Source organism: Phocoena sinus, chromosome 9, assembly GCF_008692025.1.
Source record: "Phocoena sinus isolate mPhoSin1 chromosome 9, mPhoSin1.pri, whole genome shotgun sequence".
In the NCBI taxonomy this organism is placed as follows: Eukaryota; Metazoa; Chordata; class Mammalia; order Artiodactyla; family Phocoenidae; genus Phocoena; species Phocoena sinus.
In genome coordinates this window covers 23,780,829-23,850,925 of record NC_045771.1, presented here as the reverse complement: position 1 = coordinate 23,850,925, position 70,097 = coordinate 23,780,829, and the positions used below count along the sequence as shown (strand labels likewise).

At 47.9% G+C, this 70,097-nt stretch overlaps 2 protein-coding genes and 2 pseudogenes across 6 annotated transcripts; 1 reads left to right on the top strand and 3 right to left on the bottom strand.

Moving 5' to 3' along the window:
• Positions 1-5,632: 5,632 nt before the first annotated feature.
• LOC116759125 lies at positions 5,633-7,050 on the bottom strand (annotated as a pseudogene).
• Positions 7,051-20,602: 13,552 nt separating this feature from the next.
• RBM28 (RNA binding motif protein 28) lies at positions 20,603-51,557 on the bottom strand. Of its 3 annotated transcripts, XM_032643597.1 has the most exons (20): positions 51,321-51,557; positions 47,632-47,790; positions 47,237-47,331; positions 46,728-46,803; positions 46,205-46,297; positions 45,074-45,145; positions 44,262-44,445; positions 43,947-44,089; positions 40,348-40,417; positions 37,931-38,040; positions 35,226-35,299; positions 34,295-34,430; positions 33,248-33,312; positions 31,224-31,382; positions 29,182-29,331; positions 28,796-28,870; positions 25,383-25,642; positions 24,715-24,814; positions 22,035-22,186; positions 20,603-21,361 (listed from the first exon to the last, which is right to left on the bottom strand). In XM_032643597.1, exons 1-19 carry the CDS (start codon positions 51,436-51,438, stop codon positions 22,052-22,054), a joined length of 2,274 nt encoding a protein of 757 aa, XP_032499488.1. In that variant the 5' UTR covers positions 51,439-51,557; the 3' UTR covers positions 20,603-21,361; positions 22,035-22,051. The 3 variants fall into 3 exon arrangements, with proteins under 3 accessions (XP_032499488.1, XP_032499487.1, XP_032499489.1); XM_032643596.1 differs by having other exon boundaries at positions 20,603-22,186; XM_032643598.1 differs by lacking the exon at positions 47,632-47,790 and having other exon boundaries at positions 20,603-22,186; positions 51,321-51,545.
• An 834-nt stretch (positions 51,558-52,391) lies between these two features.
• On the top strand, positions 52,392-52,946 carry LOC116759765 (annotated as a pseudogene).
• Positions 52,947-58,753: 5,807 nt separating this feature from the next.
• On the bottom strand, positions 58,754-68,812 carry PRRT4 (proline rich transmembrane protein 4). 3 transcript variants are annotated; one of them, XM_032643086.1, is made up of 6 exons: positions 68,700-68,812; positions 68,483-68,599; positions 66,498-67,221; positions 66,308-66,412; positions 65,863-65,982; positions 58,754-61,121 (listed from the first exon to the last, which is right to left on the bottom strand). In XM_032643086.1, the coding sequence occupies exons 3-6, from the start codon at positions 67,147-67,149 to the stop codon at positions 59,299-59,301; spliced, it is 2,700 nt and encodes an 899-aa protein (XP_032498977.1). In that variant the 5' UTR covers positions 67,150-67,221; positions 68,483-68,599; positions 68,700-68,812; the 3' UTR covers positions 58,754-59,298. The 3 variants fall into 3 exon arrangements, with proteins under 3 accessions (XP_032498977.1, XP_032498976.1, XP_032498978.1); XM_032643087.1 differs by having other exon boundaries at positions 59,397-59,863; positions 60,898-61,121; positions 68,454-68,768; XM_032643085.1 differs by having other exon boundaries at positions 58,765-61,121; positions 68,454-68,768.
• Positions 68,813-70,097: the final 1,285 nt, after the last annotated feature.

Below are 70,097 nucleotides of genomic sequence, written 5' to 3'. Positions count from 1 at the left end.
GGACAGATTTTGAACAATGAAATTATGAATGAAAGACTGTAAGTTTTTTGGAGGCTACCAGAACTTTCCAAGACCCCTATTCACACTGCATTTACACAGCATTCTCCTTCAGCCAAACTCCTAAGAGACCTGATTTAGGGAAGGTCATTGACTCAGCTGGAGAATTAATTATTCATCTGAATTGGTCTGTGCAAAAGGCTCCAGAGAGCCTACAAGAATAAATTGAAATGCTATTAGAACTAACAGGTGAATTTAATAAAGTGTCTGCATGCAAAATTCAATAGCTTCCTCATCAACTACCAATAGCCAATTAGAAAATACAATGAGGGTGGGTGGATGGGAGGGTGGAGAACATAGTCAAAAAACAATTAACAGTAACAAAAATACCCAGGATTGATTTTACCAACAAGTGTGGGAAACAGGAAAACTAGATCTTAAAAATGTACAAACTTTTCTAACACACATGAAATAATTAATTAGACGGAAAGGCATGGCGTATTCCTAAGAAAAATGAATGTACTGTAGGGTTAAACTATAAAAAAAAGTGAATGTTCTGTAGGGTTAAACTATAGATTAAACACAGTCCAGTCAAAAGTCCAAAGAGGTTTGTCATTTTCTTGTTAAACATGCCACAGTTGTACTAAAGTTTACTCAGAAGAAATACATATGCAAGAGTAGCTAAGAAAAAACTTGAAGAGGAATGAGAAGGAATTTCGCTCCAAAATAATCAAACGCTATGCAGCCATGAAAAAGAATGGAATATTTCCAAGAGATGTCATAAAAAGGAAAACCCCTGGTACAAAACACCTAGTGCAATATTCTCCACTGTACATGCTTAGGTGCCTATAAGTGCAGCGACTGTCTAGAAGGACACACAAGAAACCCTAAAATGGGACGTCCCTGGTGGTCCAGTGGTTGGGACACGGCACTTTCACTGCCAAGGACCCAGGTTCAATCCCTGGTCGGAGTGCAAGCCGAGCGGTGTGGTTAAAAAAAAAAAAAAAAAGAAACCCTAACATGGTGCCTCCAGGGAAGGGAACTCAGTGTCTGAGGACCTAGGTTAGGAGGGGCAGAGGAACAGTATCTTTTATTTTTTTGTAAAACTGCCTTTTATTTTTTTATTATTATTTTTTTAACATCTTTATTGGAGTATAATTGCTTTACAATGGTGTTAGTTTCTGCTTTATAACAAAGTGAATCAGCTGTACATATACATATATCCCCATATCTCCTCCCTCTTGTGTCTCCCTCCCACTCTCCCTATCCCACCCTTCTAGGTGGTCACAAAGCATGAACAGTATCTTTTAAATTGGGGTTTGGTCGATAGAATGTGAGCTCCAAGGTGGCAGGAACTCAATTCAGTTCAGTGTCCTCTGCCACGCCTAGAGGTGATCGATTAATACTTGCTGAGTGAATGAAGGTGCGACCTCCCTCATGCCTCATTAGATCATTAAATAGGCACGCTAACAGCATCTACCTCCTGACCTTGTGAGGACAGAAGATACTCATGCTCGTGAAACACGATACGATGCCTGGAATGAAACAAGAGCTCAATAAGAGACAGTTATTAATATTGGGTTACTTTCTGGCAAAAGAGGAAGCTCCCTTACAGCAAAATTGGCAAGTAGGTTTCACCTCACATGTCAACTCCAATTATCTGTATGGTTGCCTGTACTTTTTTTTTTTTTTTTTTGCGGTACGCGGGCCTCCCACTGCCGTGTCCTCTCCCGCTGTGGAGCACAGGCTCGGGACGCGCAGGCTCAGCGGCCATGGCTCACGGGCCCATCCGTTCCGCAGCATGTGGGATCTTCCCGGACCGGGGCACGAACCCATGCCCCCTGAATCGGCAGGCGGACTCTCAACCATAGCGCCACCAGGGAAGCCCGCCTGTACTTTTTTGTTGAAAAAGATGCTGAGGTCAAGGCTGGGCTGGATGGTAGGAGTGCAGTGATGAGTCAGCAATGATTGCCACAGGCAAAGGAGGAAGTAGGGTGGCCTGGGTGCCCCTTCTTTGCTATCTCCTCACAGCACTCAACCCCAAGGACCTCCTCAAATGGCATTAGCCAGCTCCTTACAGAGGTAAAATGTCAAGATGAGACAGACTTGATCTCCCTGCAGTTTGCGGGGGAGGACAGTCTCCCAAGGAGGGCAGGTTGCCCTGGGAGCAGAGCCTCGCCCACGTGTCTGGATCTCCCTGCAGAGGCCGAGGTGGGGTCATTGCTCCCTTGAGGACAGGATGGGCTCCCTAAACCCAGGCAGGAGAGAGGTGGAAATTAGCCAGTTATCTGGAGGTGGGCAAAACCCTTCTAGGACAATCATCCTCTCTCCTCTTTCCTGTGAATTCACTCAGGTCATTGAGGGCAAAAGGCATCCCAGAGACCCTTCTTCCCCCATGTTCCAGATGCCGTGGGCCTCACCGTCAACTTCCACACTCCCCTCCAACGGCTCTTTCATTTAGTGCTAATAACTCTACAAAGTTGCTTTATCGCCTCTACTTTACAGATGAGAAACGAGAAGACTGGAGGGTCTAAGTGATTTGTTCAAGGTCACCCCCTTGTCTCTTTGCCTTTATCCTGGGGAACTGGGCTGTGAAGGTGGGCAGAGGGTGAGTTTCCTCACGCTTCCTGTCCTCCAGAACTTGGAATCTCTTGGGAGGAGCCCTGGCCTTTTGCTTTTCCCCTTTTGTCCCTCGCCCACCTGGAGCAGCTCAGATCCTTCACTGCTTCCCTGGGAAAGAACATGGGTCCCTTGTTAAGACCCTAAATTGCCTAAATCTCACCAAGGAGCTCAAAACCCAGAGGCACAGCAGCAGGTCCCTGGGAGCTATGTGGGCCCTCCCCAGAACCCTCACCCCAGCCCCAGAACATTCATGCTTCCTGGAAAGACTGGGGTCCTGCTGGGGGCCACCTCTGGAGATCGCCCTCAATGCATTCTCTTAAGCACCGGCTTGCTACCAAGCGTGGCTGGGGGCTGGGCAGACGGAAGGAAAGACACCCCGTCCCACTCACCCTCCTGCAACTCACACTCTAGCAGGGAGGGCACACCCAGTAATAGACTTTCAAGGGCACCACTGAAGGATTCATAGGCGCTCTGGGTGCTCAGTTAATTAGCCAAGTGTGGACATGTGTTTCAAACTGTGTGAAAATGCATGGCGTGCTTGGGGCAGGTGCTGAGCTTCCCGTCCCAGAAGGTCTGCAAACAGAGGGTAAGGGACCTCTGGCCTTCCTACAGAGAGACTTAAGTCCCTTCTGTCCTCTTCATCTGGCCCCTGGCCGTGGGGATAGGGATGGGATATGCATTTACTCAGTGGGATAATCCTTAACACATGCCTGCTACACAGAGTAAGTGCTCAGCAATTGTCAGCTGCTGTTATGAACGATTCTATTTGAGTTTAGGGCACCCATCCTCTTGCAGAGAGAAAGGGTTCTTCCCCTTCGCCAGCTGCACCTGTGCACAGCTGGCTGTGGACAGGAGAGCCCGGCTGGCAGCTGTCCCCACAGATAGGAGCAAGGGTATGTGATTTCCTGAGCAGTCACTTCAATCCTGATGTCCCTTCAACGGTCCTTGTCAAATTGCCATGGCTCTTCCCAGAGGTTTTCATGACTATGGAAAATAAATAGCCATTATCTGACCTCCAGGGGAATGGAGATGTCTGCAGAATTCCAGGAAAGGCAGTTATAAAACCGAGTAGAGCCAATCCACCCTTTCGATATTTGCAAACCCCAATGCAAAACTAAGGTATGGAGTCCTGGCTACTGCCAAAGAAATCACAAAATAAATATAGTCACCACTCAAAGTCTTTATCCACCTATTTTGATGTGCATGAGTACATCTGGCTTCTGGTAGCCAAGGAAACAGAGAGAGAGAGAGAGAGAGAGAGAGAGGAAAACAATTACAAAAATATGTGAAGACTGGTGTCTTTTGCCCTGGGATAGGGGAGAAAGGAGCTGGTCAAGCAAAGGACTTAATTTTTTCTTTTTTTTTCTTTCTTTCTTTTTTTTTTTTTTTTTTGCAGTACGTGGGCCTCTCACTGTTGTGGAGCACAGGCTCCGGATGCGCAGGCTCAGCGGCCATGGCTCACGGGCCCAGCCGCTCTGCGGCATGTGGCATCTTCCCAGACCGGGGCACGAACCATGTCCCTTGCATCGGCAGGCAGACTCTCAACCACTGCGCCACCAGGGAAGCCCCAGGACTTAATTTTTAAGTTAATACTTTATCATAAAAACCTGGCATTATTGATTACAAGAAGTTTTTTTTAATAGCTGAGATTTTATTCTAATAGCTGTAACTACAGTGCTTGTTTGTCGAAATGAAAACTGAAAACAAGTATACAAAACAGTTGATTACTAATTGTGTATTGAAAGCAGTTAGAGGTTCCACGACACCAAATAAACCAGTTCTGAGGTTTTCCCCAAGATAAAGTTTAACAGCTCCAGCTTCGTCAATGTTTATCAATATACAAAAGAAAACAGTAGAGCTTATCATTTTTAGATGGCAAATCTGACCCTTGTAGGCTGAGGGAGTGAAAGCACACGTGGACAGGGGCTCCGAAGGGCTGGGGCTCAAGGATGACCACCCGCGCTCCTGCTGGTGAGACCCCCAGAGAGCCCAGAGCAGGCAAGCAAGGGGACTGCAGGGCTCCCGCTCAAACCAGAGTATCCCAAACAAAGTGCCAATGCTGACCCCAGAAAAGGCTGGGGTTCCTCCAAGGGGTCTGAGAACGGTGGCTGCAGCCACCAGCCCATCTCCTGGGCAGCTATGTAAGCACAGAAACAAACACAGACGCTGTGGGGTGTGGGATGACTCAAGACAGAGCAAATCACAGGGACCCTACTGTGACCATGTAGATGGATCATGGCTGGTTCTATCCCGTTTCACGTTCCCAACAGGAAACAGATCACTAGTGGACCGGACTCAGGCCATTACTGCAGAACCTACACTAGGCACATTTCTCCCTTCTGTGTGTTCAAGTGTTCTCCTTACCTTGTGTTTGTAACTATTTTTAAAAATGCACTGGGGCTTCCCTGGTGGCGCAGTGGTTGAGAGTCCGCCTGCCGATGCAGGGGACGCGGGTTCGTGCCCCGGTCCGGGAAGATCTCACATGCCGCAGAGCGGCTGGGCCCGTGAGCCATGGCCGCTGAGCCTGTGCGTCCGGAGCCTGTGCTCTGCAACAGGGGAGGGCACGGCAGTGAGAGGCCCGCATACCGCAAGGAAAAAAAAAAAAAAAAGCAGAGTTTGGGTTAAAAAACAACCACCAAAATGGATCTTAACACAGATCTAAAGCCCAGGGGAGGAGCATCGGGCCTGTCTGACACAGTGACTCCTGGATGACCCGTGTGCCTAAAATCCCTTCTCAGTACTAAACAGTGGGTCGACTTTATTTTGACAATAAAAAAAAGCTGAGTAATATTGCATAGGAGTACCAGAAACTGACTCACTGGAAACAGAAACTATTTACATTAGATAGAAACCCAGTTGCAGACCGCGTCTGCACATTTACAGCGTGGTGAAGCACACTGTGACCGACCATGGAGACAGCTCCTGGCACTCACACCCCAGGGGCACGTTTGCCACATGAGAGTAAAGAGAGGGTAGAAGGACGGAGCGAGAGGGGAGGAGAGAAGAGTACCACTCACTTCCGGTTCCGGAGCTGATTGGACATCCGGTCCAGCCCCTCATTGAGCCCGTCCCCGCTGGCGGCACAGGGGGCCTGAATGCACCAGTTCCTGTGGCACAGAGAGTGCGGACCCAGCTTGCCCGTCATCTAGGCTACATTCATGGCATTGGGGAGGCCCTGCTTGTTAGCAAACATGAGGAGAATGGCGTCCCTGAGCTCGTCTCCTGCCAGCATCCCATGAGCGCCTCTGGGGCCTCATTCACACGCTCTCTGTCATTGCTGTCAACCACGAAGATGAGAGCTTGTGTGTTCTGGAAGCAGTGGCGCCACAGAGGCCGGATCTTGTCCTGGCCACCCACACAGTGAAGCTGATGTTATTGTATTCCACAGTCTCCACGTTGAAGCCTGTAGTGGGAATGGTGGTCACGATTTCACCCAGCTTCAGTTTGTATAGGATGGTGGTCTTTCCTGCAGCGTCTAGGACCATCAGGAGAATGCTCGTTTCTTTTTCGCTAAAAAGGCCCTTGAAGAGGTTTGCAAAGATATGCCCCACGCCCTAGGCCCGTGGGACCAACGCTGGCCAGAGAAACCCTGGTCGGCCGCAGGGCAGCTGCTGCTCCGAGGCAGGTGCTGGTTTCGCTCTGCGAGAAGTTTTAAAATGTTTCACTGCCATCCAAAGACCACGTGAGGATGAAAATGCCCTTCCTTTTCTTATGTAATGTGAAAAAGAGAAACCTTTCTTTACCCTAAAAACACTTGGTGTACCTGGCAAAAAGCGGGTTCAAATAAAAGTTCCATAAAAGGCCCCAGAGATAGAGCCCTGGGCCAGGTCGGAGCCCTGCCCTGGTCCTAGCTCAGCGGCCAAGGGATCCTAGGAGTATCATCCTGTTTCCGTCAGCTGTGAGACTAGGGTGGGAACAATTGCCCCTCAATGATCTAAGCCAGGATTGTTATGAAGATCACCTGAGATGATAGGAAAGCCCTGCCCAGCCAGTCTTCAAGAGAAAGGAGCAATGTCCAAACCCAGAGGCCCCCAAGGGGGCACCATGATCACAACGCTGCAAAACTGGATTGAAAACCTGTCACAGCCAGACCACCTTCCCTCAGGTAAGCTTCATCCACTTCTCAAATGACCAGGCTGTCGCCACCCTGCCCGGGAAAGATCAGGAAGGGAAATGAGAAGGGGAGAGATGATTTTCTTCATCCTGTCTCTCCCATCCTGAGAAAAGCTTCAAGCCAGGAGGGGATGGAGGAGCCCACCATCCCTCCCCCTACTCACCCCTATGGGTCTTGGCTCCCGTTTCCCATGGGGTGGACGGCCCCAGGAATCCCAGGCTGAAGTTGATTGGCAGCCCCTCAGCCCTGCCTTTGCCCACACTCCGCTATTTTGATCCAGAGGCCATGGCCGTCGCTCTGACTCTCTCGACAGCCATGGGTTCTTCTAGGCCACAACATCGAGGAGCTGGTGACAGGAAGGGCAAAGGAAGCCCACACTCCTTCAGGGAACTGTCTTTTTTTTTTTGCTTTTTTTGCGGTACGCGGGCCTCTCACTGCTGTGGCCTCTCCCGCCGCGGAGCAACAGGCTCCGGGCGCGCAGGCCCAGCGGCCATGGCCCACGGGCACAGCCGCTCCGCGGCATGTGGGATCCTCCCGGACCGGGGCACGAACCCGCGTCCCCTGCATCGGCAGGCGGACTCTCAACCACTGCGCCACCAGGGAAGCCCAGGGAACTGTCTTTTGTGCAAAGGGGGAAACAGGCCCTGAGGGGGGCAGGCCAGGTGGCAGCGGAGATCGGATGAGGACAGAGCACTGGCCCAGGTGTCAAAAGACCTGGGCTTGTATCCCAGCCTCATCCCGTGCCATCTTCCTTGTCTAGGCCTCAATTTGCCATGTCTCTGAAAGGGATCGTGGTCTCTGACCTGCGTAACACATAAGTGTAATGTCGGATCTTAACAAACGGCACCGCAAAACAGAGGAAAGCTTCAAGGGAGCTTTATTAGGGAGCGCTCCCGGGCGAGGTTCACTGGTCCGAGAGAAAGGGGCCAGAGAAGTCGCACCCGGGCGAGGGTTGGGCAAGACTTTATAGGGGAAGAAGGGAAAGGGCTGTGGTGAATCTGGGAGGGCGCAGGGTATTCCTTATTTGGTGGTCTTTTCGGGTATCCTGGGGGACCGTTGTTCCCGCCCCTCGAAAGGCGGGAAGGCTGGGCTGGGTTCAAAGTCCCCAGGTCAGTTCCTGGAACTGGGTGGTCCGGAATGTCTCCAGGGCAGTTCCTGGAACTGGGTGGTCCAGAATGTCTCCAGGGCAGTTTCTGGAACTGGGTGGTCCGGAGAATTTCGGTCTGATGCAACCTGTGAATCTGATTGTGTTCCCCTGCCTAGGGCCAGTTGGCCTTACATCCCAACATCTTTGGTGTAATGGGGCGGCATTCTGATGTCTGGCTACTTGCTGAATGGGGGTGTCGAAAGGGGAGTCGGGCGACCAGAGGTCCGAGGCTTAGGGGAGGCCAGTGTGGGGTCCTGTAGCAAGCAAGGTGTAAGGGCCGAGGAGCATTTGGGTTGTGGCCACCCGAGAGACTTCCTCCGTGCGCCTGCGAAGGAACCTAAGGAAACAGGGAGCAAGCATGAACAAGATACAGATGAGAATTAAGGGGCCTGAGATTGGTGTTGGCCAGGTATAGAGGGTGGATCGCCGCCAATCGGGAATTGGGGAGGCGGACTGTTGGTGTTTGCGTTGGAGTTCTTCTCTTAAGCGACGCAGGGCTTTTACGTTGTCTTCGACGAGTCCTGTTTCATTGATGTAATAGCAGCATTCCTCCTGTAGGAAGAGGCAGGTACCTCCTTTGTCGGCCGTCAGGAGATCGAGGGCTCGTCGATTTTGGAGGGCAACTCGGGCTACTGAGGTGATCTGACGCTGGAGGGAGGTGATGGGGGCGGCAGAAGCCTCGATGGCTAGCTGGAGTTTCTGTTCTAGGTCACGGGATGTTGAGACACTGTGTGTTAGGGCTCTTCCCCCGATGCCCGCAGGAAATGCCTGCGACCATAGGGAGAAAGATGGCCCTTTGGCCCTTAGATAGGCCGAGGGCCCACGTGAGTGCTATCAGTTAAGCCCTTTGAGATGTTGTCCCTTCTGGGAGGCTGTTAGCCTCGGTAATAGTTGAGATAGTTACCACCGCATAGCATAGCCTGCCCTTCGGCGTCTGTCAGGACCGAGTATTGAGCTGCCATCTACGAAAAGGGTGCGGTCCGGGTTTGAAAGAGGGATGTCAAAGAGTCCCTGTCTCGGTGGGCTCAGGGCCTCTACGACTTGGGGGCAGGAGTGGGAAGGGGAGGTCCCGGTATTGGAGATAGGCAAGAGGGAGGCCGGGTTTAGGCGGGGGGAGAGGTCGAGGGAGACAGCAGGGTTTTCAATGAACAGCAGGTGGAACTCCTGGATGCGGGAGGGGCCCAGGAGGAAGAGAGATTTGTGGCCTAGAAGGTCGACCAGCCGGTGGGAGGAAAACACGGTTAGTGGGTGGGCCAGAGTCAGTTTGTTTGTTTGGTCCGAAGGCATGGTTGCCATCCCCGAATGGTTGGCTCTAGCTGTTTGGAGAGGTAAGCCACGGGGCGGTAGGAAGGCCCTCCAGGCTGGGCAAGGAGTCCAGTGGCTATTCCGGCCCGTTCATCCACAAAAAGGTGAAAAGGTCGGTTTGGGCTGGGCAGAGAAAGGGGAGAAGATATCAGAGCGTTAAGGAGGGTGAGAAAGGCCTGTTGAACGGCGGAAGGAGAGGAGCTCTGGAGGGGGGAGTGGTAAGAGATTCGGGAAGGTCGGTTAATGGGGAGGAATCCAAGGGGATTGAGGTTTTGGATGGAGGAGATGTTTGTTTGGCAAGGAGGATTTGAGAGGTAGAACAATTGACGCAAAGGGAGGGGCGGGAACGCAAATACCAGAAGGCCTGAACATTGGGGACCTCGGACCATTTGCCCGTCCTGCGGCAGTAACTGTCTAGATCACGGAGGATGTTAAAATCGAAAGTCCCTTCAGGATTGATTGTCTAGAGGATATTGTGGCCAGGCCACAGCGGAATAGAAAATAAGCCGTCGGTGACGGAGATCTTGGGAAAAACCGAGGGCTGTAAAATTGGCTAGGCGGCACCCCAGGGGCGTCTTAGGATCTGGTTTCGATTGTGAGGTTCCCATGACCCCCAGTCTGTCCCTGAGTGAATGGAGAGGGAGAGAGGCGTCCCTGGTCGCAGTCTCCAATTCACGGCAGGTCGGAGGGCGGTCAGGCGATTGGGACGTCTCCACAGTTGCCCGAGGCCCGGAGAGTGGACGGAAGAATCCCTGACGCGGCCCCGATTACGGACAGGGAGTCCGGTGGGCAGGGACTCTGAGGGTCGGAGGGAACAAGGGAGGGGGACTTACCCCGTTTTCTGCCGGATCAGGTGGATGAGTAGAGGTTCCCTGGTTGTCTCCTGGGGGAGGGGAGGAGCGGCCCGCGCCGTAACCCGCGGGGCTCGGAACCCCTCCCGGGTTTCGGCACCAAATGTAAGGTCGGATCTTAACAAACGGCACCGCGAAACAGAGGAAAGCTTCAAGGGAGCTTTATTAGGGAGCGCTCCCGGGCGAGGTTCACTGGTCCGAGAGAAAGGGGCCAGAGAAGTCGCACCCGGGCGAGGGTTGGGCAAGACTTTATAGGGGAAGAAGGGAAAGGGCTGTGGTGAATCTGGGAGGGCGCAGGGTATTCCTTATTTGGTGGTCTTTTCGGGTATCCTGGGGGACCGTTGTTCCCGCCCCTCGAAAGGCGGGAAGGCTGGGCTGGGTTCAAAGTCCCCAGGTCAGTTCCTGGAACTGGGTGATCCGGAATGTCTCCAGGGCAGTTCCTGGAACTGGGTGGTCCAGAATGTCTCCAGGGCAGTTTCTGGAACTGGGTGGTCCGGAGAATTTCGGTCTGATGCAATCTGTGAATCTGATTGTGTTCCCCCTGCCTCGGGCCAGTTGGCCTTACATCCCGACATCTTTGGTGTAATGGGGCGGCGTTCTGATGTCTGGCTACTTGCTGAATGGGGGCGTCGAAAGGGGAGTCGGGCGACCAGAGGTCCGAGGCTTAGGGGAGGCCAGTGTGGGGTCCTGTAGGAAGCAAGGTGTAAGGGCCGAGGAGCATTTGGGTTGTGGCCACCCGAGAGACTTCCTCCGTGCGCCTGCGAAGGAACCTAAGGAAACAGGGAGCAAGCATGAACAAGATACAGATGAGAATTAAGGGGCCTGAGATTGGTGTTAGCCAGGTATAGAGGGTGGATCGCCGCCAATCGGGAATTGGGGAGGCGGACTGTTGGTGTTTGCGTTGGAGTTCTTCTCTTAAGCGACGCAGGGCTTTTACGTTGTCTTCAACGAGTCCTGTTTCATTGATGTAATAGCAGCATTCCTCCTGTAGGAAGAGGCAGGTACCTCCTTTGTCGGCCGTCAGGAGATCGAGGGCTCGTCGATTTTGGAGGGCAACTCGGGCTACTGAGGTGATCTGGCGCTGGAGAGAGGAGATGGAGCCGGCGGAGGCTTCAATGGCTAGCTGGAGTTTATGTTCTAAGTCGCGGGATGTTGAAACACTGTGTGTTAGAGCTCCCCCCCGCCCCGCCGAGGCCTGCAGCGACCAGGGAGGAGGCGAGAGAGATGCCTGCGACCAGAGGAAGAAAGATAGCTCTTTTTCGTCAAGTAAAGGGGGGCGTGATTAGCGAGGAAAATTCGGCTTGGCTATACAGTGTGAGCTGTGGGACGAGAGTAACAGGGATACATGGGAAGGGGGGAGGAAGAATTGATCTCTTTTGTGAGGGAACCATTGCACCACAGAAACATGCCTGGTGGTGCTTCAACTGATGTGTTTACCATGAGGGATGAGTTGCAAAGAAACCCAGTATCAGCTAGATTTGGGCGGCTGCCGTAACAGATGGTGAGATTTTTTGAATCAAGGAGGCAGGAGGGAAGCCGGGTTCAGGCGAGGGGAGAGATCAAGAGAAATAGCTGGGTTTTCAATGAACAGCAGGTGGAACTCCTGGATGCGGGAGGGCCCCAGGAGGGAGAGACTTGTGGCCTAGAAGGTCGACCAGCCGGTGGGAGGAAAACACGGTTCGTGGGTGGGCCAGAGTTAGTTTGAGTGTTTGTTTGGTCCGAAGGCATGGTTGCCATCCCCGAATGGTTGGCTCTAGCTGTTTGGAGAGGTAAGCCACGGGGCGGTAGGAAGGCCCTCCAGGCTGGGCAAGGAGTCCAGTGGCTATTCCGGCCCATTCATCCACAAAACGGTGAAAAGGTCGGTTTGGGTTGGGCAGAGAAAGGGGAGAAGATATCAGAGCGTTAAGGAGGGTGAGAAAGGCCTGTCGAACGGCGGAAGGAGAGGTGAGGGGTCCTTGAGGGGTTTCTTTAGCGGCTAGATATAAGGGTTTAGCGAGGAGAGCAAAGTTAGGGATCCAGTGTCGGAAAAATCCTATAAGGCCCAAAAAGGAGAGAATTTGTTCTGCTGTTTCCGGAGGCTGGAGTTCACGGATAATCCGGATGCGGTCGGCTGTTAGACCTTTTTTGGTAGCGGTAAGGTGGAGCCCCCGGTAGGTTACAGAAGATACAGATAACCGAGCCTTGGCTGGGGAGACCCGATAACCGCGAGAGCCAAGGTAATTGAGGAGATCTGCAGTATGTTGTCTTGAGAGGCTGAGAGATGGGCTACAAAGGAGGAGGTCATCTACATATTGAAGGAGTGTGCTGGGGGTAAGGGAGCAGGAAGTGAGGTCCCGTGCCAGCGCCTGACCGACGAGGTGAGGACTGTCGCGGAAGCCCTGGGGAAGAACTGTCCAGGTGAGCTGACTGGAAGTATGAGTATCCGGATCCGTCCGGGTAAAGGCGAAGAGGAAATAGGAGTCGGGATGTAGGGGGATAGTGAAAAAGGTATCTTTGAGATCCAGAACCGTAAAGTGGCTTGTGGATGGGGGGATATGGGAGAGCAAGGTGTATGGGTTTGGTACTACTGGGTGGAGAGGAATTATGGCCTCATTGATTATTTGGAGGTCCTGGACCAGGCGATAATCCCCAGAGGCCTTGCGGACAGGCAGGATGGGGGTGTTGCAGGGAGAGTCCGTGGGGATAAGGAGTCCCTGGTTTAGGAATCTGGTGATAATTGGTTGTAGGCCCCTAAGGTGAGTCTCAGAGATAGGAAATTGGGGCCTTGATGGAAATTTGGAGGGGTCCTTTAGGTGGATGAGGACGGGGAATGGTGTGTTGCTATTATGGGCTTAGAAGTATTCCAGACTTGGGGATTGGGTTCAGTGTGATTGGAAGTGGGGGGTAGGAGGGGGAGAGTTCTAGAGACAGGCTGAGAAGAGGAAGCAGGAGTTGGGAGGAGGGGACCTTGGGGTCAAGTCTAACCAGCTGGAGGGAGGCCCCTAAGTGGAAAAGGACATCTCGGCCTAGCAAGGGAACTGGGCAGGGTGGTATGACTAAAAAGGAATGAGTAAAAGGGAGTCCTTCGATATGACGTGGGAGTGGACCGGTCTGGAGTGGGAAGGATGGTTTGCCATCAATACCCATGACCGAGATCTGGGAAGGAGAAACTGGCCCGGAATAGGTAGGCAGGACCGAATAGGTAGCCCCCGTGTCCACCAGAAATGAGATGGACTTACTCGCTACCTATAGCGTTACCCTGGGCTCGGCGAGGGTGATGGGGGTCTTCGAGTCCAGGCGCCGTCAGTCGTCAGCCAATCCCAGCAGTTCGAGTGGTAATGCCGTTGGGTCGGCCTGCCCCGCGCGTGAAGACGCTGAGGGAGGGCCAGTCGTAGGGCAGTCACTCTTCCAGTGGCCCGTTAGCCCGCAGCTGGGCCAGGGCTTAGAAGGAGGTCGGGGATTGGGACACTGGCGAGCCCAGTGGCCTTCTTTTCCGCATTTGAACGGCGGGGTTGCCTTTTGCGGACCCTGTGGATGCTGTGATCCATGGGAGATGGCCGGCCTTAGGGCGGCTACAAGAGCTTGGGTTTGGAGGGCCACCTTCTGGTGCATCCGAGCCTGTCGGCTGGATTCTGCCAAATTCTCACGACCATTATAGACTTTAAAGGCCATTTTTACCAGATCTCGAATAGGGGTTTGAGGGCCGTCTTCTGCCCGTTTTAATTTCTTTCGGATGTCCGGGGCTGACTGGGTGATAAAATGGGTGGCTAGGACCGCTGCCCCTGCCGGGGTGTCGGGATCCAGCCGGGTGCAGAGTTAAGGCCTCTGTAAGGCGATTGAGAACGATAGCTGGATTTTCGTTAGGCTCTTGGGTTATCTCTTTTAGTTTTTCAAAATTGACCACCTTATGAGCGGCAGCCTGCATGCCAGCCAGGAGGCATTGGATCATGAGGTCGCGTGTACGACGGCCATCCTGATAAGTCCAGCCTGGATCGGTGCCAGGTACGGCAGTCGCTCCGACAGTGAAACCTGATCTGCATGGTTTCGGGCAGCAGTTTGAATTCTTTCCCTTTCGTCAGGGGTTAAGGTAGAGGACAGAACCACAAAGATATCGTGCCTGGTTAGATCGTAAGCTTGAGATAGGTAGCGAAATTCTTTGATGTAGTGGGAGGAGTCGGCAGAAAAGGAGCCTAATCGCTTTTCTATTCGAGAGAGATCTTGGAGAGAAAAGGGAACATAAACTCTAACTAATCCTTTCCGCTCCTGCTACCTCCCTCAGAGGGCAGAGGAGATTTGAATCTTGGGAGTCGTGAGAGCGTGTATGTGCACTAATTGGCGAAGCAAGGGCCGGAGCGGGTTCAGGAGGAGGAGGGACCGCTTCAGGGTAGGGTGGAGGTTGGAGAGGAGCTCTGAAGGGGGGAGTGGTGAGAGATTCGGGAGGGTCGGTTAGTGGGGAGGAATCCAAGGGGATTGAGGTTTTGGATGGAGGATATGAGAGGTAAAACAATTGACGCAAAGGGAGGGGCAGGAGCGCAAATACCAAAAAACCTGGACATAGGGGACCTCAGACCACTTGCCTGTCCTGTGGCAGTAATTATCTAGATCACGAAGGATGTTAAAATCGAAAGCCCCTTAAGGAAAATAGCGAGGGCTGTAAAATTGGCTAGGAGACACCCCAGGGGCGTCTTAGGATCTGGTTTCGATTGTGAGGTTCCCATGACCCCCAGTCTGTCCCTGAGTGAATGGAGAGGGAGAGAGGCGTCCCTGGTCGCAGTCTCCAATTCACGGCAGGTCGGAGGGCGGTCAGGCGATTGGGACGTCTCCACAGTTGCCCGAGGCCCGGAGAGTGGACGGAAGAATCCCTGACGCGGCCCCGATTACGGACAGGGAGTCCGGTGGGCAGGGACTCTGAGGGTCGGAGGGAACAAGGGAGGGGGACTTACCCCGTTTTCTGCCGGATCAGGTGGATGAGTAGAGGTTCCCTGGTTGTCTCCTGGGGGAGGGGAGGAGCGGCCCGCGCCGTAACCCGCGGGGCTCGGAACCCCTCCCGGGTTTCGGCACCAAATGTAAGGTCGGATCTTAACAAACGGCACCGCGAAACAGAGGAAAGCTTCAAGGGAGCTTTATTAGGGAGCGCTCCCGGGCGAGGTTCACTGGTCCGAGAGAAAGGGGCCAGAGAAGTCGCACCCGGGCGAGGGTTGGGCAAGACTTTATAGGGGAAGAAGGGAAAGGGCTGTGGTGAATCTGGGAGGGCGCAGGGTATTCCTTATTTGGTGGTCTTTTCGGGTATCCTGGGGGACCGTTGTTCCCGCCCCTCGAAAGGCGGGAAGGCTGGGCTGGGTTCAAAGTCCCCAGGTCAGTTCCTGGAACTGGGTGGTCCGGAATGTCTCCAGGGCAGTTCCTGGAACTGGGTGGTCCAGAATGTCTCCAGGGCAGTTTCTGGAACTGGGTGGTCCGGAGAATTTCGGTCTGATGCAACCTGTGAATCTGATTGTGTTCCCCTGCCTAGGGCCAGTTGGCCTTACAAATGCTCGTTTCTTTTTTGCTAAAAAGGCCCTTGAAGAGGTTTGCAAAGATATGCCCCACGCCCTAGGCCCGTGGGAGCAACGCTGGCCAGAGAAACCCTGGTCGGCCGCAGGGCAGCTGCTGCTCCGAGGCAGGTGCTGGTTTCGCTCTGCGAGAAGCTTTAAAATGTTTCACTGCCATCCAAAAACCACGTGAGGATGAAAATGCCCTTCCTTTTCTTATGTAATGTGAAAAAGAGAAACCTTTCTTTACCCTAAAAACACTTGGTGTACCTGGCAAAAAGTGGGTTCAAATAAAAGTTCCATAAAAGGCCCCAGAGATAGAGCCCTGGGCCAGGTCGGAGCCCTGCCCTGGTCCTAGCTCAGCGGCCAAGGGATCCTAGGAGTATCATCCTGTTTCCGTCAGCTGTGAGACTAGGGTGGGAACAATTGCCCCTCAATGATCTAAGCCAGGATTGTTATGAAGATCACCTGAGATGATAGGAAAGCCCTGCCCAGCCAGTCTTCAAGAGAAAGGAGCAATGTCCAAACCCAGAGGCCCCCAAGGGGGCACCATGATCACAACGCTGCAAAACTGGATTGAAAACCTGTCACAGCCAGACCACCTTCCCTCAGGTAAGCTTCATCCACTTCTCAAATGACCAGGCTGTCGCCACCCTGCCTGGGAAAGATCAGGAAGGGAAATGAGAAGGGGAGAGATGTTTTTCTTCATCCTGTCTCTCCCATCCTGAGATAAAGCTTCAAGCCAGGAGGGGATGGAGGAGCCCACCATCCCTCCCCCTACTCACCCCTATGGGTCTTGGCTCCCGTTTCCCATGGGGTGGACGGCCCCAGGAATCCCAGGCTGAAGTTGATTGGCAGCCCCTCAGCCCTGCCTTTGCCCACACTCCGCTATTTTGATCCAGAGGCCATGGCTGTGGCTCTGCCTCTCTCGACAGCCATGGGTTCTTCTAGGCCACAACATCGCGGAGCTGGTGACAGGAAGGGCAAAGGAAGCCCACACTCCTTCAGGGAACTGTCTTTTGTGCAAAGGGGGAAACAGAGGCCCTAGTGGGGGCAGGCCAGGTGGCAGCGGAGATCAGATGAGGACAGAGCACTGGCCCAGGTGTCAAAAGACCTGGGCTTGTATCCCAGCCTCATCCCGTGCCATCTCCCTTGTCTGGGCCTCAATTTGCCATGTCTCTGAAAGGGATCGTGGTCTCTGACCTGCGTAACACATAAGTGTAATGTCGGATCTTAAACGGCGCCGCGAAACAGAAGAAAGCTTCAAGTGAGCTTTATTAGGGAGCGCTCCCGGGCGAGGTTCACTGGTCCGAGAGAAAGGGGCCAGAGAAGTCGCACCCGGGCGAGGGTTGGGCAAGACTTTATAGGGGAAGAAGGGAAAGGGCTGTGGTGAATCTGGGAGGGCGCAGGGTGTTCCTTATTTGGTGGTCTTTTCGGGTATCCTGGGGGACCGTTGCTCCCGCTCCTCGAAAGGCGGGAAGGCTGGGCTGGGTTCAAAGTCCCCAGGTCAGCTTCTGGAACTGGGTGGTCCGGAATGTCTCCAGGGCAGTTTCTGGAACTGGGTGGTCCGGAGAGTTTCGGTCTGATGCAACCTGTGAATCTGATTGTGTTCCCCTGCCTCGGGCCCGTTGGCCTTACAGGCTGGGAAGAATTCACTGCAGCAGGTGACTGTCTCCTACACCCCTCATCCTCATCATCCTCAACAGACAATCACTAAGGACACCATCGGCCACACCCTGGGGTTGGGATTGCCATCACGGGGCTCCATCTACTTGCGGAAGTAAGATCTAAAGAAATGACAAGTAAGCCACAGTCGCATATGCTGTCAAGTGAGTAGACGTCAACCAGAAAGGGTCAGGGACCAAGGGAGGGACCACAATGCCCTGGGTTGGATGAGGTTCCCAGGGAGAAATGCTGGATAGCACGTGAGTGGAGAAGGACAAATTGGTGTGGACAAGGCACAGCAAAAAGAACACAGGTGGTGTGCTCAAGGGATTGTGACCAGCAGTTTATTATTCTTTTTCTATCACTTTGTATTTTGGGACCCTTTCACATACATCACCTCAGGAAATGACTCTGTTGTCCTTCACAAACGCAGCTCCCTGGACCAGATGGCCTTCTGTTCCAGTGAGTTCAGTGGAATTAAACGAACTCCTACTATGTGTAAATCATTGTTCAGTATTGCAGGGTACATAGAAAAGTGTAAAATATAGTCCCTGCCCTCAAGGACAGAAAGGATTTTCCTTCCATCAAACGGCCAGGGAAGGAGATTCCGGGGTGACTCTGCAGCAGTGAAGTATTCGTCTGACAAAAGGCAGCAGGCTCTGGACAGCATGGACGAGCCTAAGGAAAACTGGATTTGCCATCTATCAAGATGCTCCATTTGGGGGTTGTCCAAAAGGTATTCTGGTGACTCTGCAGTTTCCTTCTCAGAATTGGTTACCAGGCTCAATCAGTCTGTGCCCTTCACATTCTTCCCACTATATTACTTCATAAGCACAGAAGCCTGTCTGCAGCCAAACACCAGCTCAGAATCAAAAGCTGAAGTAACTGCAGATGTACCTATAACTCAGCCATGTCTAGACCACTGAATAACAAGCCCAATCAATGAGCAGTCTCAGACTCTGCAATTAATCCCGGAAAGGACGAGACATCGGGACAAGAAAGAAAGAACCAAAGTAAGACAATGCATGCGTGCAACTTCTGAATCAGCCAACCTTGGGCAAAGGAAGGTCTGGAAATTTTCACTCTGCCTGAGAGAAACAAAGCAACCTCATCCTGGCCCTTTAAGCGCCAATTAGGACTGAGTGAGAGAAAGCACAGTTGAGCAACATCTGAGACAAAACGAAATACAAACTTACCCTGGGCATCCTCAGTCTGATGATGTGGCTACTACCATGATGGAGCAGTCCACGGAGAAGTTTTAGGAACTTTCCAAGTTGAGTGGGCGGAGTTGCCGCTTATATGACAGAATTGGCAGATGCCTGTCAGTCACTTCTCAAAAAGTGAGTGGGAGGAATATTAAGCAAAGAACTAGCTACGTGGATCAGCCAGAGGGCCTATGACTGATGATTCTGGGTGGCCAGCACTTACAGAGGCATGTTTGACCTCCTGCTTCCTCAGACGACTGAAGATTAAATACATGGTGAGAAGGGGATCTCTGGAACCTTGAGGTTCTGCACTCTGAATTTTTAGCTGGAAAACCTCTTTTCAAGGCAAAAACATAGCAAAGGACATTTGGAAGTATTTCGAAGAACGAATTCACGTGCACTAACTTTGTAACAGAGGAAGCTGCAGATCTCACTTCAAGACAGCTGAAGCAGAATCCTCGCTGCAGGCGAAGTCTAGAGCAAGGGACTGTACACCCTGGATCAAAGCAGAGTCTTCAAAACTACCAAGTCTCCCATCTACCCCCCTCCACACCCCCCCACCAGAAAAGCAAAGAAACAGCCACCACACAATCTTAAGACTCTTTATTTAAAATAAGTATCTCTGGGCTTCCCTGGTGGCGCAGTGGTTGAGAGTCCGCCTGCCGATGCAGGGGACACGGGTTCGTGCCCCGGTCCGGGAAGATCCCACATGCCGCGGAGCAGCTGGGCCCGTGAACCACGGCCTGTGAGCCTGCGCGTCCGGAGCCTGTGCTCCGCAATGGGAGAGGCCACAACAGTGAGAGGCCCGCGTACCGCAAAAAAAAAAAAAAAAAAAGTATCTCTGAGTCAGGCTGCTGTATAACCAAGCAGGAAAATCTACTGAAACTTGACAGTTTTGATCAATGGCCTTCAGTCTTGGATGTTAATGAAATGTTTGTTATTGTTGTTGCTTTTTAACCAAGCGGTCTGTAACTCCACTTTCACGTCTAATTCAGAAAACTCCATTTCATGAAACATCAGGCTCTGAAGTGAAGAAATGAGCATGATTCTCCTAGCATGAATACTCCCGAGGCAAGCGTTAAGAAGCTGCCCAGATAACCCATGGTGAGGTGGCCCAGAGGAGGACACCATACAAGCAATCTGGTTGTTGAGTAAGTGGATGATTCATCTTATTGCTTTTTTAAAGAACATTGCAGTGTGTGTACTTTTAAACTGTATTGTAAATCACACATTAATTTGTTCCACATAGGAACGCCTACACTGAGAATCATTACACTTTTTCAGGTCAACATTCTTTAAACATTATTTTAGCTTGTTTTATGTTATTAACTAGTTAATTATTATTATTGCAAATGACCTTATATTCTCTTTCTTAAAGGTATGAAGTGAGTGGATACTGGCCAAATAATTTATACACATAGGTATTTGGCTATGTTTGTATCAATTAATATAAAAACCATAAAATATACCCATTTTAAAATCGTATCTTGTAAACCTTTAGAAATAGATGTTACATAAAAAACAATTTACTCCTGTGCCTACCTTCTTTATAGGTAAGAAGACAGACCAAATTTACATTTTCTTTGTCCTTTTTCTTTAAAAGTATATATTTATTTATTACATTGCCTGCAGAATTAGATTTTCTCTTGTGTCTTTTCACTGACAAAACTGATAGGGGTTCTGGCACACTATCCAGCTCAGAAATATTCTTGAGTAATAAAGTGAAGACAATATTGAATACGAATTCACCAAAACTGCCTCTGTGATTTAGTTCAATGCAAATCCTTTATGTATGCAGATTATATAATCCAATTTGCTATTTTTCTTTTGCATCTTTAAGCTTTCTAAATAGTTTCAAAAGTAAACTATCAGACATAAGATAATTTTTTGCAAAATTATATTCACAAATAACCATATGCTGAAAGTTATGTATTAAGGAGTGACTTTTTAAATGAAAATGATACTAGTATGTGGATTTTTAAATATGCGTAAAAAACGGAGTTTTAATGGGCAAAAATTAGCAGCTTAAATAGTAATGGGATGAACAATAATTTTGAGGTTTAAGTTTTGTTTTCCTTGGGATTCTTATTATATAGTTGTATCTTAAATATAGATTTAAGAAATTTAGAAAACATAACATCATTATATGATAAAGTATATGGAGAAATGCAAAATTGTCATTGTAAATGTTCAGCAATATATATTTTTTAATTTAGTGATTCAAACATCATTTAATAAAATAAAATAAAGGCAAAAAAAAAAAGAAAAGAACTGTGCAGTAACTTCGAGCAGCTGAATGATGTTTTAAACATACTGGGCTGCTATACCTGTCAGAAGAAAAATCTGGATCTAAGAAAATCTGGCAAAGCTATCTGAAATGAACCCAATTTTTATCTATCCTAAATGTTCATATTATTTTTAAATGTTAATTTATAGATATTTGTACACTACGGGAAAAAGTGGTGAGCAGACAGCTGGCCAAGGGAAAACAGATCAGAGGCCAGGCATGCTGTGGATCTTCTATTTACACCTTTAATAAAGTGTCTGACTCCCTCACAGAGTACAGGCCATCCTAGGGTTGATGGGTTGCCAAGCTGCTGCCAGAACATTTCGAACTCCCCAAGTTGCACTGTTTCAAGGTAACTCTGGAGATACAGCCTCTGTACTTTAGTTCTCTCCAAAAGGTTTCAGTATTTTCATGGTCTCTCTTTTACCCATCTTTAAACCAATTAAGGGCATTTCTGAGCATTCACTGGTTTCCCAAGATACTGCAATGAAATAGCCATATCCCTAGGTCAGCAATGGTTCTGAAGAAAGCATCACTTATTATGGCACCAGACTGGACTGGGGAATTAAGAGCTTTGTGCTGTATTTCCAACTCTTTCTCTGGCCATGCTCACTGCTCTCTCCACCACCGACCACCTCTCTTGAGTCCTCAGGAGGAGGTGCTGGAAGAGAGGAAATGCAGGTTGGCACCACCCAGGCTAGTGTCTGTGGGCCACTGCCAACTGATTTCTAGTTAACTACCAACAGTTACCCACTCATTTGGCAAACAATTATCAGGTGTTGCTCCTGGCCAGGCCCCACGCCCTCAATTACTTTGCAAGTTTCTCCCACCCTCAAAGACTAGGTTGGAAATCATGTTTCTCTGCTCTTTCTTAATCGATTCCTGCAGTATGTAGGACTACATACCTGAATTAGAGTTAGGAATATCAAAAACATTTATGAATAACAAAGGATTCCCATATATTAGAAAGGAGAGTCTGTTATTCAAAAAGCCACAAAATATCTCATTTAGAGAAGACACTTAACAAAATATACATCTTAAAAATTCAGCAGTCAAGAATGCTTTTTATAATTGTTTCCATTTGAGCAACAGAGAATTAAAATGGATAATTATAAACACAACTTCACACAAAATATGCAGGAAGCATCACCATGTTTTTCTGAAATTCCTCTCTGTGGTCAAATAACCACACACGAGGGAGGGACCAAAGTTCAGATGTGCCCCAGTCGCAGTGCCCCAAAGTGGCAGTGCACTCAAGGAGTTTCCTTCCCTCAGTAAATGACATGGGGGAGGCGGGGAGGCTTTACCAAGAAGCACACAATCCAGCTTCTTACCCAGTCTGCTACCATCATCAACTGTCAAACCATTTGCTCCTCTTTGCAAGAGGAGCTCCTTCAGAAGGTCCCAATAACTTCTGCTTATATTGTTCGACCAGCTGGTTGAAGCGAATTTCTGTCTTATTTCCCTTAGCTTTCTTCCTAGGTACCTACAAATGAAAGGTAAGGAAACATAAGATAATCGGTTTCAGGCATTAAGTATTACCTTACCCTTAGGCCAGCCAAGGGAGAAAGTGGGTTCAGAGATCTTGTCCACCACAAGAGGGACTTCCAGACAGTGACCCCGCAAGAATCATCCATTGGTAAGAAATCAGACCAGGAGTGCCTAAGAGGAGGGCCCCACTAAAGTACCGTGTTTCAAAGGCCTCTCCCCCTTCAATTCCCAAATGTTCACACGAATCTCCTCCGAGATGAGTCAGCCCCAAGTCTGGATGGTCTTGCTTGTTGCCCTTTCCCTCACCAAGAATTACAGGGTTTCAAAGAGAGCTCTATAAGATAGTGTGATGGGTCAGAGGCTTCCCAGAGACACAGATTTCTTGAGTAGGATGAGAAGCTAATGCTCTTGTACCCTTTAAAGAAAGGAACTAGGCAAGGAAAAAAAGAAAATTTGACTTCAAATGATCAAGAATGCAGGACCACCACTTTCTATTAAGAACTAGGGCTCCGGGCTTCCCTGGTGGCGCAGTGGTTGAGAGTCCGCCTGCCGATGCAGGGGACACAGGTTCGTGCCCCAGTCCAGGAAGATCCCACATGCCGCGGAGCGGCTGGGCCCGTGAGCCATGGCCGTTGGGCCTGCGCGCCCGGAGCCTGTGCTCCGCAACGGGAGAGGCCACAACAGTGAGAGGCCCGCATAGCGCAAAAAAAAAGGAACTAGGGCTCCTTGGAAGCTAATGCCAGGGTTGACAAAGAAATAGATAAGTTGGGACATCCAGTTGTACTAGGAAGTAAGGACACTATCAAAGACAGGATCATGTCAGAAGGACTCAGGCAGGAGTCAACCTGAAGGGGCTTCTGCTGGCCTCAGATGGGACAAGAATAATGACTGCATCTGACTGAAACACATCAAGTACATAAAACCTCAGGAATTCACAATACTAAAAAAAATCGTACTGGTCATCTGAGGAGGTTGGTAGGGCAACAACTCATTACTCTGGAATGTGATAAAAGGAAAAGAACAAAATCAAGCATTTACCCTGCCTTTCCTACACAAATGATATTTCATGGGAACCAAACAGTTGACGAGGGGGGATTCTTTTTTTCTAGAATTCTTCTTTAAAAACACAAAAGCGTTGATAAAATTAGAAAATTACCATTCTGCAACTCGTATTGAAATACGGATCTAGATAGCAATCATCAGTGGGTGCTAAGACCCTTAGGTGGGAGGCTGATGGGGGACTTTACAAATGGAGGGATAAGGTAGACAATTCCTGAACGTACTGATGAATCACAGCATCACTAAAAATGGGGCAACCAGACACTACGCACCTTACGGTGCAATGCAACAGAAAGCACACAGCACCACCTATGAAATACTCTCGCCAAGAAAACTGAACTTGAATCTAATCTAGCCTCTAGATCTAACAATCAGTTTGTAGGCAACATGGGGTATTAGAGGAACAAGTTAAATGACAGCACAAGGAAGAAAGCAACTAAATTCAAAATGTAATACATTCTAAGGCTAAGGACCTGGGTTATCCAACAAATTAACTGCATGGAAAAAAGCAGGGGTGGATGTAAGGAAGACTGGATATTATAGGGGGAAAAAAAGATTTAAGAGATTTAAAAATGAAGTATAAGGAATTCCCTGGCGGTCCAGTGGTTAGGACTCTGCGCTTTCACTGCCGTGGCCCAGGTTCAATACCTGGTCAGGGAACTAAGATCCCACAAGCTGCAGGGCATGGCCAAAAAAAAATTCCGAGTATAACATGTGGACTTTGTTTGGAACCTGATTCATACTAACCAACTTAAAAAATGTATTTTTGAGGCAACTGGGAACGTTTTAATATGGATTACATATTAGCTATTAAGAGCTTCTTATTAACATCATTAGATGTGATGATGGCATAATATGTGTTGGGGTATATGTGTGTTTAAGGCCTGATCAGCTCGAGATGAATTCTGAGATATTTTTCTGAGCAATATACCTCATTTCCACATGAGGCACATTTACAAGTGAAGTAGAATTCACTTTAATATATTCATAGGGTGGGGTGGGGTGGGGGGTAGGTAAAACAAGATAATTGTTGAAGCAGAGTAACCAATACATGAGGTTCGTTTTATTATTCTCCCCACTTTTAGGACCATGTACCTCCACATCCTCTAAAAAGCTGCAATCCTGTACATAAGTGCAGTCTAGAAGCCCTTTCCTTTTTTTTTTTTTTTTTTTTGCGGTACGCGGGCCTCTCACTGTTGTGGCCTCTCCCGCTGCGGAGCACAGGCTCCGGACGTGCAGGCTCAGTGGCTATGGCTCACGGGCCCAGCCGCTCCGCGGCATGTGGGATCTTCCTGGACCGGGGCACGAACCCGAGTCCCCTGCATCGGCAGGCAGACTCTCAACCACTGCGTCACCAGGGAAGCCCCGAAGCCCTTTCCCTTTGCACAACTAATCACGGCACAAGCGGCTGCTGACCCCAGCAGAGCTGTGCCATGCCAAAGCCTCATGGCCTACAGAACTTACCTGCTTGGAAGATAATTTCTGCTTCTCTTGCTTCCAGTGGTTTATCTGGGGGTTTGGCTTCTTGGGAGGGAGAGGCTTCATTTTGCCTTTGTCCCGTAACCTGAAACAATATGGTCAAGTGTCACCCTGAGTTCCTCCTCTAATTGGGACGCCTGAGATTTTTCTCAGCCCAAAAGATAAAATGCCTTTTCTTACGCTGGCTCTTTCTAAGCCCATGAGAAATCATGCTAAAAAGGGATACTGCAACAGAATGTCCTATGGCTCAACATCTGTATACTTCTCTTTTTGTTTTAGCTTAAAACCTCAAGGAAATCTCAAAAACCTTCATATACCTAACAAAAATTTGGTCCAGATCAACTTCTGTTGACAGCACTAATCTGTTGTCCCAAACAGAAACCTCAGGTAGATGGGCCCCAGCTGACAGAGACCACCACCAGGACAGGAGGAAGCTCTTCAGAAGAGAAAAATCAGGAAAGCCCGCACTGGAAGGCTCCTCCGAGGCCCCCTCTGCCAGTCCTGTTCCGGCCTCCATTTGGTCCAAGAGTGACTCTGCTGGTGTAGAGATACTTCATGCGGGACTGGAGCACACCAAGCATCCCTTTCATCCAAACAAAGAGGAAAAAGGGCGAAGCAAGACAAACCCTCTGAGCCGCCATCCTGCATCTCACCTAATTTTGGGGCCTCGGTGTGAGGGGAGCACCAGGACCTTTCTTCGCTTCTTCCCATCAGACAGCTCCACGTGCTCCACTTCGGCCTTGGTCTGGAACCCTGTCCACGAGACAGATCCTGCCTTCTCCTTCTGCTCCATGGGTGCCTTGCTTTGTTGATGCATGTGGTTCTGAGCTGTTTTCTGTTGCTGTTTTTTCCCAAGCTCTGGTTGTTCTTGCTGGGGCTGCTCACCAGTTGCCGACATGGATTTCACTTTTTGCTGTATAAGACAAGGGAATGCCATTTAGTTACTGGGTGAGGTTTATTTGCTGGAAATATTCAGAAGAGGAATGAGCTGGTGAGAGAAGGGGAATTCTTCCCCCAAATAGTTAGAGACTATAGGAAAGTGAATGCAAGTAGTTCACAGGCCCTGAAATAGTAACAGATGGTTACTGGGTGGGGGACACAAAACAACCATTTCCCTTTCCACATGCAGAAATAGGGGAAAAGTACAGGTATGTCCCAAACGCAAAAGCCAGTAGAAAATAGGCCAGTAGCATGGGACAATTACCAAAGGTGTAACAAATGTATAATGGGAATGAGAAGAAAGAAGAGAAATATTTGAAGTAATAAGAGCTAAGGATTTCCAAACTTAAGGACAGACACTAAACCACAGATCCAGGCCAAAAACCAAACAGGATATTAAAAAAAAAGAAAAAAGTACACCTAGGCATATCATATCAAACAGCAGAAAATCAAAGAGAAAACCTTGAAAGAAGCCAGAGGTAGGGAAAATACATTACCTACAGAGGAACAAAGTTAAGATTACACTGGATTTCCCTTCAGAAACCATATAAGCAAGAAGAGAATAGAAGGAAATATTTAAAGTTTGGGGGAAAAAAATCACCAACTTAGAATGCTTTACCCGTGTAATTATCCTTCAAAAGTGAAGGAAAAACAAAAACTTTCTCAGACAAACAAAAATTAAAGAAATCTGGGAATTCCCTGGCAGTCCATGGTTAGGACTCAGTGCTCTCACTGCCGGGGGCCCGGGTTCGAGCCCTCACTGGGGAACTAGGATCCCACAATACGCACAGTGAGGCCAAGAAAAAAAACTTTAAAGAAATTTATCACTGGTAGACATGCCTTGCAAGAAATACTACATGAATGTATTAAGGGAGAAGAAATGACACGTCAGAAACTTGAATCCATATAGAGAAAGGAAAAACATTAGAGAAAAGATAACTGAAATGAAGATAAGGAAAAGATGACATGAGAAGGAAGACAAAGTATGTTACAGATTTATTTTGCACTGAAGTGGGGGAAGAAAAAGAAGATTCATGTGAAATTAATGTAGTAATAATAATGTTATTTTGTCCTTTTCACCTCAGAAATCTAGACAGGCACACTGACACAACAAAGATCTATTATATGCCTCTTATGTGCCAGTCTCTTAAGTGGTAAGGGTACAAATGGACAGAATGAAGTGTCTACCTTTTAGCACTCACAGTCCAGTGGAGAAAAGAGACATTCACAAAGTAAAAAACTAAAAAAAAGTTTAAGGAACTTCATGAAGTACAAGTAATAACGTCTTATCTCTTGAGAGAGGTGGGGAAATGCTACTTGTGGAATATGAGTATGGAAACTGAGTAGAAGTATCCTTGAGTCAGGGGAGAGGAACACTTTTACACAGAGAGATCAGTATGTACATTAAGTGTAGGCAACAAATAAGGCCACCTGAATTTTTTTTTTAAGCCAGTAGCTACAGAATCACCTCCGACTTAGGCAGTAAATAATTCTATAACTACAATAATAAAGCTGCCTTGAATAATAACCAGAACTCAGGTTTTTCCAACCCAGGGCCATTGTATTAACCACTGATACTGCTCCTCTAAAAGTCACGCTCAGGGCTTCCCTGGCGGAGCAGTGGTTAAGAATCCACCTGCCAATGCAGGGGACACGGGTTTGAGCCCTGATCTGGGAAGATCCCACATGTCGCGGACGAACTAAGCCCGTGCGCCACAATTACTGAGCCTGCACTCTAGAGCCCGCGAGCCACAACCACTGAGACCACACGCCACAACTACTGAAGCCCGCGCACCTAGAGCCTGTGCTCCGCAACATAAGAAGCCACCGCAATGAGAAGACCGCGCACTGCAACAAAGAGTAGCCCCTGCCCGGCGCAACTAGAGAAAGCCCATGTGCAGCAACGAAGACCCAACGCAGCAAAAATAAATAAATAAATAAAAGTCATGCTCGTGATATACACCATAAAGACACCAAAGCACTGCAAATGTTTGGTATATACGCAAGTTAAGGTATAATATCAATGAGATCTGTAAGAGTTATGGTGTCAAGAATAACCTGGCCTTCTATGTCCTGCGGCAGGATGGGTAAGAGAGTGAGCAATGACTGTGTGCTGACTGTGTAGAATGCGAGACAACTTACACGCACTACCTCATTTAATCCTCATCAACCATGTAACACAGATGATGTTAATCCTATTTTTACAAACTAGAAACTGAAGCTGAGAGAGGTAATAACTTGCCAAGAAACTCAGAAAGGGGCAGAGCCTGCGTTTGAACATGAATATTCTTGTTCCCAAAGTCCCTGTTCTTTCCTCTCCACTACACTAGATTAAAAACAGTACTAAAACTATCAGGCATCACACTTCTGCAGCCATCTAAGAAGAAAACAGAATTATGGAAGAGAGTGCTGAAACCTACAGGTAATGTAAAACTTAACCTTGGCTATTAACTTTGACACGTACCATCACCAAACACTGCAGTACAAGCACTGCTGATTGGTAATAACATCAGCCCGATTCTCCTCTCTCCTTCCTCCCCGTTCTGTGGAGCTATCACAAGCCAGGCCAGCAGAGGAGAGATGGCCTGCAGAGTTCTAGGAAACTAAGAGTAAAGGGTAATAAAGAACCTAATGAGGAAGAGACCTACTTTAAGGGAGCAGAACCACAAACTGCACAAAACAGTTTAAATATGGCCCTAAAAAAAATATTGTTTTAACTGAACTGTATACTTAAAAATAGTAAAGTTTATGTGTATACTACTACAATTTAAAAAACAAAGACAGGGGCTTCCCTGGTGGCGCAGTGGTTGAGAATCTGCCTGCCAATGAAGGGGACACGGGTTCGAGCCCTGGTCTGGGAAGATCCCACATGCCGCAGAGCAACTAGGCCTGTGAGCCACAACTACTGAACCTGTGCGTCTGGAGCCTGTGCTCCGCAACAAGAGAGGCCGCAACAGTGAGAGGCCCGCGCACCGCGATGAAGAGTGGCCCCCACTCGCCGCAACTAGAGAAAGCCCCAGCACAAAAATGAAGACCCAACACAGCCAAAAATAAATTAATAAAAATTAAAAACAAACAAACAAACAAAAAAAAAAACAGAGACAGAAAAAACATTTCAGTTCTGTACCAGGCTGCGCTGGATCCTCAGTTCCTTTATTTTAAGTTTCCTTCGATCTTCCAAAGAGAACTCCACTATTGGTCTCTGTGGCAGAAGGGGACAGAAAGTCATTCATTAGATTTCTTAATCTCTGCGTGCAATGAGCTGAGATATCGTCCCACCACTACCCTCTTTCTTGCAAGTCAGAGGATGCTACTCACTTCACTCTACTTAAATGCAAGGGGCCAGTTCTGCAAGCAGTCTATCCAGTTTAGTGCTCCTTCTAATCATCTTATCACCTGAATCACTGATCACTCCTCCAACGCCTTGCCACTCTTACCCACCATGCAAACGTCAGAGGGTTTTCCGCAAATGGCCCTCAGAGGAACGTGTTCCCCCCACAGGATGAGGCTCACCTTCTGAGGTCCAAAGACTTCTGGATTGTTGTTGATGTGGCGCAGGGCCGCCAGGGCATGCTCGTGCTCCTGGAACTCTGCAAAGGCGTAGCCCAAGGACTGACCGTGAATTTTCCCATGAGCTCCTTTAAGGCCTCGCATTACCCGACACTACAAGTAGAACAAGAAAAAGAATCAGTAATTAGAGGATAAAGATCCTTAACAGCTTCAACAAGAAATCAGGTCATTGGAACAGTTTTCATATATATCACCATCACAAGAGTTTTACTGGAATAGCACTTACGAATGTCTGTTTTATTAGAATACACCTACGGAGAGCACAAAATGAGTTAAACAGATATTTTCTTGCTTTCTAAGAGCTTACAGACATCAACACAGACCTACAAGTAAGCATGTAAATAAAATAAACTTCCCAAGGAAAAATTATAATAGCTAACTGTTGACACGACAATACACACAAGCTGAGAGGTACGTGGTACTTGAGGTTGTATAAGTTAGCACTGAGGCTAAAAAGCCATCTGTGGATCTCCTCACTGAAGAAACCACTCAGAAAGGAAATTACTGAAGAAGGGAAGGATAAGGGCCTGATGGCTTTAGATAAGAAAGACAATTCAGGTATGGGGAAAATCCTGCCCAACATATAGCCTCAGAAATACAGGAAGGAGCTTCAGCTGTCTTTGCTCAGAGCTCAGACCCTCTCTGGCATGATTTTTCCCTAAATCCTTAAGCTGTAATAGGCATCCCGGGGCACCAAGGAACAGTAGGATATTTGGGGAAAACTGATAGTTTACGTGCTTTTACTGCTGGAAGCTGTAGTTATCACGTAACAGAGAAGTCTAGGCATTGGGTACACATGGATGCTGCATTTGGTGTGCGTCCGGTATCTACTCTGTGCCTAGAACTGTGCCATGTACTGTAGGATAATCAAGAAAAGCATAAAATGAGGCTCCTATCCTCAAGAGGCTTACTATCTTACTGAGACACGATATTTACACATATGAAAGAATTAAAAATTCAATATAATGCAAATATTGTAAAACACACATACATTTCTCTAAATGATGGCAGGTGTTAAATGTGCAGACTCTTACTAAGCATTGTGGACGTTAATGAGAAATTACACAACTCACCCTTATGCCAGTAACAGTTGAACAGTTACCAAGTTTTACCAAGAGTGGTGTCAGCTACGTGCTGACATGTTCACATTCTCTCCTGGAATTCCCTGAATACCAATACCTTACATTTTGAAGAGGATTTCCAGGAGTAGGAAAATAGTTTATGGTGATGAATCAGAGCAAAGCAGATTCATAATATTGGCTAGGTTACTTATTCAATAAACACTGATCAAGAGATGACTATGTGCCAGGTATTATGCCAAGAACTGGGAACAATGAGATAACGCCTGCTCTCTAAGGGCTCAGCCTGGTGGGGAGGAATGACTGGCAGACCATCACAGGACATGTAGTAGTCAGTACTATGACACAGGTACACAGGGGTGTTGTGGGAGCAGAGGAGAGGTCTCTGTACACACACAGAGCCTAACCAAGTCTTGGTGTGAACCCAGAGTCTGTCTAACACAACTGCTGAAGACCCGGGTGGCTCTCTATGCTCACCACAGGGCACTGAGGACTCTTACTACAGGGTAAGAGCCTACATGGCTCTTACTAAATGGTAGCGAAATGCCCTTCTAAAGAGCAAAGCACACAGATTATTTTCTCAGCAAGAAAATTAACCTTACAGCACCTGGTATAATGCTGAGAACACAGCAGGTATTCAATAAATGCTTGCTAAATTAATTCATGAGGGCAGAGACTTCCTCACATTCTGCTGCAATTTGGTCAGATGTGAAAGGTAGTTCTTAGAAGAGGTTAAAAAAAAATTTTTCAACCCCATAAAACCACAAAAATCGCCAAACTCAGCCTTGTCTGCTGACTGTGTCCAAAAGAAAATCTGTCAATCTGCCAGCACCACAGCCTGAACGAAATACTCGATCTGACCCAGGATGAGTACCTGAGTTCTGAGTGGGCAGGGCCAACTCTCACCTCCTTGATGCGCACCCCCTTCTCCCCTCTAGTGGCATTCAGCAGCAGCTTTCTGAGCTGTTTGTCATCCACGGCCTTTGGGAGATTGTGCAGGCACAGCCTGGTCCGGGAGACAAAGATATTCTGGTCCTTGAGTTTCTGATGCTTCAGCAGCTCAAACTGAAAGAACAATAAATTGTTAACAATACAATCCACCCTTTAAAAATACAGGCTCATAATTCTCCAACAGGAAAGAATCATGATGCCTATCCAATAACCACACATCTAGAAGAAAGGAGGGAAACCACCCACGCTGCAGCCTTACGATACTCAGCACAAGGAAAGAAAGGGTCAAGGAAGCAAGATGATGGTGGAGAGGTGATAAGATCATGGACTCTGGAGTCAGACTGAATTAGAAATCCATCTCTAACTGGAGAAGCTACATAAAATTATTTAAGCCTCAATAATTTCACCTACAGAGTAGAACTGTAGATCAAAATATAAGACCAATCTTTCAGTACTGATGTGAGGCTGCAATGAGGTAATACACATAAAATCCCAAGCTCAAACCCGGCCCAGAGCAAATAAAAAATAATACTGTAGTTAACATCTATGCCAAGCCCTTATCTACCCATCAACTCAAACTAATTACTTAGTCCTTCCTAAAGGAAATGGAATTTATTTAAGAATTCTTGATAGAATACTGTCTCGTCTCAACTCTGCCACCTTGAGGCAAAGAAACGTCTCAACTCTGCCACCTTGAGGCAAAGAAACGTCTCAACTCTGCCACCTTGAGGCAAAGAAACGTCTCAATTCTGCCACCTTGAGGCAAAGAAACGTCAATGGCCATAGAAACAAACTGCGTCTAGAGCCTCAACTATGCTACACAAAGCACTGGTCCCAGGGCAACCTGTCTCTAAAGTGAAAGGATGACATTCTTCTCCTGATTTGTTTGTTAAAATTAGCTCAGTAGAAGAAAGTTTGAAATTAAATTTTTTCTTTTATCAAGTCTCATCCCTGCTGCTTCTTGTTTGGTAAAGGTACTAACAAATCACAAAATAAACAAATACCCTGGAAATGAATATAAAAAGGGCTATTTGAAGAGGTTATCATGCGTAAATTGAACAGTCTAATTTTTCTCCTAGGAAAAACTGTGCCTGCTGTGAATTACACTGTGTATAATCTAGTGAGCTTTTGGCTAGAAAAATTTACTCTAAGGGAGAATTAAATGTGTCACTATCACATTGTGATCAGAAAAGGGCATACAATGCCCCCCAAATAACCATGATTTCCAGATGTTCACTACCAAAAAAAGTTGAGGACACTAGTCCAGAAACTGTACAGAGAAAAGACATGCTGCCTCTTGCTGTCACTATATTCTCATCTCTGTCCGTCCTCTTCTGCACTTTCAGGTTCCATAGTTAATTCTGTTAATGATCATGCATCTTTACCATTCTAGGCTGGCTTAGCTTTTTGAAAGTAAGCTATATGGGCAAAAGTAAAAATTACCGGAACAAATATTGCCGAGCAGCAAAGGAACTCAATAGCATCAGTTATCAGTGGAAATCCCATAACATAGTTTTCCTACTGGAGACACCACCCTCCCCCATCAAAACAGACATCTTAACTCTCCCTTCCAAGACCCACATCTACACCTCCTTCCCTACTAACTCTAGCCACACTGACCTTCCTTTCTTATGTTATTCTGCATTTATACCGACACCTAATTATATACAGCCCAAGCCTCTAGGGATCTACTCCATGACCCAGAAGCAAACTATGTGGCAAACGTTTACTGCTGAGCATTAGGAAAACAAAGAATAAGACCCAGTTCCTATAATGGCATATAATGCTGACATGATATTATGTATAATGCTGGGTTAGTTGCTGTTTCACCTGTGTGCTTGTTTTCTAACAACAGTGTAAGCAGCACCTGTGACCGATACTTGCTTGGCTCTGAGGAGCATCTCCAGCATTCAATTATTATTATTTATGGATTTTATTAAGTCATGCAGAACATGAAGACTGGTGCCTAATCTACTCACTCGTTCTCTTTTGGCCATATCAGCAGCACTCACACCCTCTGCAGCCTTCGTCCCAGCACGAATCACTGCAGAAAGAGGGAAAAAGGCCAAGACATCAGCAAGGGAATTTTCACTGAGCAATAAGAGGAATGTGATTTGAATGATGCAAGCTCTCTGTACAGGGCCCAGAGGACTATGCTGGCCAGGACATAGTGGCATCTGGGTAGGTCCAGAAATAGGCTACAGGGCTAAGTTCTTGTCTATGAGCTGCTCTCAAGGACTAAAACTCTGAACATTTTGTGATTTTGTTCCTCTCCTTCCTTTCCCTCAAAGAGTTTCATGTACATGCCCAAAGTCAGATGGAAAGGCCTAGAGGAAATTCTGGAAATAAGTACATTTTAGGCATCTAGAATGCAAAAATGCTCTACCTATAACCTGTCCTTGGAATTTCAATGCGCATGTATTTGGGAGCCATTACTAAGCAGTGAGATAAGCCAACCTAGAAAACAGCTACATCATAACACAGGGCCTAGTCTCAAAGGCTAATGGTCTCCCATTTGCTAGTCCAGGCTGTGCAGCTGTGCAGCAGGTGGCAATACTGTGTGACCTAGAGGAAAGGATTCTCTTTTGTCTTAATTAAAACTAATTCCTGATTATCTTTCTCACATTAAGGGAAAGGTACTCAGTGCATATTTAAAATCCATGAGTAATCCAAAAGAGTAATTTTCGTCATAATTTTCAACTTCTTCAGAAAACCTATCAGGAATGATGACAAAAGGCAAAGGTAATTTGAGTTTTTCCTCCCTCTTTGCCCTGCTAATCCTCGGACGAAAAGGTCTAAAGGCAAGCAGGCAGAAAGGAGAACGGGACTCGTTAATCCATGAACTGGGTGAAGCCTTCCTAACAGAAAGCCACATCTACTAAAGTGGATTAACAATATATCACTGTTAAAGAGGACACAGGGTTTTTAATTTGAAACATGCCCCAAACATACTATTGCCAGGTCACTGTCACAGCAAGGGGCCAGCTACTCAGAAGCCTGGTTCCCATCTCCCTGCCACCACTCACAGCCTTCTCGGGCCAGATAGAGGTTCCGGGTCCCAGTCGGCTTCTTCACCTTCTTTGTCCGGAGCTTTGCAGCCTCATCACGGGTCACTGCCAAGTCAACCTTAAGCTGCCGGCCATCCAGTTTAAGCCCACCACTCTGTAACAGATTGCAACCTCTTAAAATTCATGACGAGTAGAAACTAAGCACCTGACAAGGAACACCAAGGAAAGGGAAAACAGCAAACCCCAATTATACTGTGGAACCCAACCCCCAGGATGTTTTAGCCCAGCTGGTTGCAAGTAGATCACTGAGCCTAACAGTATTTAGCACAGCTGTGCAAAGGCCACCACATGTTCGTTTGTTTTAAGGGAGCTGATTAGTCCCAAAGTAGGCCCAAATTGAGGAAAATGATCTGTAAACTGGCAAAATTTTAGTATTCTAAAGAAAGCTAATGAAATGGTAGTATTAACTCTACTCAGGAGAATTTAAGAGACAATGGCAATACAGAGTAATTTATCTCAAAACAATTTATACTTGGTTATAGAAATCACAGAAAAATTCTCAATCACCCACACTTTCTCTCTCAAACATTTACTCCACTTCACAGATGGCCTTAATCCCTTCTTGTCCCAGTGTTTCATGTCATCAGCCTAGGATAAAGACTGACATACAGAGAGTGAACCGTAAATAGATTACTATACCTGTTTCCTCACCTGTAAAATAAGAATGATTGTACTTACCTTATACACACCTACAGGGCTGATGTGAGGATTAAGTAAAGTGATGCACGTAAAGCTCAGTGCCTAACACACACTACGTGCTCAACAAGTGTTCGCTTTATTATTATTATACCATGGACAATAATAATAATGCGGCTTTGTGCTAACATCAGATGTTGCCCCTGGGAGCCACTACTGCCAAGTTACAGAGTAAAGGAAATGTCTTCCTTACCTCGGTCTCTGGAGAAGCAGCTTCAAGGCATTTCTGAGCCGCTTCTTGAGTCATGAACTGGGCAAATGCACAACCTGCACAGAGAGAAAAAACTAAGTAGATCCCAAACACCCATGGCCCACCAGGAATCCAAAGACAACACTACAAATGGTGGCAGCCTGACACAAAGTGGAGGGGTAGTAGCATCCTTTTGTTTAGTACTATGAGACTTAACTAAGAAGCACTGTGTCAGGCACTGGAGGTTCAAAGACAGGTAAGATAGCACACTTGCTCACAATGAACTTTTATTATTACTTCCTTCATCTTTTCTAAGGCTTCTTAGAAACTTTAGTCTCACCATTCTACTCCTTAATAAGAAATATCCACAAGAAATCTAGAGAAATTCCAGCCTAACATTTAATTCAGTATCACTCTCTGTGTGCCTATCAGAGGACTAAAAAAATGAGGCAGCAACCACTTAAGCCTGAAATTAAATTACAGATCTCACTGTCATCACAGTCACTGGGAGGCATTATATAAGGACAGATCTAGCTCTTGGAGTAAAAGTCCCTGGCCTCTATCCCATGAACATAGTGGTGAATCAGAAAGCCGTGAGCTCAACTCTTTTTTGTTTTGTTTTGTTTTCATGAATTCAACTCGACTCATGCTTTAGAATTTCCACACCTTTCACTGGTTAGAGGCAGGGCCAATCAACCCATCCTAATTTTCTGCTCTTGATAAAAAGCAGCTTATGTAAGAAAAAAAAGTTCACCTTACAGTAAACTCAAAAAAACCAATTAAGTTCCATAATATTTTGTTAGTATTCCTTTAAACTTTAATTATTCCCTCATATATGAAAATAATGCCATATTTCCTGGAGCTACTGGAGCACTGATCTTCTGCCCCTCTAAGAATGAATGACAGCAGACCAACTGAAAGGACACCTGTGGCAGGCCAACCCAAGGGTCGCCATCTAGTGAGGTCTTCCCTGCTTCCTCCAGGCAGAGCCAAGTGCCCCCCACCAACCCCCGCCGGTCCTCCACTCTCATCTCTATTACAGCACTGGTCAGGTGGCATCTTCCCCAAAAGACTTGAATGTCTCTGGAAGAGGGGCCATGTTTCTTGGCTATTTCTACATTTGTAGCACCTACCATAATGTTCAGCATTAGTAGATACTCAATAGGAAGAAACAAGTAATAAAGAAAGAAATATGGGGGGGAAAATGTTTCTAACAGGCAGATTAGCCTGTTTGTCCAATATGAAGAAAATGGGATGAGTTCTTCTCTCTGAATGGGTAAGAATTTTACCATTGGAATTTCCAGGGTAACTACTGGGTTAAATCCTACCACCTTCCTAAAAGTCTTCAGACAATACTTAGCCCTTCCAGGCAGTGAAATGGCATGCTGACAGGGATGAGGTATAGGAGGAGGTTGTGTGAGGAGGCAGAAAAAGTGCCAGAAAATTTTAATATGAGCTCAGGAAAGACAATGCATTATGAAAAAAAAAATAACAGAAACTATGCCTATTAAGACCATTAACTCTCAGCTAACATTAACAGACCAAGAAAGAGACTGAGCAAGTCAACTATAGACTCCATTCTGAAAATGTCAACCCAATACACTACTGCACCCTGAAAGAGACAAAAGAGATCATCAAAGTCAAGCAATATCCTACAGTACTTGTAACATTTTATGCAATCCTAGTTGCCCATTTTCAGAAAAATATACTAGAAATGGAGAAGGTCCAAGAAGCATAATTGAATATCAGAGCTGAACGCACGTTAAGTGATTAGTTGAACCCACTCGTTTTACAGATAAGAAACTGAAGCCCACAGTGGTTAAATGATTGCCAAAAATCACCCAGCCGGTCTATGGTTTAGCTGGGATTAGATCCTAATCTCCAGGAAGCAGTTCAGTTTTCTTTCCATTATACTACCTCATCTACATCTTTCATAGCTGAGTAAAAACCAGAAATGATCAAGTTTCATCAAACTGGAAAATAAGAAGGTTCAGAATGGAGGCAATTAATCCATAGATAGGCTCCAGAGAGCCCCAAAACACTCAGAAATGGCATTTTTCTGAGGACAGGGTTCAGAGTTTTTGCTAGATCTCAAAGGAATCAAGAACCAGAATGAATTAAGAATTCACTGCTTTAGTAGAACGACTGCAGTTGATAAAATCAAAGATTATGAACGGGTTGAAAAGGTGCTTACCTAACAACAGTATATTAGAATGAGGAGTGGTCAACCTTTAAGCTCAAAAGAAATAGCTTTAGGGGGGGAAAAAAAGAAAACTAAGGCAGCACTCCTGCTACATAGTTTTCCTTCTGACTGTTGCCACTGCAACAAAGTTTCTGTCAGCTTCCATCTCTAACAAAAGCAACTGAAAAATATCCCAGCAATTTCAAGCAATGTGGAATGATTAATACCCATGAGATGCTATCACATCTGAAATTCAAAGAACAACAAATGAAATTCATTACCCTAAAGTAAATAAGCAAGAGCTTAAAAAGCTGAGACAAAATTATGGCCAGCAGCACCATTACAGATGCTGAGTTTGACAACATGGAAGACAACCTGAGAATGTCCTTGGTGCTTCTATGGATCACAGAAACCTGGATAATGGTGGACCCCTCAGGGTGGCACACACTATGCTCTCACGTAACCTAGTCAGTGCCCATGGCAGCGGTCTCAACCCTTTTGGGCCTGACCAGCTGACAGCAAATACCTTTAGAATGCTCTGTGTCTGGATGCAAGACAATGCGGACATATTTAAGATCTCCAAACTGCTGGAGGAGCTCTCCAAGGTCTTCTTCCTCTGAGTCGAAGGACAGGTTTCTATGGAGGACAATCAGGTCACAAGAAAGGTCAATTACAAAAGTGAGATCCTACGTTCCAGTACAAGGTGAGTGAGTTAGACATCAACTGGAGTGGTTCCCTTGCTCATAACCACCCTTCCCAGGGACAGCACAAGGGGATGGCTCCCACTAGCCAGGCCTCCAGTGTATGACTCTGCCTATAGGCTGTAACCGACTGACCTTCCTGTTAATCAAATTCTCCTTCCCAGGAATATAAAACTTGAACAGACATATACAAAGACCAGAAGTTGTAGATACAGATTCACTTCAAAACAGCAGTGTCCCACTTGAGGGGAACTTATGGGGAGCTGAAAATGTTCTGTATCTTGATCAGAGTGATGGTTACACGGATATACATATATCTATGTATAAAGGTATATGTATATAGATGGTTATATACATGAAAAATGTCACTGGTTGTACACTTACATTAAACACACTTTACAGAATACATGTTATACCTTAACGAGGGATAGAAAAAAGGATGGGTGTCTTCAGAGAAAAGACCACATAGCCTTCTGCAGCCAGGGTCCCAGAACCACCCTGATCTTCATCCCCTTCTTGAGGTCTGCTCTTTGACAACTTTTATTCCGTGAGCCACCCTAATGTTCATCCAACATACCAGCCTTTTCACTTAAACTGGCCAAACTTAGTTTCCCTTACTACAACCAAAAGACTCACAGACAGCTAATGAAAAGTCAAATGTCTCTCAATGTCTCCTCTGTACTCCTATGAAATCCAGGTTTCAGTTAAAATTTTACAGAAGTCAGAAAATCCTTCAAAATAATAACTCAAAACCAAACATGGTAAAGTTTACTAGCTAAGTGCAAAAAAAAAAAAAACAAACTACTATTTCTCTCGATGGGATTAGAAAATGTTGGAAGGAGATTTTGTTCTACTAAATTTCAACACAGTGTAAAGATTCCTCTTTTCCCAGCTATGCACAGCCTTTCAGGGGTAAGAAAAACAGTCCCAAATAAATATCTACAATTTTACTTCTCTTATGCTAGTTAACAACCCCATAAACAGCTCTATCTTATGGAATAACCAAGATAAAAAAGATGTTCTGAAATAAGACATATCCTAGCTACATTATTTCTTCTAATTTGCCTCATCGTGGACATAGTTTTCTCTCTTCCATCCTTTACTTTCCTAAGTAAAGTTCTTTTTTAATTAAAAGATGTATAAGGAATGGTATCCTTGGTATTGAGGTCTCAGGCTTCTAAGTGTGGCATTCCTTCTTTTCTGTTACACAGAATCCTCTACAAATACAAAATTATATGGAAATTACAAATAACACAGTAAAAAGAAACATGGAAAGACATGCTATAAAGAAAGAAAATGGGACATTTATACACTAATATGTATAAAATGGATAACTAATAAGAACCTGCTATATAAAAAAATTAAATTGAAAAATTAAAAAAAGAAAGAAAGAAAGAAAATGGGCTACAGCACAGCATGTATAGGCTAAAATCATCTTTGTAAATATTTATGATGTTATGAACATGTGTGTGGGTGTTCCCCAAGCAGTGATTAAGGTTAACTTTTTGCTTATTCATTTCCTATATTTCCCACAATAAACATAAATTATTTGTATAATGAAAACAATCTTAAAAGACTATACAAGAGAATAAAATAGACATCTTTAAAATAAGACCCAAATGGCCCTAGCACAATGGTACTTAAGAAAGGATGAGAAGGCATGCTTGAGGTATGCCGAAGATATCCCAACCTCCTGAAAACACCAACCTACTGCAGTCAGTAGGACTAAAACAGCAATGGCAACATGATACAACACCTATCTCCCTCCCTCAGTTTTCCAGGAAACAGATGGGATGCCTCACTATACTCTGGACATGACTGTAGAAGATAAGTTAGGCATGAAGAGAGAATTCGTTTGGGATAAGTGGTATCACCCCTCCCCAGCACTCACCCTAAAACAAAGGCCAGAAGCAAGATGGTTCTAATAGTTGAAAAACTGATTTGTTCCAAATGATCCCACCCCAATTACAAAGAATGAAATCTAAATGAGGACAAGATATAAAGACCCCTGCTATTTATCTTCTGTGCGTAGTTCTGATTCTCCTACACATTTCTCATTGTGTGCTATGTTCCTAGGCAGATGTGCTAATGGTCCTCGATGCATCTAACTTTTTGGCCTAGCTAACAGAATTAGTGCAAAAAGAAGACGACGAAGAAAGGAAAGAAGGGAGGGAGGAAGAAGGGAAGAAAAGAAACCTATGAAGGCAACACAAACAGCAGTTTTCAAGATAGAAAGTCATACCTGATAAAGACAGTTTTCCCTTCATTCACATCAGAGGGTAATTTCCTCTTCTTCTTCTTCTTTTTCAAGACTTGTATATCCAAAGTAAAAAGAAAAAGAACAAACTGAAAAAGACTAGTACAAGCCTTACAACAAAGGCTTTTAAATATATAAAGATCTTACATAAATTAAGAACTCCAATTAAAAATGAACAAAGGATATGCAACTAAAATATACGAAGATGCTCAAACGCACTCATAATTAAAGAAAAACACAGCACAAGAAATGAGATACTATTTATCACCAACAGATTGGCAAACAACAAAAAAGACAGATGAAATCCATTGTGGTAAGGGTGTGGGGAAAAAGAGAGATTCCCATATACTGTTGTGACAGTGTAAACTTTCTGGAAATACAAAATGTAAACATTTGAGGAGAAAAAAATATATATCTACATTCGCATACACAAATATACATTATATTCTACGTAAGTTACATTATATTCTACGTAAGTTAATGCTTATAAAAGCATTAACTATCCTTAGATACACAAGAAACACTGGTTGTCTCTGGGGAGGGGCCCAAAGTGGCTGCGAATTTGGGTTTAAGGGAGACTCATTGATTTTAAGAATAGACACAGGGGCTTCCCTGGTGGCGCAGTGGTTGAGAGTCCGCCTGCAGCTGCAGGGGACACAGGTTCGTGCCCTGGTCCGGGAAGATCCCACATGCCGCGGAGCGGCTGGGCCCGTGAGCCATGGCCGCTGAGCCTGCACGTCCAGAGCAACGGGAGAGGCCCACATACAGCAAAAAAAAAAAAAGAACAGACATATGCTTATATATAAACAGAAAATTTCTGGAAGGATACAAAAGAAGTAACAGAAATTACTTTGGGGGACTACTGAGAGGACTGGTGAGGAACTTTTAAAGATCTTACATAAATTAAGATCTTACATATATTTCTATATTACACCCTTCTGCACTATTTATATTTTTTGTACTGTATTTTTAATGAATTTTCTCTCATTATTATCCATAAGTCTTATAATTTTTTCAAGTGAGAGAATGGTAAGAGACAGCTGAATCTGTTTGTAGAATGCAAGGTCTCTCAGTTCCTTCAGAATAAAAGCTTCTTTGCTTCTAAGGTGTCTACTATTCTCTCCTCACAGAAAAAGCTTATTTCCTCAGATTTCTCATATGGTCAAATCAACATGCCAGACTTACAGAAAAGGGAGAAGGGAGACCTGATAAGTGAATAAAAACCTCCACCCAGACAAACTAAAGGACCACTTACTGACTGCTCCTCATTCTGTAATGACCTGCCTCCCTCAATAAACTAGTTGAGTTTACACCCAACCTTCTTGATAAAAGTAGCAATATGGTTTGGTTACAGTTTTACAAAATGCCCCAGAAGGTCCTTTATCCCCATTTCAATTCAAAATTGTTGTTTATACTCCACCACTGCCACAGAACAGTAACAATGATAATACTAGTAGTACAAGGCATTAGTCACACAAATAATTTAATCTTCACAACAACCCTGTGTGGTTATTATCTCCATTTTATAGATGAAGAAACTGAGGTATAAAGAGGTTAAGTAACTTGCCCCAAAGTCATACCTTAAGAAAGGAGCAGAGACAGGATTTGAAACCCTCTGCCAAACAAGCTATTATTGTGATCTCTAGGAAATGTGGCGTTTTATTTTCTTTTAACTCCTGTTCACCCAGTGTCTAGCACTGCAGGCACTCTGAATATTTGTTGTCTGAATAAACGAAGGTGTAGTAATAGTAAAAAAAAAAAAAAAAAAAAAAGTACATTTTTCTCTCATGACAGGTATAAAAATCACTGGCACATGAAGCATCTATTCCAACCTTTCCAAAGAGCAAACACATGGGCATTTACATACCACATGGGGAGGGTGTGCACAGAAGTGCTCATTCATCAGTTCCAAATTAGTTCATCTACATTTTTAAAAAACTCTGATGAAAGTGCAGAAGTGTTTTTGTTGGTCTTTGCTTGTTTTCTTGCCAATCCTTTGTGACTGAAAGTAGTGGAGCCAGATCAAAAGCTCCTAGAGAACAAGGATTTTTTTTCTGTTCAGCCCAAAGTTTAACATTAGTAGGTGTTCAATAAATGTTTCTTTTTAAGCGAATGATGAGGAAAGGAGACTTGATTTGCTCAACTGAATGGAGTAGTGGAATGCTCAGACTGCCTCCGCCTCCTTCCCAGTGACCACTAAAGGCAGAAGATTTTATCAGCAGCCATCTTACATCTAACTTAATGAGACTCACACATTTTTTTAGAAGATTGTTGGTGACGGGGGTGGGGGGAGGGGGGCGCATAAAAATAAGATTAGTAGCAACAAAGGCAGCTAATACTGTTGGGAAGGTACTCTCCGCAATGTCAGGAGATGGGGACCTCTAACATCCAATCACAGATGAAGTAATATGGAAACTAGAGGCAAGGACTTGACCAGAACCAGACAATTAGAAATGGAAAAGCCAGGACTTGAACCCACATGATTTGACTCCTGAGCCCATGATAAAAGGCAGAAAAGACTGCTTAAAAGAACTGAGCTTTTCCAGATAAGAAATTCTGAGTTCAGAAGTTTGTTACTATCATAATGGATTATTTTATTGTTGTTGTCAGTCTTCATCCTGGAAGGTGCCAGTGACTCAAGTACCTCTGATTCTGAGTAGAACATACTAAGCTGATGTTCTGGAGTTTGCTAACACTGCAGACACACTTAAAATAATACCTCTAATCAATGAGGGGAAAAAAACACCATCTTTGGGCTTTCAAATCTACTCCGTATTATCTGTTGTTTACAGACAACAGCATGGATGGAAAAATACAAGTGTTTCCCTTCCTGAGTTTGTTACATTTAATAAAATGTAATTTCAGTACAGAAGTAAATAAATTAAATTAAATTAATTAAATAGAACCCATTTTGGTGGTAGGATGCAATATCCTGTTTATGCAGTTATTCATTCAATTTGGGTAATTGAGAGAGACAGAGGCAGTGCCTCAGCATTAAGCTAGGTTTTAAATTCCCTAAGAATCTTAATCCTCAAACACTATTCCAAACTCATTAAAAAAAACACAAAAAACCTTTAAAAGAAAGAAATATAGGGGCTTCCCTGGTGGAGTAGTGGTTAAGAATTCGCCTGCCAATGCAGGGGTCCCGGGTTCGAGCCCTGACCCGGGAAGATCCCACCTGCCACGAAGCAACTAAGCCCGTGCGCCACAACTACTGAGCCTGAGCTCTAGAGCCCGTGAGCCACAACTCCTGAGCCCACGTGCCACAACTACTGAAGCCTGTGCGCCTAGAGCCCGTGCTCCACAACAAGAGAAGCCACTGCAATGAGAAACCTGCGCACCGCAACGAAGAGTAGCCCCCGCTCATGGCAACTAGAGAAAGCCCGCCTGCAGCAACGAAGACCCAACGCAGCCAAAAATAAATAAATAAATTTATTTTAAAAAAAAAAAGAAAGGAATATAAAGGTTTCATTTTCAGCATTTAAACATAAATTTGACAGGACACCTTAGGGTCCTATTTAAAAAGAGGACTGAGCTGAACTGATGCACATTTCTCAGTGACTTCTTTTAAATTTAAGGCAAACCTTCCTCCTCTTGCTCTTCAGTGTTGGTATCACTCTGAGCCAGGTCCTCTCCACCATCGATCCTGTCTCTTTCCTCCAGGTCGCTGTTGTCATCAGAATGCTCCTCTTCACTGCTTTCTGCAGGTGCTGCCCTCTTGGCTGCTCTGCAATGGCACAGATCAGAACTAAGGTTCTGGGATGAGAGAAGGGCCTGCCTCTCCAACTTCACTGCACATGTCAATTCTGCAATGACGGGGGCAGGGAAAGAGATCATTTTCCTCTCACGGACAACCCTGAATCTTCCTCTGTTGTCTCAGAACACACTGAGCCACTTACCTCTTCTGAGTTTGCACAGGCTTGGTCAGCTTCGACTCTCTATTCTCCTCGTCCTCCTCCTCTTCTTCATCATCTTCCTCATCATCATAACCACCATCATTCTCCTCCTCCTCCATATCCTCTTCTTCCCTGCCATTCTCTTGACCTAATTCCTGACATTTAGGTTCAGGCCTCTTCTTCTCACCTACATACATAGTTGGTAAAGAAAGTTAGGAATTCATTTAGTATCCAAAACAAGGTTATTTAAACAAGAGTAACTAATACCCCAAGTTCCCAGTTCCTTTGGTTTTACAGAAGCTCATATATTTTTCTTACTGTACATAATAGGAAAAATATGGGGGAAAAAAAGCAAAAAAACAAAAACCCCTCATCACTGAGATTCCCTCGGAGGCTGTCCCATTCATCAGAAGCCTTAAGGTTAACCTGGCTCAGCAACTGAGCCACTGCAAACAGCCTATCATTGTGCACCATGGCCAGCACAATGCATGCTCTGGAGCCCAGCCATGAAATTTAATCTCTGTGAGTTCTGTTCTCTGAGCTCCTGGTGGCTTAAAAGCCAACTGTTTTCTAAATAAAAATCAAGTTTTAAGTTTCCCTATTTTTAATGTTCCATCACTCTCTATTATGAAAGCTGGGAAAGTACAGCAAGTAGTAGGGACAATGAACTTGGGCCCCACTCTTCACATCCACATCAAGAAGTGGGCTTAGATTAAAAAGATCCTGTTTTGGGACCAAATCACCAGATGGTACAATACAGACTGACAAACAGTTAGGACATAAAACCCCTCCTACCCAACACCACTTCATCTTACCTGCGACAGAGGCAGACTGTGTATTTTTATATTTATCCTTTGCCACAGCCCAGTCCACAGCCACTGTCCGCCCTGTCAGACAGAAAAGTAGCATCAGAAAGGCCTTCTCTTTAACATTCCTATTTCCTATAAATGACTTCCTATTCGTCAAAGACAGTAATGGAACCAAAGGAGACGAAGAAACTGTGGATTCAGAGACTGTTGGTCTTAAAATAAAACTCCTGGTAGGTGTCTATTCTTTTGACCATTAACCTTTTTATCAATGAACAGAAGTTTTGCCTTTCTACACAGCCACTACACCTGCAACAAGATAGAGTAAGAATCAGAACAGAGTTTCCAGTTAGACCAAGTTTCCAGTTATACTAGCAAGGGGGAAAATAGACGTTCTGGAATAACTGCGCGTCACTCAGAAGTTAGGAAGTCCCCAAGCCAATACCTTCTTTAGGCACTGTACCTGGTAAATCAATACCTAGAGTAACGTCAAGGTCAGTTTAAAAGCCCACAGGTGGACTTCCCTGGTGGCGCAGTGGTCAAGAATCCACCTGCTAATGCAGGGGACACAGGTTCGATCCCTGGTCCGGGAATATCCCACATTCCACGGAGCAACTAAGCCCGTGCACCACAAGCACTGAGCCTGTGCTCTAGAGCCCGTGTGCCACAACTACTGAAGCTTGTGCACCTAGAGCCCACGCACCACAACAAAGAGTAGCCCCCGCTCGCCGCAAGGAAAACCCAATGCAGCCAAATAAATAAATAATAAATAAATAAATTTATAATTAAAAAAAAAAAGCCCACAGATGCTGAATAGTGATCATAACCAAGACGAAGGAACCTGCTAATCCCACATCCTCTAGACAGCAACCTGACTCTATCAGTCAGGGACAGTTTTTCATTAGGGATTTAAAAGGACACTCATCACCAAAAAAAGAAAAGAGAAGGACAGCATGGGTTCTTTCAAGTTTAACCCTAAGATCAAGTACTAGGAATATTTCACCAAAACAAGCTTCAATATTAGCAATGAGACTCTCAACAAGGCAAACACCTTTTAAAAATGTAGAAAGTGGGTTATTGTGCTAATTTGCCTAAACACCAGAAATATCTGAGTCAATGGTATGGGCACAGAAAACTTACCTTTTATCTCTTTCATGTTCATGCTTTTGAGAGCCTTTCCTGCTTCTAGGAGGTTTTTGAACTGAACAAAAGCAAAACCACGCATCTTTCCATCTGTGTGCAAACACAACAAAGAAGTTAGAGGTAGCAGGTAGGGAACCAACAGACACTAAGAAGGATGTTACAGCAACCTGGACTGGCAAGAAGACCCAAATCCTATCAACCAGTCAGCCCCTTGACCAAAGCACAAGCCTATATCCTGCTGAGGTTACCCTGACACAGGCTTGGGGAGAGCAATGCATTTTCTCAAGCTGTAACTTGTCTTCTAAAAGTAGTTCTGATCTAACTAACAATACCATAAGGGGACTAAACACTGTTATTTGTCAAGCACTGTGCCTGATACTTTACACATATCATATCATCTGGGGCTCACAGAGTATGACCCGAACCTTGTGTTTCTGCTTAGTTCAAAGGTGATACAGAAAAAGACCATTATGTAAAATAACCTTAATCTAATCCACACAAAATAAAGGTTTGCCAGTACCTGGTTTCCTAGGGATGTTTACTTCCAGGACAGCTCCAAACTGAGCAAATACTGTCTTCAAGTCATCTTCTGAACACTGAAGCCAAAAGTGAAGAAAGAAAAAGAGATATTATCACAGCAAATGAACACAAAACATCAACTATTCAATTAGTTCACTAGGAAGAGCTTGAATATTTGCACTCCTTTTTAAATTTTGAGACTAGGACACCAAACATTTCAAAATAGACGACATCTTGCTTTGTACCTATAAAGGCAAAAAGGACAGATATCAGAGAGCTTTTCCTTCCCTCCCTTTCTCAGCAGTAGTTTCCCCAAGGCATCTTCACAGTCTCTGTCCTTAATAAGTTCTTGTTTATACAGGCCCATTTTCTGAATTCAACAAGGCTAAAGTTCGTTCCCAGAAGGAATTAAGCCCAATTATACCATCCTGGTGAGAAGTTTGACCAATGAGCATGCCTTGGCTCCAAGAGCTTTCAGAACACTCACTGTTAGTTTTCTCTGTCTCTTACCTTAAAGCTCAGGTTCCGTATAATTATTCTGGCTTTCTTATCTGCCACTTTGGCTTTTTTAGGCTGCAGCTCCTTCTTTGGGGACTCTGAATTTTCTAAAAAATAAATGGTAATGAAGTAAATCTGTGATCCCCTCGGCCCAGAACATCACAGGAAAGAAGCTACTAGCAACAGATGGCATTTAACACAGGGTTAAGTATGGCAATGCCCAGGGACATCAGGTTTTCCAGACTCAGAAGTAAACAAAAGACTAAAACTAGTAACAAAATACACTGGATGATTTTGGACATCAAGAGGAAATTCAGGGAGCTTTTAGGCCTAGACACTACTCCCAGAGCCAATCCACTGCCCCCTCAATCCTGGGGGAAAACTCCCTTCAGCTACTAGAAACTCACCAGTTTTCCCCTTTTCCTTGGACTTATTTCTCAGTTTTTTCTTGGCAACAGTCACAGTGATCTTGCAGCCTTCGAAGGTGGTAATCTCCTTGAGGGCCCTCTGAACATCTTCCAGCATAGAAAAAGTGACATAGCCAAAGCCTCGACATGCCTTACTCCCTGGAACAGTATGGGGATGGGGGGAGGGGGGATTAACAGTAAGCCAAGATCCCTAAACCAGTAAATTCTCACAGCCCTAAACTAGCAGATATACAGCCAGGCCAGCCAGTCTGCCAAAATTCTCAAAAGAGAAAGAGACAAGGTTAGCATGGGTGGCCCCTGTCCCCTCTTTGTTCAGAAATCATTAGGCTTCCTCTTCTAATGTGGTGTCTTTGCTGTTAGCTCCCTCTCTTCCTTCTTTCCTGATAATTTCAAGAATATGGAGGACCCATGATATGCATTACACCCCCGAAGAAGAACTCAACGTCAAACAGAACAAAACATCACCAGAGAAGGTAGGAAAGGTAAGTATGGTAGCTTCAAAAATTACAAAGAAATAATTCAGCCACCGCTCCACAGAACAGATCGGCAATGAATGCCAGGGGCCCTGAAAAAAGAACCTCAAACAATAAACATTGCTTCAGAAGCCTGCAGACACTATTACAATTATTACCAAGCCCTAGAAATCAATATCAAATTAAACCTTTCTAAAGCGGCTGTAAACCTCTTATCTCATTTTGTCAGAACACACCAAGAAGGGAAAAGCCAATATCATCATCGCTTTTTTCCAAACGAATCATTTAAGACAAACAGTTGCAATTATCAACTGTAACCCACCTTTGCCCTTTTTGGTATTTTTTTTTTCAGTTTAATATTTTTGTGTAGTAAAATTTTAAGTAATTTACTGCATCAAAAAAGAAAAGGACAGACCAAGTAGTCTGCTTACTACCCAAAGAAGAAACAGAGCTCACACACTCTCCTTTTACAACTACACCCCAATCTGCTTCTGGGTACAAGCCCTCTAACACAGGACGCTGATCCACGTAAACTGGTTAAAGCTGACACTTGGCACTAGGAAAGCATACTATGGTCTGGTGATCTCTTCTTCTCTTGAAACTCCTTCTCACAAAAGCCTGCCCACTCACCTTTCAGAAAACAAGAACAAGAAAAATCAGGGCCCTTCCTGATCAGTACAACCAAAAACGAAGCAGCTGAAAGGTGAAGGAGTTCAGTGACAAAACAGAAGCGTGCTGCTCACAAACACACCATGCGTTGTTTATGTCTGCACAAAGCACTCTCACACATTTACTTGAATCTTTACAACAATCCTGTGAAATTATTCCCATCTTAAAGAGGTTAAGTGGCATGTCCAGGTCACCACTACTGGTAAGACCTCACCCCACACCCCCTCCCTCCTATCCCACTAAGTACAACATTCAGTACATCTGGCTGCCTGGACAGATAAGCACGTTTTTTCTTAAAAAGGGAATAGCAGCTTCTGTTAAAGATGCAGACTACATACACAAGCTACAGGTAAGGTTACATGTAGCCTATATTCTGAGGACCCAAAAGGAGAATTCCCATTCAAAGGCCTGTTCCTCCCCGGAACACAACCAACCACTGTTGAGCAGCGTTTCTCAATTGTTTTGATAACCCACAGTAACAAACGTAACTTATAGTGGATCCAGGATGCAGTTTTTTACAAAACTGAAAAAAAAAAGTTTTATGAAAACTTCTCCTTTACCATGTATAGATATACTCCTATTTCATTAAAAAAAAATCTCTAATCATGACCCACTCAAGGCCCACTAATGGACGATGATCTGCAGTTTAAGAAACACTGCTATACAGCACTCATTCTCATTCTCTCATTCGCCCATATCTATACTTAAAATGACAAAGAACCAGGCAGCTGCTATGGTTTGTATAGCAATCAGAGCCATGTCGACAATCCTAATTCTAATTTCTGTTACTAACAAAATAGAAGATAAGGACAGAGTGATTATTAGCACACTATTAGCCTGCCTACTCATCACATACTTGGACACCATGGGGGGAAAGAGAGGTACACAGGATGTTATTTCCCTCCAGTTGCTCTCCTGAAAGACAAGGAGGTACTACAGAGACACACTGATGACTTGGAAGGAAGCTAAATTTATGTTCTGGGCAACATCAGGTGCCCCTTGACACAGTCTAGGTAAGAGTAAGAAATGCTTCTACAATTAAAACCCTTACAATTCTTCCTCAGTCTAATACATGCTAACCCTCCTTCATCGTGATGCCATAATCATCAAACAGAATGCAAAGCATATGGCAGTATTCCACAAGTCAGTGAATACCTCCTGCAGCTCAAGCCAAAACCCTTGGAGTCAGACCTGACTCCCTGACACTCTTTTTTTTCTCATACTCCACATCTGATCCATCAGCAAATTCTTTCAGCTCTACTTTCAAAAATATCCATGTCGCAATCACTTTTTACCACCTTCACAGCTACAACAGCTGGTCCAACACCATGACCTCTCTCTCACCTGGATTACCACAAGAGCCTAATAACTGGTCTCCCCGCTTCTGTCCTATTCTTAGCAGCCTATTCTCAACACGGCAGCCTGAGAGAATCTTCCAAAATGCAAGCCATATCGTATCTACTGCTCCCTGCTCGAAACCAGTGGCTTCATATTTCAGAGTAAAAGCCAAAGTCCTTGCAACGGCCTATAAGGTCCTACATGATCTGGTAGCACCAGATCTCATCTGCTAATTCTCTTCCCTTCACTCACTGCATTCCAGTCACCCTGGTTTCGTCACTATTCCTCCAATATACTACACACACACTCCTCTTCAGTATCCTTTAGCTTCCTCTGCCTAGGCTGCTCCTCCCACTGAGAAACACATGTTCACTCTCTCACATCAGAAAGGCTTTCCCTGGCTACCTCTCACCCCTCTACAGCTTCCCCACCACCACACACACACACATCTACAGAGACTCTCTATCCTTTTTCTCTGCCTTATTTTTCTCCTCAACATTTATCACCATTAGCACTACATATTTTGCTTATTGGCTGTCTTCCCATCTTGAACACAAGAGCAAGGTTTTTGGTTTGGTTCTGTGCACTGCTGTATCCCCAGGACCTACAATAGTTGCCTGGCACAAAATACACATTCAATTAACATTTACGGAATAAATAACTGGGCGAATGAATAACATACTGGTTAAGAGCTCCCGGTCTGGTGATCAAATTCTGAATCCACTACTTACTAGCTGTATGAACTTAAGCTGAAATTACTAAATTTCCCTAAGCCCTAGATTCCTCGTCTATAAAATGGAGTTAACTCTCCACCCAACAAGACCGATGAGGAAATTAAATGAGATAACACATGGAATTCAAGCACCGCACGTGGCAATCAGTTGATTCTCAATAAGCCTTACTGGTGTTTTATTAAAAGTTAGTTATTTACTACCAAATAAGATCTTATATGTGAGCGCGCATAATAAACGGAAAGCGCTCCATAAACTTAAGGGACTGATTTGACTTTCAGAAACGGCCCGTATGGATTCATCTAAAGCAGAGTCCGTTTAGAAAAGAAATTCAACTTCTAAGTCCTTTCACTATGGGGCAGGTAAAGGATTATACGGGTCGCTTAAATTTGGGTGTCCTCGCCCCCATCCGGCTCCCAGGAACCCCAACTTTGTCCTCGACCGCCCCGCCCCCTACCTTTCTCAGTCACCACGAAGCACTGCTTCACCGGCCCCACCTGACTGAACAGCTCCTCCAGCTGCTCGCTGCGGGCCGAGGGCGGGAGGCGGCCCACAAACAGGGTCAGCCCGGCCATAAGGCCGAGAAACAGAAGCGCGCGGCTTCGCGCACGCGAGTCAAGTAACAGGTTTTAGTCAGAGGACCACGCCAAGCTGCCGGGAGACTCCGGAAGTGCTCTTCACTCAAAAGAGTCCGGAGGAAAACGTAGTAGAAGGGGGAAAAAACATCCCGGAAGGAAAAAAATCGTGACGCCCGGGGGCGGAGCTTCTTGAGCGGGGTTCCACCCCTAATCCAAGTACCGCCCCCGCCGCTGTAAAGAAATTTGGCTTCGCTGTTTCCTGCACTGCTTACAATCTAACCTCCTGGAGATCGATACTAAACCCAGCAGGGCAGGCCGGAGAAGTTGGTTTTACTCTGGCCCTAACCCAGGATCTAACATATGATGGATGTTTAATAAATATTTTCTGAAGTGCCACTACAGACTCCCAGATTACGTGCATAAAACACAGCCAGAATACACATCAACACAAGTACGTCACATACATCATTCGGACAATTCTCATGTTCTCAGAGAATATGAGACATCTGTCACACTATAACAGATAACTACAACTCTGCCTTTAACACTTCGCAGACAAATGATAGCTACTAAAGTACAAATAGGCACATATCATACACATTCTTTCAAAAAAATATTTACTGAGCTCCTACTATGTGCCAGGCACTAAGGATAAAATTGGTGAGCTAAAAAAAGATGGGACCCCTACCCTCATGGGGTATACAGTCTCGTGGGGGTAGACAGACATTAATCAAAAAAAAAAAAAAATAAGGAGGGCCGTTGGCCGGGGCCTGCAGTACGCCGCTTCAGTGAGGAGCTCAACCGCAGTCAACCGTCTTGTTGCTTTACTGGTCGCCACTCCCACGGCCGGCCCGACAAGACGCGCCTGGAGCGCAGAACAGATTTCCCTCGGGCTCGTGGGCGCTGCTCTGAGCAGCGTCACCCTTTATACCAGAAAGCTGGCGGGCACTATGGGGAAAAAACAAAACAAGACGAAAGTGGAGGAGATGCTATAAGAAGAGGAAGAAGAATATGTGGTGGGAAAAGTTCTCGACCATCGAGAGGGAAAGGGCAAAGTGGAGTACCTCCTAAAGTGGAAGGGGTTCTCAGATGAGGAGGACACATGGGAGCCAGAAGAAAACCTGGATCGCCCCGACTTCATTGCCAAGTTCCTGCATCACAGAAAACAGCACACGAGACAGATAAATCAGAGTGAGGCAAGCGCAAAGCTGATTCTGATTCGGAAGATAAGGGGGAGGAGAGCGAACCAAAGAAGAAAAGAAGAGTCAGAAAAGGCATGAGGCTTTGCCCAGTGTTTGGAACCGCAGTGGATTATTGGAGCTACAGACTCCAGTGGAGAACTCATGTTTCTGATGAAATGGAAAAACTCTGATGAGGTTGACCTGGTCCCTGCCAAGGAAGCCAATGTCAAGTGCCCACAGGTTGTCATATCCTTCTATGAGGGAAGGCTGACGTGGCATTCCTACCCCTCGGAGGATGATGACAAAAAAGATGACAAGAATTAACTCTCTTGAGTACCAGTCCCTGTCACATCTGACTGTGGGTTTCAAGTGGGGAAAGGAGTTCTACTTGTCTTGACACCATAGAGGTGGCTTGAGAAGATGTCCTTTGAAGAGCCAGTATAGTTTCTGTGCCCTACAGCAGCCCAAGTGCTTTAAAGTCACTCCATGCTGGTTTGCACACCCATCCCAGTGGAGGGGAAGGAGGGTCAGTGTTTCAAGGCAACCCATTCTGAACTTTGCTGAGAAAAGCAAAGGGCCTTCTATGAAGGACAAAACTTGCAGAATGGGATGTGGGAGAGCAAAAGATACTGTAGATCTTCAAAAGAGCATCTCCACAACCCACAGCCTTCTTCCCAATAGTGTTAACTCTGCATTTTTACAGCGTAGCATATATGTCGTTTTTGGCTATTACTGGTGTATTATTTGGGGTGGGAGGGATGGGGTGGGAAAGAAGAGAGATGGGTTAGGATAATTTTTGTTAAAATTTGGGGCCTGATGGTGGAAATGGTGAAACAAAGGAAAGAACAACTAATAATGATTTGGTTCTGTGTCCAGAATATTTCATCCTTTCAAAAAATGTCATTGGCAACCTAAATGAGGACTGCGAGAGACTGTTTAAAAGCTGTGAATGCTAATCATTAGAGAAATGCAAATCAAAACTACAATGAGATATCACCTCACACCAGTCAGAATGGCCATCATCAAAAAATCTACAAACAATAAATGCTGGAGAGGATGTGGAGAAAAGGGAACCCTCTTGCACTGTTGGTGGGAATGTAAACTGATACAGCTACTATGGAGAACAGTATGGAGGTTCCTTAAAAAACTAAAAATAGAATTACCATATGATCCAGCAATCCCACTACTGGGCATATACCCTGAGAAAACCATAATTCAAAAAGAGTCATGTACCACAATGTTCATTGCCGCTCTATTTACAATAGCCAGGACATGGAAGCAACCTAAGTGTCCGTCAACAGATGAATGGATAAAGAAGATGTGCCACATTTATACAATGAAATATTATTCAGCCATAAAAAGAAATGAAATTGAGTTATTTGTAGTGAGGTGGATGGACCTAGAGTCTGTCATACAGAGTCAAGTAAGCCAGAAAGAGAAAAACAAATACCGTATGCTAACACATATATATGGAATCTAAAAAAAAAAAAAGGTTCTGAAGAACCTAGGAGCAGGAGAGGAATAAAGACGCAGATATAGAGAATGGACTTGAGGACACAGGGAAGGGTAAGGGTGAGCTGAGACGAAGTGAGAGAGTAGCATTGACATATATACACTACCAAATGTAAAATAGATAGCTAGTGGGAAGCAGCCGCAGAGCACAAGGAGGTCAGCTCGGTGCTTTGTGACCACCTAGAGGGGTGGGATAGGGAGAGTGGGAGGGAGACGCAAGAGGGAGGAGATAGGGGGATATATGTATATGTATAGCTGATGCGCTTTGTTATAAAGCAGAAACTAACACACCATTGTAAAGCAATTATACTCCAATAAGGATGTTAAAAAAAATAGAAAAAGAAAGCTGTGAATACCTGAAACTTAGAAGCCAAGGTGTTCCCTGCCTGAGCTTAATGCTATTCCCAACAAAGGACTAAGCCTGTTAAGAAGTTACCAAAGCTGCCATCTGAGGGATGGAAACTGGTTGAGGAGGAAAAGTCTTATGGGAGTGTATACACAGACAGATCATTCTGTCTTAGAGGTGCTAATTCTTGAAATTGACAAGAAGACCCTTTTTTTCCAGTTATGAAATTATAAATATCAGCTTCTCCATCCAAGCCACTGGCTGAAGTATCTGGGGAAGGGCAGAGGGTGGTATAGGAGGTGGGAGAGGAGGCAAAGACGAGGTCTGGTGCTCTTAGCTGGAAAACTCTTGGAGCCTCTGTTTTTTGAACTTTGAAACCATTGGTGGCAGGGTTCAGTCACTGATAGCACAAATTCACTGAATCACTTCAAGAACTGAATGATTTTACAAGCCCTGGTCTCAGGAGAAGATTAAATTTTCATACTGGGGCAGTGGTTCACTTTAAAACAAAACAAATGTTTTTAATCCTAAGAATTAACTAAAACCCAAAATGCTGTCTTGAATCATGAGATCCATCAGTTCTTGACATCATCTAGACCTTCATCTAGAACTCCCTTGTAAAATCTTTTTAGGCACGGGTTAGGTTTCTGTGAAAACTTTTGTTCAAATGTTAAACTTCAGACCAACATTGTCAGTTTTTGTCTTAATAAAACTATATAGATTTATTTTTAAAAATTACAAATAAATCATAGCCTGCACCATGCAAGATCACGTGAGAACACACCCAGAACGAACATGACATCCAGCTTGTACACACAAACCTAGTACCCAGGTCCTCCCAGAGACAGGAGATCGTTCCTCAGGTCAGCTTATCAGACAGAACCAAGGCTGAGGAATCTCACTGGCCAGGAGATCTGGGTGCTCCTGGATCCTGGAACACAGACAGTGTTTGCCATCCCATTGGGCCCAGGAACTGACCTGTGTGCAGGACTGCAGCACCCTGAAGAACATTTGTACAGAACAGAAGTACCCAATGCCTTTTTTAAATAATTACTTTTAAATGGCATAATCTGAACACAGGGTAGGTAGACAATTCAAAAAGTACAAAAGGTGCAATGAAAAGTGTTTCCCTTTCTCCTCAAACCCCATCTACTTTCAGCACATTTTGGTTGGATGGATGAATGTTTGATAGTGACAGGGGGAAAGGGAGAACGTTTAACATCAGATTTATGAAACCCTAGCTTTTAAGCATTTATTCTACGCTTAAAAGAAAATGCCACAGTTAGCTTTAAACACACAACTCAGCAGAGGAATTATGGAAATAAAAAACAGATTTTTAAGGCCATGGGTTAATTCCATCCAGGAGAAAGAGAGACAAATAGACAAAGGAAATGGGATGGATCATTTGAATACAGTTGGTTTGGAATTCCACATTCCTCTCTCTTTCTTCTCCTCCTCTCTTGCGCCCTCATCACCTTAGAAATCAAAATTTCATACCCAAAGTCTAAATTGCAAGCTTCAGGGCCCTAGCTATATGGAGGCTTTCCCAGTCCTGGCTGCAGTGTGCACTGGGGAAAGAATCCTGAGAAGGCTGCTCCAACATCCCTTTGGGACACACCCTACAATGCTCAGTTGGAAATACCTTGGACCCAAACCTTCCCTATAGAACAAAAGGAAACTGTGTCCCTGTGCCCATCAGAGGGCAGCAGCCACCCACAGTACAGAGGAGTTCTTTGCCCCTAGGGGAGTGTAGCAATGCAGCTGACCCTTTGTACTCTTCCCTACTTTCAGACCTGGCTCCCCATCTCAGTCTCCCAGCCTCAGCCTCAGCCCCATCCCCTCCTATCCATTTGTAACAGGGAAGCCATGTGGTTCTTCAATCAGGAACATTTGCTCATCCATCTAACCAGGACACATGCAGGGTTCTTTATTAAACAGCAGGAGTCGTGGTACCCTGCACCACATCGGCAACGTGGCTTCCAGGGGAAATAAACTGCTGGCCTCTTCTCATCCATCACTTGCAGGAGCCTGGAAAGGAAGTAAGAGAGGCGTGGGCTGTGCTCAGCCAGCCTCTCCCAAGCCCCATCCCTCTGGCTCCATTCCCGCTTTCAAGCCAAACCTTATAATACCGCATACTTCTTGTTCTTAGCACTTCTCGCAAATGTAATTAATTACTTGTGTAATTGTAATTTGTCTGATTAACTCTTTAATGTCTGCCTTCCCCAAAAGACCTTCAATTTCATAAGTTCAGGGCTGTCGTCCACCTAGTTCACCTGTCTACCCCCATCACCTAGCACATTGTAAGCATCCAATAAAATGCTTTAAAGAGATTGAATGAATGAAGGTGAGTTTGTTTCTCAGTCTCCTACAGTACTAAGAATTGGAACTGAGGGCGTATATATTACACCCTGGTCTACCCGGGCTCTTCTGGGAAACTGCTTTGCGTGAGGAAGGGCTGAGGCATGAGACAAAAGGGAAGGGTTGTCTCACGAAAGTCTCAGCCTCTTGATCAAGTCAGAGGGCTTAGGCGATTCTTGCTGAGGAAAATCAAAGAAGTGCTGGAGCTGGTGAGTAACAAGCTGTATTCCCCTGCCCGCTCCCCATCTCACCAGCCCCATTCAGAGCTTCCAAACAGAAAAGGAGTGTGTGTGTGTGTGTGTGTGTGTGTGTGTGTGTGTGTGTGTGTATGCACACCAGTGCCCGCTTCTGTGAGAGAGAGGCGGACAGACAAACATACAGAGAGACTGACTGGGGGTATGTGGGGCTTGGACTGCTTTGCTAAGAGCTGTGTGCCTGAACCCAAGGACCCTTGATGGGGACAGTGAGTGAGTGAGATGAGCTGGCAAGGTTTAGGACGAGGAAGAGATGTCAGAGAGGACTTGAGTGTGAGCAGAGGCAGATGGAAGGGTAAGTGGGCAAGAAAGGAAACAATTTCTCGGAGCAGCTCTGGTGCTGGGGCCTCTACAGCCACTACGACACCAGTGAGAAATGCCTGTAATTAGGAAGATGGCAGTTCTCTGGGCCTCAGCCCAGAGTGACAATGCAGCAAGAATTTCTGAGCCAAGCTGAGCCAGGTGATGGATGAGACACAATCAGAACCACTCCAGTCCCACTCCTCAGCTGTGCCTGCCCCACCCTCCTCTCATTTTCTTCCCTACGATGACCCTCACTTGCCCCAAGCATCATTGGCTTCCCTCCTCCTTCTGAGATTCCAGACTCTGGGTGCTCCTTTCAGCCAAGACAGAGCTTCATGGGCGAGGAGAGCAGTGCTTTAATTCTTCCACTAGTGCATTGGACCTGGTCTGGTGAGGCCCCCTCCACTCCCGGCCTCCCTGCTTCCCTCTTGCCTCCCTTGCTTCCCTTCTCAAATCCGCACACGCTGATGGGCAGAGTTGGAAGAAAAACCATTCCTATTCCTGTTTTTCCACTTCAAGCCTAGCATGTGTGCCCCTGTAGGCTTCCCTGCCAAAACACTGCCAGAATTTAGTTTTCAAATCTATGACTCTGTTTTAGTGCCACTCTGAACTTACTGCATTTTAGCCAAGTGACAAATGCACACTACAGCCAAATGCTCTGGACAAGGGAGGGATTACAGAGTGCCTGGTGGCCGGATGTATTCATGGGTCTCTGCACTGTGAGTTCTGCTTTGGTGTGTAGGATGGGGCTGGGGTTTGGGGAAGACAGGCTTTCTCCAGGGAGGATCTGCACCTGTGGGAGATGAATGTTCTCCGGGGGAAGGGAGTTGTTAGTCCAAACTTGAAGAGGTCCTGCTGGTAGGTGGAGCAAGTAGTTTCCTCTGTGAACTCCTCTGGGCACGTGGCAGGGAGATTGCTGCAAAACCCAGCTCAAAGTGATCAAGCCCTTGAGATGTGTAGCAACATTTCCATGAAGGATTTTGACACTAGCTAGTCCCTAACCACTTGTCCATCAGGACCTGAAGCCAGTTTCTTAGGAATGCAGACCTTTCCACCAACGACTGTAGAGTTTCCGCCTCATTTCTCAGGGCAGTGATCCAACTCTGAAAAGCCACTTCCCAGGGAGTCAGAAGGGTCTTCAAGGGGCCACTCCCAGGACCCTCACTCAGTCCAGATGGGCCATGGACCCGTCTATGGGGAAAGGTCATGCGGAGGACAAGACCCCTTGCAGTCAGGAGTGAAGGTCACTGGGGTCTGAGATGGACCCACCCCACCCAAACACTGCTTCTCTTCCAGTTCTGGCAGAATCATTGCTGCTATTGCCTCAGCTAAGCTTTTCCAAGAAGGTGAGACCTTTCTCCTCTGAAAATATTTTATTGATAAATTAACTCTGAAAGTGCTCACCTCCCACCCTACTGCTGTAGAGTCTCCTAGATGGGCCATGGACCCTTCTATGAGGAAGGGTCATGTGGAGCACAGGGAGCCTCACTCACGCAGGGGTGGGATTCCCGGGCATGGCAGAGGTGGGTGTGGGGACTGAGGCCAGTCCTGAGGTCGGCTGAGGACAGCCCCTCTCGCTCAGCACCAGAGTGGGAAGTGGTGGTCTGGAATGGAGCACCTTGGAGCTTTATTGCTGGTGAATGCCAAGGAAAAGTGGGACCCCTGCCAGCCTAGAATTGCAGCTGAGGGCATCAGTGCCCAGGGCTCCAGAGAAGGTGGCACTAGTTCCCAATCAACAGAACCTGGCTGCTGACTCACCCATCCAGGAGTCCCTGGATGGGAAAGGAAGCGGGGAGAGGTATCTGAGCCAGGCGGGATTGGGGAAGGGTTACAGTGTGCAGGTCTCGGGCAAAACAGGCGCCAGAAGGGGGCGTATTGTCGGGGCGGCGAGGCGCCCACATCTTCACAGGTCTATGGTGTCGCTGCCCATGCTCAGCTCGTCAATCTGTCGACAGGCGTCCAGGAATTGCTCCTGAAGCAAGGCCTCTTCGGCCTGCAGCTCAGGAGGAGGCTCTGGGGAGTCGCGGGAGGGTGGGGACAGGGCCTGGTAGGATCCTGAGGCCGGGAGGTTAGGGCTGCTTCCTGAGGGCCGCGGGGGACTGAGGACGCAGACCAGCGGACAGCGAGGGGGCCTGTCCGGGCTGGAGCACAGCAGCATGGACGAGCTGTCCCGCGACAGTCCGCACAGCGAGCCGGATGAGGCGCTGCTGCCCGCGGGCCAGGCCCCGGGAGAGGGGAGCTCGGGGGGCGCGGGGGAACCAGGGGCCTCCCCAGACCTCCCAGTGGGCCCGGCCCCGGTCTGCGCCCCCAGCGAGGCGGTGCGGTAGAGGCCGAGCCCCTGCAGGGCTTCCCCGAAGGCCGGGCCCTGGAAGAGGCCGGGCTTCAGCAGGGCTTCGCTGCAGAGGGCCTCCTCGATGCTGCGCCGCAGGTTGATGGGGGAGGGCGGGCGGAAGTCCACGGTGTAATCGCTGCATGGGGAGGAAGCCGGGGAAGGGGCCGGGTTGGCGGCCGCGCCTTCGAAGCCACGGCAGCCTCCTCCCTGGAGAAGGAGGTCGGGACCCGGCCCTGCCAGGGCGCATAGCTGCAGCAGCTCCGCGTCGCCACGCGCGATAGCGCTCCCCAGGGGCTTCTTGTCGGGGGGCCCGGCGACCCAGCCTCCGGGCAGCAGAGGGGCGGCGTGGCCGGGGGACAAGCGGAAGAGCTTGGCCCAGCAGCGCGGCGGCACGCGGGGGCTGCAGAGCGCCGGGTAGAGGCCCAGCAGCGCCAACGGGAGCGCGACGCCCACCTCGCCCAGGCGCAGGCCGAGCTGGAAGGCCCACCAGGGCCAGGGCCCCTCCAGGCCAGGTTGGCCGCCGTAGCCCAGCGCGTGCAGCACCTCGTAGCCCTGCAGGGCTCCGCTCAGCAGCCCGAAGGTGCCCGCCACTGGGGCCGTGCGCGCCGCGCGCCGCCAGGACTCTAGCGGGCCGAAGGGGCTGCGCGCCTGCGGGTAAGGAGTGGCGCCCTTGAAGCCGGACACTCCCAGGGGCGCTCCGGCCCGTCGCCGCCGACCCCCCAAGCAGGACAGCGCCAGCAGGAGCCCGGAAAGGAGGGCAGCGAGGAAGGCGTGCAGCCCGCGGGAGGCGAGCCGCAGGGCCCGCAGCGGGCGATGGGCGGCGCTCCCGAGGGCGGCGGCGGCAGCCAGCCCCAGCCCCAGGAGCAGCAGCGCGGCCAGGGCGGCTGGACAGCGCGGCGGGCGCGGCCGGGCCAGAAGCAGGCAGGCCAGGCCCAGGCCGGCGGCCAGGCAGGGCAGCGGGAGGTCCTGCAGCAGCAGCCAGGCCAGCGCCGGCAACCGGTCGCGGTGCCCGTAGGCGTCGTAGAAGAGCGGGAAGGCCCGGGTGGTCCCGGCGGAGAGCAGGAGCAGGTCCAGCAGCGCCAGGCAGGGGGCGCCGGGCGGACAGCGCCAGGGCAAGAGGGCCAGAGCCAGCAGCGCCAGCAGGGCCACGAGGCCGAAGAGCGCGCCTACCCCGTACACATGGGCCTCCCAGGCCAAACCCCAGCGAGCCTTGGCCTCTGTCCAGTCGGCCTCCAGGGTCAGGAAGAAGAGGGGCAGTGGGGCCGCAGGAGGCTGCGCTTCGCGTTCAGGCAGTTCTCTGATACTGCAGGACCCTGGCCCACATTCTGGCTGCACCGAAAGGTTCCCAAGGCTGGCGGGAGAGGGGTCATCCAGGCCAGAGGTGGTGGCGGAGTCTGTGGGCAAAGAACGTTTGTGTGAGGCATTCCGTGCAGCCCTCCCCTTACCCACCCTACAGCCAGTAGCCTGTATGCCAATCGGAGAGTCCTCATAGCTTCCAGGAAGGACTTGTCTTAAATTTGAGACTCAGTGACCTCGCAGCCCCTCACCCTCCCCTCCCCCACCCCATCTACCCCCAGCTCCCTGCTTTGTTCATTACCCTGTGATTCCACTGAAAAGGGTTTTTCTTAAGAAGTCACAGAATTTTACAAGTGGAAGGAGCTGTAGAAGCCCCCTCTAGTTCAATCCTCCCGCCAGGAAGGAGGCTGCGTGAGAGCAAGGATCGCTTTGCTCACATCTGAATACCCACACCTAAAACACTGCCTGGCACAGAGTGGGCACTGAGCAGATATTCTCTGAAGAAGTGAATCCTCTTATTTGCCAGATGAAGATACTGAGGCTCTGCCGAGAGGCCAAGTAACTTGTCCAAGGTTACAAATTGGCAGAGCTGCAACTAGAATCCAGATCTGAGCACCAGTTTGAGCCCCTCTCCTTGATTTCAGAGGCGCTTCATAATACTAGTTTGCTTATCTCTTGTTCTGCACCCCTGACTCCCAACTCCCACCTTGGTGCTAGAAGAAGCTTGACCTGCCTTTTTTCAGCTGTTCCCCCTTCTCCCTGTCTCGTCAGGAAAAGCCACCCCGCACTGCCCCCCACCCCCACACACACAGCAGGGGGAGTGATATGACTCTCCCATCCCCAGCACCCTGAGAAAACACAGCCTTCCCTATTCACTGGCCTTCCTGCCTGCTACACCTCCAACCTCGGCCTACCCATGGCTATGGTCCCCATCCTAACTCAACTACAAAGCCATTGGTCTGAGGCTCTTACAATGCCCCTTTGGTTCTCACCCCCTTTTACAGAAGGTGACATTGAGATGGACTCCCCTGTGTCTCAAGACTACCCTTGAACTCTGAGGGAGGAACATTTGGGGGGATCACAGCTTAGCGAGTGAGCCCCTCAGGTGCTCTGGGGTTTGCTAACTTAGGCTCCCAGCCCCATCCTGTGCTCTAACATCTTCCCCATATCCCTTGAGGAAAGGGAAGTCAAGTAAGAGAGTGTGAGGACTAAGATCCCTAATTCTACTCTCCTGGAGCTAGAGAGGGGTGAAAAAGAGTTAGACCCAAGGATTTTCCATGGCCAGGCAGCAAGGGAAGATGCTTCACGCTGGACCTCCCTCCCCCATCTAGCAGGCTTAGCAGAACCGCAGCTGCAGGCAAGGATGGAGGGAGAAAGATGGTGGAGAAGGATGGGAGGAGCCATCTGGCGATGGGGAAATGCACGGGAGACAGATGTAGAATGAGGCGGGGAGGATCTCCTGACAAGCAGACTCCTGCCCCAACTGCCTGGCCATACCCAGCCATGCCTCAGCAGGACAAAACAGGAAGACTCGAGGCGCACCCCCATCCCTACCCCAGGCAGTGCCAGCTTGTGCTGGGGACATGGAAAACAGAGCAATCCTAAGAACAAGGAAAATGAGTGAGCGGGCCAGAAAGCAGCCCTGGAGAGAGGGGAGGGGAAGGTAGAATTGGGCAACTGGGAGGGCAGAGAGGGAGCTGCCAAAAAATTACATATATACAGCTGGCTGCCTACTGCCAATGGCAGCATGTTCCCTGGTTCCTGTCCCATCATATGCCTCAAGTCTAAAATGGGGAAGAGCGCCTACTGCACACGGCTGTTATGAGGATACATGGCCAGTGTGCGCAAAGCTCTTTGGAGAGACTGGTGCATCGTAAGCATTTGATATACAACTGTTGTTGGTCTGATCATTATGGGCTACTGTTTATCACCCGTCAGTCATCGGTGTGTGTCTGTGTGAGTGTGACCATTTCTGGCCTCAAACTAAGTCTCGATTTAACTAACAAAAGGCTGTCTTCCCTTAGAAAGTCAACAATTAGTCAAATGAGTGAACATCAACGCATTGTCTCTCTGTGAACCCTGTTTAAAGAACACCATTTAGATGGACTGACCATCCCCAAACACCTACTGAAGACACAGCCGTGAGTTAAATGAGGAATCATTCAGCTGGGAACTGACGGCTTACTGATTTGGTGGGGGGACAGGGTCAGTCTAACACCAGTGGGATCAAATACACAAACATTCTCCCTCACCCCTCATTTATTGGTCCCCTCAGGTACCCTTGCCCAAACCACTTCTGCAAAGTGGACGAGTCTCCTTGGTCTTTCCGGTCTTGGTGGGCTCTGCAGAGAGGCAAGGAGACCCCAGCCAGGAGCCCACGGCCTGCGCCAACCTGTCGCCCCTCATGCCTCCTCCTCGCTCACTGTACAGACAAGTGCAGCTCTCAGAGAGCTGCCCCACCTCACCCTCTTCCAGCTCCACTTCTCACTCGATGGCCACAGAAGACCCCATCTTTCACCTCTGGCCCAAAGCATTATGGCAACTAGAGCAACTTGCAACATTCCTAAGAAGCCAGAAAAAAAATGAAAACCAGGAAATAGAGTACAGGCCCAGCTCAAGTGTCAGAGGAGAGAGCTCTGACCTAGGAGCACTGCTCCCAGGGGGCAGGGCAGGCCAGGTATGGGTGGGGACAGGTGAAGAAGGCCCAGCCTCTGTCTTTGATGGGTCCGCTTGACCTCATCCTCTGTCTCCCCATTTGAGGCTTCCACAGAAGGGGCCCTCGGTTTCCCCCAGAAGGTAGTGACTTCCTAGGATCCCTCTCCTGCGCAGGCCTCCCTTACAAGGTGGTCCCACTCTGGCCCTGTGACTCCTCTTGACCTCAGGGGCAAGAGAGGAGATGGGATGTCAATGTGAGTAACTGGTGAAGCCAGAGCAGATTGGGGAGGAGTTGCGAAGAAGGCCCGGCTCAATTTATGGAGAAGTCCACTAGCTGCCCAGATCAAAGGGCTGGGGAATCACTCTCTACTCTGGATGCCTGAAGCTGCAGCCCGATCAGTGGCCTGGCCCCATCCCTCCCCCCAGCCCCACCTCCAGGATCACAGAGGATTGGTACTCCTTGTAAGGGTGACATTCGAAATATTTAACCACTGTTTCAGGTGAATCAGAACAGCTGCCAGCCAGGTGGTCAGGGAGGGGAGTGGCGCTCAGGAGGCTAAGGAGAGTGGGTAGTTATCAACTGGTATGGAAGTCTTTTACTATGTTAACGACCTGCACAACTGTTCAGCCCTTACTGGCTGAATGCAAGCTCTGTCCGAGGTGAAGCAGACCTAATGCAAGAGAAGAGAAACCCTAGGCCCAAAGGTTAACTGTACCGAGGTTAGAGAGTTCCTAGAGAAGACACAGAGAGACTCCCTTTATCCCCTAACTGCTTGCCACTAGTCCCCGCAGAAGGTGCTGGCAGGAACAAGGCCCTCTGGCCTTCTCTCCGGGAGGCCTGCAGCCCTCCGGGGTTTATCCAAGAGGAACAGCCAGGAAGAGGCTGGGTTCCTGCAGCCGTAGAGAGGAGGGGGAAGGAGGGTGGGGCCCCCAGCCGCTGGGCTGCCTCTGATATTGTCCAGACTCATTAAACCTGCCTGGCCAGCGCTGTCACCAAGGCTGGCAGACCGCCACCCAGCATCGTTCCCCTGAGGCCACAGAGCCTGCCCCCAACTCCACAGCAGATCCTGCCACTGCTGCACACTGGGCTCGATAGGGAGGAGACGGCAGGCTCCCCACCCACACGCCCAGGAGTGCTGAGTCCGCTCGGGAAGAAGCGACAGGCAGGTGCTGCGTTAAGTCTGGAGCTGGAGGAAGCTCGGGCGGGGACCAGCGATTTCCACTGCTGCACCAGTTCCTAGCGTGGAGTGGCTGAGAGGATTCCCAGCCACAGTTAACCCTTTGCATGTCCCCCTTGGCCTCACCTACCAGAACCTCTCCCCAAGCAGCATGCCCTCTGCCTTTTGTGGTATGTGTTGTCCCACCACATTAAGGGGCCACGGTTGCCGTGTCTGAGAGGTAGATCTGGAATGTACTTGGGACACACCGGGGAAAGAAGCAAGGTTAACAGACACTATTTAATGAGCTAATACTTTGTGCCCATTACCTTATGTGGAAGCTTTACAATAACAAAATAGGCACTATTATTAAACCCCAGATACAGGAGAAAATTTAGGCTCAGAGAAGTTAAATAGCCTGTCCAAGGTCACCAGCCAGTTAGGAAGGGGACTGGGATTCAAGTCTCAAAGCCAAGTCTCAGGATTCCAGAGCCCCTGGTCTTTCCTCTGCACCACCAGCTTGTCTATGTGCGTGTTCTGAAAGGCTCCCTTGAACAAGGATGGCATCTGTCTGCGCAAGGTCTTCTCTTTAACGTCTTCCCAATGAGGGGCCCAACTCTGCCTATATCTGACAGCATGTCATGTCAGATCAGACGGCAAAGGAGACGGCCCCAAGGTCGGAGTGGGAGGGTAGGGAGGCAGGCCAGGCAGACTGGAGTAGAGGGTGAGGTTAGTGCTGAGGCTGTGGAAATCATGAAGGAGTTCCTTTGTCTGTTTGCCCCTGATACATCTGTCTACATCCTGCTCTGCCTATGATTGTAAAACTCCCAGAGAACCATTACTTAACTCTGTGTGGGACCATCCTCAGCAACACTTGTTCTCAGACCATTAATATATATTTCCATAGTGGTGCTGAAGAGAATGGTGATGACAGTGAAATACAAGGATCCCAGAATGCCAATGAGTGGCTAGCATGTAGTAAGTGCTCAATAAATAATTTTCAAGTTTAAATGAATTGGACACTTACCTAGTGATGCTGTTGCAATCAAGGCAGAGCTTAGGGAAGCAGCTGGGTCCAGTGGCCTTGGACTTGGGAGCTTTGTCTCCTGGGGGGATGGGGGCGGGGACAGAGTGGTCCCAAAGAACCCTGCAAAGGGAGCACATAGGGCTAGACTGCCATCCTACCAGCCAGCGTTGGCCTCTGGAGCTTTGGAGAAAATCCTGTCCTTTCTCAGAGCTTGACCTATGGGAGCCACTGTCCCAGGAATTGTAGCCACATGTATACCAGAAGCTAAGCTACAAGGACCAAACCAGACTTAGTATGGCAAAGAGGGCATTTCCCCACAGAGCAGTGGCTGGTATCCCAGGTCCTGGGAGAAGGAATGCGAGCTGCCCTTGAGTCAAAGGAAAAAGGAGGTGCTGGCATTTAGAGGTGTTCCATAAATGCTTGTTGCAGTGAAATAAACACTCACCTGGAGAACCCGAAATTCCAGAGGCAGAGCTTGGGGATGCAACTGGGTCCGGGGGGCTCAGGCCTGATAAGTTCCGGAGTGGGGACACAGTAGTGCCAAAGAACCCTGCAAAAGGAGTCCAGGCTGAAGCTTCCTCCTACCTGCCAGACTGCCCAGCAGGGGCTCTCCTTGGGTTGGGGTGGGTACTCACCAAAGGGTCCCAGGCGCCCAGCAATCTCTGCCAGGCTGGCCCGCAGGCTGGGCAGCAGGGGCAGTGTTCGATGTCCAAGCGTTGGGGCTACGCCTGCTCTCAGTGCCATGTCAAACTTCAGCTCCAGCTCGCTCTGGTGGAGCCTGGGAGCACTGGATGGAGGTGCTGTAGCCGTCAGAGCAGTATCCCAGGTCATGGTGCCCATCCTGGGCTGGTAGGGAGCAGTGGGCCGGTCAGTGGGCCCAGCGAGGAGGGACGTGGACTCCAGAGGCCAGGAGGAGGCCCAGGGAGTAGAGCTGCCTTCAGCTGAGCCCCGCTCGGGGGGGGAGTTCCCGAGAGAGCCCACCAGTAGTTCCCAAAGGGGGCCAGTCCTCAGCCCACCGGCCACCTCTTCCTCCGGCTCCTGGCTCGGCCCAGGAGAAAGTGCCTGGGTCTCCGTGACAGAGCTCCCCCAAGCAGCAGCAGGTCTCCGAAGGTGGAATTTGAAGTTAAGCCCCAGGTTGAGAGACAGCACGGAGGCCTCACTCTGAGGTGGTGGGGCCAAAGTGGTGACATGGGCACCTGGGACAGAGGAGGCAGGCTGAGAGCCCACAGGGACAGCAAGCAGGACCCAGTAGAACAGCCCCAGCCCCAGAAAGCCATACCCTGCCATGGCCCCTCCTGGCCTCAGGCGGCCTGGGTAGGCAGGGGACTCAGGTCTTCAGCACCTCTGAGCACGAAGGTCCTGGAGAGAGGAGAGGTGCTATGAGCTCTGGCTGCCTGGGAGCTGATGCCCCAGAGAGACTTCTGATCCCAGAGAAGCAGGTGGTGGGGATAGGACACAAAGGCTTCCACCCAAGGAGAGTTGCCAGCTTCTTCCTGAACATTCAGGCCCCAGCACAAATCTCTTCCCTGCAGTTTCCCTTCTCTCCCAGCCAAGGTTCCTTCTCCCTAAGCCCCTGCCTCCCCCACCTGCTCAGTCTGGGGACGGGTCTGACTGCATCCAGCTGCCCTCATCCTTGACTGACAGCAGAGCAAGTGAGTGGACGTGGCTCCCAGACTCAGATCCCTTCCCTCCCTCTCTTCTCTCTTTCCTCCCTCAAATATCTGTTGAGGCCTACTATGTGCTGAGCACCCTTCTGGTAATACAGCTGTGAAAAAGCTAGCCCTCACAGATGAGCCTCAACACATCCCCACCCCAGCTCCGGCCCCCTCTAAGATGTTTGTCCTCTCACTCAGACCCTGGGAGCACTGATCCCCGGAGGGATGAAGCACAGGGTGAGTGATCTGGCAGAGATGGAGAAGGCAGCTCTGGCCAGGGAAGCAGGGTGCCCTGGTCTGGCAGAAGCTCTGTCCCTTCAGCCTTTTCCCTCTTTCCTGCGGCTTGGCTGGCTCCCCATCCCTTAATCCTAGAAGTATCGGGGGGAGGGTCAGCTTGGCCATCTCTGGCTTCCAGGGGGAAGATGGCCAGGTAGGCAAACTGGACAAGGGGCTGCTACAGTAGACTCCTAACTCCCCGGCCCCCAGGCGCCTACATCTGGTAGGGGAAGGGGAGGGTGAGCCAGGGACGGAGGTGCACCCAGCACCCTTACATCACACACACGGCCACACCTAGCACACATGACACACTCACCTACTCACCCTTCACACACCCCTGCACGTAAGTGCGCACACACGCGCGCGCGCACACACACACACACACACACTTGGTCCTGCCGAGCCCCCTCCCTTCTACACGGGTTCAGACCCAAGCTCTGTGAGCTCGCAGCCTGCTCTGTGTCACAGGCACACACACACACACCCCTACCTCACAGACGCACACAGTATATACCGACACAGAGGCATACACACCCCTACACACACATTCGCACGTTCCTTACAGACACACAGCACACACCGTCATCCCCCGACATGCACATTCCTACACACCCACCCACCCGCCCCTACAGGCAGGCGCGCGCGCGCACGCGCACACACCTCCTTCTCCCGCTGCCCTGACGGCAGACGTGCTCCTCTTGCTCTCTCCCGCAGGCGGGTCTCCTCCGACAAGTACCCCGAGAAGGGGCGGTCGCGGCGGCCCAGGCGCCCCGCTGGGCGATTCTCCACCGACTCTGGTCGGTTCTCTCTGCGCCCGACGCCCCCTTGGCTCGTCCCGGCCACCGCGGCTTCGCCGACGCGCTGCCCCGGGTCTGGCGCGACCCGTCCCCGGCCCGCAGCGCTGGCCCCAGGCAGGCGGCCCGGCCCGGCTCAGGCTCCGCGCTGCCTCCCACTGCGCCGCCTCCAGGCTGCGAGCCTCGCTCCCCGGCAGAGCCGCGCGCCGGGCTCCGCGGCAGCCGCGCTCTGACCGCCCGCCTTCTGCGCTCCCGCCCCTCGCGCCCGCCCTCTCCCCTCCTCCTCCCCGGGACCGCGGCTCGCGGTCCGCCCCCAACCTGGCCGGCAGGCAGGCGGGCGCGCACCGCAGCGCTGAGCCGCCGCCGCCTCTGTGCCCGCGTCCCCACGCGCGCTCATTCACCCGGCGCTGCCGCCCAGCCGCGGCAGGCGCGGGCACCGCGTTCTCAGCCTGGCGCCGCAGCCGCACGCTCCCAGGGCGGCCCATCACACACATCCACTCGTACGCCCTCCCCAGGAAACACCGCGGGCCAAAGCACCGCGCGCGCGCACACACGGCAGCCTGCCCAGGATGGCACCCCCGGCAAGAAGAACCACTATGTTTATTAAGCCGTGAGTGGAAGGTGTAATAAGCACGTCTGCACCCTTTATTTCATTAGTCCTCAGCACAACCCTGTGGGTGTCCCCATTTCACAGACAGGTAAATTAAGGCCCGGGGTGGGTGGGGAAACTCACTAACTTGCCCAAGATTACAAAGCTGGTCAACCTGAACCCAGTCCCTCTGCAGTTTTCTCCATCACCTGGTGGCTTTCAACATTTGGAAGTGCCTCCAACACTTCACAGGTGAACCACCAAGTGTCAATCCGTGTGTAACATTTCTTTTTGCTAAAACTGATCTCTCAAAAATACTGAAGAGTTTCAGAAATGTCTCTCACCTTGTGAGAGGTGGCTTACAACTTGTTTCCAATAAGGGGCAAGAGAACAGTGAAGTCAAAGAGTGTGCAGTCCAGGAATATAAGAGTGCGCAGGCCAGTGTTGAAGATAACTAAAGAACAGGGCTGTCACTGTGGATATTTCATGGACCCTATCGTGCTGTCACAGTGACTGATTTAAGTAGTACTGGCTCGTTTACGCTGACTTGAATCTCTAAATCCCTCCCAAGGGCTTCCCTGGTGGCACAGTGGATAAGAATCCGCCTGCCAATGCAGGGGATACGGGTTCGAGCTCGGGAAGATCTCACATGCTGCGGAGCAACTAAGCCCACGCGCCACAACTACTGAGCCTGCGCTCTGGAGCCTGCGAGCCACAACTACTGAGCCCGCGTGCCACAACTACTGAAATCCACGCGCCTAGAGCCCGTGCTCCGCAACAAGGGAAGCCACCACAATGAGAAGCCTGCGCACCGCAAGGAAGAGTAGTCCCTGCTCGTGGCAACTAGAGAAAGCCCGTGCACAGCAACAAAGACCCAATGCAGCCAAAAATAAAAAACGAAATTTCTAATAAATAAATAAA

Bases quoted from the DNA above. Each gene is read 5' to 3' on its own strand.
- RBM28 (XM_032643596.1), bottom strand. From the start codon at position 51,438: ATGGCCGGGCTGACCCTGTTTGTGGGCCGCCTCCCGCCCTCGGCCCGC. The intron at 47,332-47,631 runs GTGAGTTTCTAG...TTTATTTTTTAG, and splicing joins CAAGGAAAAGGGGAAAACTG to AAAATTCAGAGTCCCCAAAG. The intron at 25,643-28,795 runs GTACAGAACTGA...TGTCTTATACAG, and splicing joins TGAGGATCCAGCGCAGCCTG to CAAAAAGTGAAATCCATGTC.
- PRRT4 (XM_032643086.1), bottom strand. From the start codon at position 67,149: ATGGCAGGGTATGGCTTTCTGGGGCTGGGGCTGTTCTACTGGGTCCTG. The intron at 66,413-66,497 runs GTGAGTACCCAC...CTCCTTTTGCAG, and splicing joins TGGGCGCCTGGGACCCTTTG to GGTTCTTTGGCACTACTGTG. The intron at 61,122-65,862 runs GTAAGTGTCCAA...CTTTGCCCACAG, and splicing joins GATTGCAACAGCATCACTAG to ACTCCGCCACCACCTCTGGC.